This window comes from Lipophrys pholis, assembly GCF_963383615.2.
Source record: "Lipophrys pholis genome assembly, chromosome: 1".
Lineage (NCBI taxonomy): Eukaryota > Metazoa > Chordata > Actinopteri > Blenniiformes > Blenniidae > Lipophrys > Lipophrys pholis.
Window position 1 is genome coordinate 41879186 of NC_137635.1, and position 56008 is coordinate 41935193.

General features: G+C 39.1%; 6 protein-coding genes across 7 annotated transcripts; 4 read left to right on the forward strand and 2 right to left on the reverse strand.

Moving 5' to 3' along the window:
* The first annotated feature begins 13933 nt into the window (after positions 1–13933).
* LOC308113341 (uncharacterized protein CXorf38 homolog) lies at positions 13934–17403 on the forward strand. Of its 2 annotated transcripts, none has more exons than XM_080469558.1 (6): positions 13934–14202; positions 14516–14641; positions 15590–15712; positions 16111–16260; positions 16356–16532; positions 16619–17403. In XM_080469558.1, exons 1-6 carry the CDS (start codon positions 13999–14001, stop codon positions 16727–16729), a joined length of 891 nt encoding a protein of 296 aa, XP_080325684.1. In that variant the 5' UTR covers positions 13934–13998; the 3' UTR covers positions 16730–17403. The 2 variants fall into 2 exon arrangements, with proteins under 2 accessions (XP_080325684.1, XP_080325685.1); XM_080469559.1 differs by having other exon boundaries at positions 13965–14202; positions 15590–15703.
* LOC308113334 (uncharacterized protein) lies at positions 17176–19805 on the reverse strand. The gene is made up of 3 exons (XM_080469545.1): positions 19545–19805; positions 18973–19102; positions 17176–18888 (listed from the first exon to the last, which is right to left on the reverse strand). The coding sequence occupies exons 1-3, from the start codon at positions 19688–19690 to the stop codon at positions 18166–18168; spliced, it is 999 nt and encodes a 332-aa protein (XP_080325671.1). The 5' UTR covers positions 19691–19805; the 3' UTR covers positions 17176–18165.
* Positions 19806–21018: 1213 nt separating this feature from the next.
* Positions 21019–23965, forward strand: LOC308116246 (SH2 domain-containing protein 1A-like). The gene is made up of 4 exons (XM_080474319.1): positions 21019–21643; positions 23322–23382; positions 23478–23613; positions 23818–23965. The coding sequence occupies exons 1-4, from the start codon at positions 21489–21491 to the stop codon at positions 23859–23861; spliced, it is 396 nt and encodes a 131-aa protein (XP_080330445.1). The 5' UTR covers positions 21019–21488; the 3' UTR covers positions 23862–23965.
* A 1546-nt stretch (positions 23966–25511) lies between these two features.
* Positions 25512–31820, reverse strand: LOC308115354 (interleukin-5 receptor subunit alpha-like). Its single transcript, XM_080472801.1, has 10 exons — positions 31751–31820; positions 31134–31207; positions 30979–31031; positions 30725–30876; positions 29479–29654; positions 28227–28360; positions 27923–28067; positions 27697–27799; positions 26960–27041; positions 25512–26861 (listed from the first exon to the last, which is right to left on the reverse strand). The coding sequence occupies exons 2-10, from the start codon at positions 31198–31200 to the stop codon at positions 26763–26765; spliced, it is 1011 nt and encodes a 336-aa protein (XP_080328927.1). The 5' UTR covers positions 31201–31207; positions 31751–31820; the 3' UTR covers positions 25512–26762.
* Positions 31821–38383: 6563 nt separating this feature from the next.
* Positions 38384–42050, forward strand: LOC308111963 (immunoglobulin lambda-1 light chain-like). Its single transcript, XM_080467122.1, has 3 exons — positions 38384–38506; positions 40448–40753; positions 40843–42050. Exons 1-3 carry the CDS (start codon positions 38452–38454, stop codon positions 41091–41093), a joined length of 612 nt encoding a protein of 203 aa, XP_080323248.1. The 5' UTR covers positions 38384–38451; the 3' UTR covers positions 41094–42050.
* A 7742-nt stretch (positions 42051–49792) lies between these two features.
* LOC308111972 (uncharacterized protein) lies at positions 49793–50884 on the forward strand. Its single transcript, XM_080467134.1, has 2 exons — positions 49793–50177; positions 50267–50884. The coding sequence occupies exons 1-2, from the start codon at positions 49967–49969 to the stop codon at positions 50500–50502; spliced, it is 447 nt and encodes a 148-aa protein (XP_080323260.1). The 5' UTR covers positions 49793–49966; the 3' UTR covers positions 50503–50884.
* Positions 50885–56008: the final 5124 nt, after the last annotated feature.

Below are 56008 nucleotides of genomic sequence, written 5' to 3' on the forward strand. Positions count from 1 at the left end.
CTTTGTCACGCCCCTTTTTGTTCTTGGTGTTATGGTCAATTCTTAGAGCAGGTTTAGTGCAGGACAATTATTTTTATTTGAAAAACGGTCATGAATGTGAATTTTTTTCAGATTATTTGTGATCTGCTCACTACAATGATTCAAAGCTTATAACAATATTCCAAAGGCATCAGTATGATACGCATTCATGCTTTTATACCACTTTATCCAACTTATTAGTCACATCAGCTGGAACAGCAGATACCCATGACATGTAAAACGCGTCCATGAGTTTGTGGTTGTATTATTTTACATTCAGTGATTCTTACACATCCATCTATTTTTTAGATTAACATTAATTATCTTAACAAGCATGTATTTGCATTGCTCCCCCCGCTAAAGAAAGAACATGTAAACTCCTGCCCTATTTACATGACGTTTCACGTGACAACACCTAATCCGTTTATTAAAAAAGGAGTGCATTTACACTCCAGTAGCAGACACACTGACAATAATGTAGTTAGTAAGCCATGCCACGGGAGGGCGCTGTTTCTTGTTTTTGTAATGAAACCACATAGACTTGTGTGCAGAGCACAATACGCTGTAAACGTGAACACAATTGAGAGAACCCGACATCCGTATCGAAGGAAGGAACTATTTTCAACAGGGAGGGAGGGAGGGCGAGATTTCCGCATGCGCAGTAAGAGCGCTCATAGCCCCCGGCAGTCTCTGCAGGAGGGAATCTCGACCGTGAAGGAATCTTTCCATCTTGGGAGCCGGTTTAAAAACTTTGTGGATACAGTGGATCTGCACACTTGTAAACGGACCCCCCAAAAGTGAAGAAAGTTTTGCGGATACAATTGTATTCGTTGTCGTATAAGCGGGGCATCCATGCAGAGCACAGAAAAACCATGGCCTGGGGTTCATCCTCAGTATTCTTGCAGTTAAGTTAAAATGACTGTGCAACCAAGTCAACGTATTTCATTACAACAAATGAATAAACATCCTTTCAGACTACATGAAACCAGCACTAACACCTTCTGCACAAAATTCCTGATGTATTCCAACTTAACATGTGCTTCTCGCCCAACATTGTCTTACAATGAATCTTCGCGGGGTTTTAAGTACAGGGTGGGCAGTGGACCAGGTGGATCCGTGTCTCAAAACTACGGCCGCGTTTACTTAACGAATACGAGTGTATCTGCAAAACTTTCTTCACGTTTCGGAGGTCCGTTTACATGACACTGATGTGTGGATCCACTGTATCTTCAAAGGTTTTATACCAGCTCCCAAGGTGGAAAGATGCTTTCAAGGTTGCGATTCCCTCCTGCAGAGACTGCTGGCAAGGGAGCGCTCAGACAGCCCTCCTGTTGATAATAGTTCCTTCTGCTCATGCGCCTGTAAACAAACATGGCGGACCCTACAGCAGTATGACTCGCGTTCCGCATTCTAGTTTTATCATCCATATCAGTAGTTTTATCATTGAGACTCAACCTTGATAGCATCCGATTCATCATCAGTCCATACAAATGTCGGGTTCTCACGATTTTGTTCACATTTGTAGCGTACTGTTCTCTGCACATATGTCTGTGTGGTTTCATTACAAAATCAAGCATCCTCCCGTAGCCCGACATACTAACTACATTGTTGTCAGTTGGTCACCGGCTGCCCTGTAAACATTTCGTTTTTTTTTTTTTTTTTTAACAGATTAGATTTTGTCATGTGAAATGTCGCGTAAAGGGGGCCTAAGACGTTATACAAGAAGTAACTGCATTTACAGAAAGGTATTCATTTATTCTTGAAATGGATTTGTATCATTCAACATTTTAGGAGGACACTCTCTGTTCTGTGGTCACCCACAACTCATTATACATCATGTCTGAGACACTTCCTGAAGTCCCTCCCTGTGTATTTCCCCCTTTGCATTAGTTATATGTCACATACAGAGGACAAAACAGACTCTTGACTCATGTTTCTGGCTGCAGGAGACAGCCGGTAGTGTTCTCAACAACAACAGGCTCATCCTGGGGCAAATCTATTTTAAAGTTGACAGTCGGCGACTTTCTCCTTTACGAAAGAGGAAGTGAAACCTGAAGCCTTGAATGGGATAAAGGCCAAGATTTATTTAGACTTATGAAATGATCAGAGTCACAGAAGAGAGAGAGAGAAAGTGAAAAAAAAAATGTGAGTGTTCACACACACACACACACACACACACACACACACACACACACACACACACACACACACACACACACACACACACACACACACACACACACACACACACACACACACACCTCTTTATAATCAGAAATCAGCGCCTGGCTGCAGAGAGAAAAGAGAATTCATTAAACTCAGCCACCCACGCTGGGGCACAGAATAGACGGGGGGTAGAGAGGGAAGGAAGGTGGGGACGATGATGATCAGAGGCAGAGAGATAGAGAGAAAGAGAGAGAGAGAGAGAGAGAGAGAGAGAGAGAGAGCAACCCAATGGTAAGACAAACGAGAGAAGGATGAAGAAAAGAAAGAAAGAAAGAGAGAATGGAACCTTCTTTGCGGGGGCCCATCAAATTAAGTGGATAGGAGGTCAGTTGATCAGAAAAGCCCTTTAAGAGATGAGAGAGAGAAAAAGAAAGAAAGAGAGAGAGAGAGTGAGAGAGCGTATGTAAAGAAATAGTTGAACACTGGAGTGGAGGAGGAGGAAAGCATGACTGTGTGTGAAGAAGATGTTGGATGGGCTCTGGAGTCTGGAGTGAGCTTGAGATCATAATGCACACAGAAGCAATTAAAAGTTGGCCACACAAACTCATCAAACTATCTTCCCTGCAGCATGTCGCACTTTGTTGTCCTCGCTCAACAGCCAATAGGCCATCCTTTCATCAAACCTGACTGACACCAAATCAGATAATGTGTTCCTCTTCATCATGAGTGTGACCTGAGTCCCGACGCGCCGGCCTTCCAGTGACCTGCCTCGGCAACTCCGTCGTCATCTGCCCTAATCCACGACACACTAATCTGGTTAACGCGAGCTGTTTCTGAAATTAACAAAAGCCTAATCTAATTCCTACTTAGCACCAATTAAGAGATTATTCACCTCACATCCTATTATCATAATCATCGAGCTTAGGCAAACTGACACAGAGTTTACAGTAACAACAAGAAAGGTTGTCGATAAAACGACAGCAGCAGTCAAGAATGGAAAGCCGGTGTAGTGTTGGAGATTGTGTATGTGACGGTGGCTCTCACTAGATAAGAACAGAGATACAGTGAGAGGAAGAATTGCAAGGTTCCTCTATCTGCCATTTAGAAACACACACACACACGCACACACGCACACACGCACACACGCACACACGCACACACGCACACACGCACACACGCACACACACACACACACACACACACACACACACACACACACACACACACACACACACACACACACACACACACACACACACACACACACACACACACACACACACACACACACACACACACACACACACACACACACTCCACCTTAAGCCTTTTGCTGTCCAAAATGTCAGCACCCATCTCCAGCACCACAGCCCGTCAAACTGCTGTGTGTGTGTGAGAGAGAGAGAGAGAGAGAGAGAGAGAGAGAGAGAGAGAGAGAGAGAGAGAGAGAGAGAGAGAGAGAGACGCTGAGGGACGAAGACATGCAGGAGGGAGGGGTGTCCTTGAGAGGGGACAGAGGTGTTCAGCTGGATCTAATGTGATGGAGCACATACACACTCTTTCAGACACACCCACACACACCTACACACACACACACACCTACATACACCTACACACACACACACACACACACACACACACACACACACACACACACACACACACACACACACACACACACACACACACACACACACACACACACACACACACACACACACACACACACCACTGTTGCATCAGTAGCATTCCTTTCCAGAAGAAGAAAAAAAACCACATTTGTTGGGATAAATTCACATGCACCCACAATCCGTCCAACTAAATCCATTTGTCCCGTTCAGCCCTCCACAGTCCAGCCTTTTATTTGACCAGTATAGGAATTGGAGTGAGAGCAGGGCCGAGCCCCAGCCTGGCTCTCGGCACCAGGCCTCAGCATCATTATCATCAGCAGCGGGCCCTCTCAGATGCGCCAGCACAAGATCAAAGGAAAGCCTCTCAATCTTCTCCCCTCACTGAGGCAGCACAGAGCTGCTCTATAACTGGCATCTTGGTCCTGCGATAATCCTCCCATTGATCTACTTCACAGAGTTCAGTCTGCACCGAGGCTTCTGGTTTGAGGGTTAAAGATGCTGAGGAATGTCTGTCAGGGTTTCCAGTATAGGGTGCCAAGTCTTATTAAGTCAAGTTGTGCTTTAAATTGTCTTCTTTTTTTTAATTGGATCAACTTGTTTTTCAAGGTTCTTCACGTTCACGGGGTCATTTTAATGTTTTATGAAGGCTTCTAGCATTTGCATAGTTTCTACACACATCATCACTTAAGCTTTTGTAAAGGATACAAAAATAGGTTATGTATTTAGCACAAGCAATTAAAAAGAATATCCTCAGCAACATGGAGGCCTGGGATACAGGGGCAAATTAATTCACCTTATTTTCCTGCTCCTTCCTTTCCTTTGAAGTCCATGAGGGTGTGTTTTGACTGGAAGGCAAAGGGAGGATGAGGGTGAGGGTGAGGATGAGAATGAATACAGGGAACAATAGACCAGAGAGCCATTACCTCAACACTGCCACCAGGCCACGCGCCACTCAACATCGCCATCTACTGAGGGCTTCAAGAAACACCCTGATGTCCTTCAGGGCTATGCTGAGTTGACAACATGCATCTCGGATGAGATGTCTTCTGCATACAAACATCTGAGAACTGTTGAAGTGGCAGCACGCTTTTACAAATCAGGACACATAAAGACATTACCAAGACAAGAAGAGCAGATAAGGAGGAATAATAAGGTTGTTGTTTGGTTTGAAATCTACAAAGCGTCTGTCCCCTCATACACACGTCTTGAATGTTGAATTGTTCTTTGATCAAACAAAGGCACGTCTACTTTAAAGGATTTGGGACTAACATGTGTTTGATAATTATTCAAATTTTATTAAGACCAAAGGCACCATTTAAACTGGACTAATAAAAACAAAGCAACACCATGAAAAGAATTAGCTTTGCTGATGTGAAAAAAAGGGAAAGAAAATTACTGCTGTGTAGAGGGGGGAAAAAACAGCCTTTAGAAACACAATTACCTTGTTGGTCTGTTCTGGTCTAGTGTTGGTTTGAATCTGGTACGCCTTACTGGTTAATCCGGATCTGATGTTGGTCTATACTGATCTTGACCAGTCTGATTCTGGTCTGTGCAGGTCTAGGCTGGTCTTTACTGATCCAATGTAATTCTATGATATTTACTGGTCAGTGCTAATAACACACCAGTTAAACCAGCCTCGAACAAACATAAATCCCCAGGGAAACCCAGATTAAAGAAACTGAATAATTTGTCTGTATGTAGATGTTTTACCTCACAGAGTTACCAGGCCAGTCGATTCTTCGTTTATCATTTGGAGCTCAATCCTCTAATTCCATGGTTGATGCTTCAATTTTTTATCTGACACTGCATGTCAAAGTGTCCTTGGGCAAGACACCTATAACTACAACTTGCTCCAAATATAGGTCAAGCACCTTGCATGGCACCTGTCACCACTGATGTGTGAGTGCATGTGTGAATAGCTGAATGTCACTAACAGGGTGAAATGCCACTGAAGCAGTCCATTTACACTGACACATTTACACAAACAAGCACTGCATTTTTACAGTAAATATAGTGGCTTTCTCCCACTGTAGAAGCCAAAATGTCCTGGACAAAAATGTGCATTTTCTAATGTGACAACATGATCAATCCGGTTCTACATGTTTATCTACATGCTTACTAATGCAGTGCCGGATATTTTTACTGGCCAAAAAGACAGATTATCCTTCAGAAACTTGAACAAAAGCAACCCAACCAACATGGCAATCCAACGTTAGGCATATTAAGTAGAACACAGTAGATTGTGTTGTTGGCATAGTATAATTTCTGCATAAGCTGCCATCTTGTTTTTTTCTATGTAGTAACCACCAACTGTCCCTGTGCCTGCTAAACTTAGTACACCAGGAGTTACATATACCTTATGGCAGCAATTAGCGTTTTATTTGCTATGATTATCTTCTAAGGGTGGTGGATGTATTTTATGAAGGATTTTATTAATTATCGGAACAAAATTGTACACACAGTATCATTGTTCACTGTTTTACCTGTAACATAAATCATATTGTACACATTTGAATGCCAGATATTCTGACAACAAAGCTAATGTATATATATATATATGTGTGTGTGTGTTATATTCATATTTGTTCACATAACATAACACAAAACTCAAAACTGTTGTGAAAGATAAAGCGCTACTAAACTATTTGGTTCAAGTTGTAGAGGAGAGGTATATTATGATTGGGTCAGCTTGTGTTAATGGGAATTTTGTTATTCACAGCCAACTGTGAATGTGTACTTGTTGAGACTTATCCCATGTGTTTTTCTCTCTTTAGAAACACTATAAACGCTCTTAGGCCATCCTACATACACACACACACACACACACACCTACTCACCACACTATTTTTCCAAGCTTGGCAAAATGCATTGATAAGCAAGTGCACGCATACGCACACAGATACACTGCAGTGTGAAATTGGGTCAGCAGCGGAGAGTGGGCTTTAATGCTGAGCACATACGCTCTCTAAAACTGATCTGCATATTCATGTGGGTGGCTATCAAAATGACACACACGCACACACACACACACACACACACACACACACACACACACACACACACACACACACACACACACACACACACACACACACACACACACACACACACACACACACACACACACACACACACACACAAATAAGTACATGCATGTACACACTGGACTTAACTTATCCATCCCACACACGTGCCCACATGCTCACATACATGTAAATCTCTCTCGCTCTCTGTCTCTCTCTCTCTCTGCCCCCCCCAATACACACACACACACACACACACACACACACTCGAGACATAACCTTGAATCTCATGGATATTGTAACCGTCAGAAAGCTACAGGAGACATTTATGTTCTGCTGATTGTAATTCTCTGGTTGAAAATGAGCTTCATCTTCTCCAAGTTCTACCATGTCAATCACTTTTCTCCTTTTCCTTTCCTTTCACTTCTCTACCTCCATTCCTTTCTTTCTCCTGCTGCCAAAAGTAGTGATCTTACTTCAGAGAAAAGTGAAGTCCTGCTGATGCTGCTTGGACGCAGGGCAGAACCGCTTTCATTACTTTAGAATTTGTGAGTGAGTCATAACACTTTCAAAAGTCTTGGAAGTGCTCATCATGCTTCTCAACAAGATATTCATGCACCAGAATTGAAAAAAGTCACCATTGACTTGAACGTTTCTTACTTCTGCTTGGGAGAGTGTCGGTGAAAGAGAGGTGTGATAGAGGGAGGGAAGAAGTGGGAGTGGGTGTAAAAAAAAAAGAGAGGAAGATGGAAAGAAGGAGGGAGAATGAGAGGTCTCCCCCTAAGGATATACTTGTCAAAACCCCCTACTTTGCGTTTCTGACTTTTTCGGCAATGAACAACAGTTTTCTCTGACAAAGCATTTTCCTGCTTATTTGCAGACGGAGGGAGGAGACGGGGCTCAAGTTGGAACGTGAGAAAGTGAAAGGATGTAACAAAGGATTCAGAGCCAGTAAGCAGATAGCTCTGAAGGCCGCTAGGGGCTGGGGGAGAGGAAGGGGGAGAGTGGAGGGAAGAGGTGGTGGCGGCGGCAGTGGTGGTGGTGGTGGTGGTGGTGTCTTTTGAAGACAGAGATGGTAGGGAAAAGAAAGAGGAGGAGACTGAGAGAATGAGACAGTGTGTGTGTGTGTGTGTGTGTGTGTGTGTGTGTGTCTCTTGTGTGTGTGTCTCTTGTGTATGTGTTTGGGGACCCACACAGTAAGGCCTGAGCATGTGATTTATTTCAGAATACTAATGTCTCTTTGATCTCCTCTGCTTAAAAAAAATTCTCCCTGCTGGGATTGTGGACACACACACACACACACACACACACACACACACACACACACACACACACACACACACACACACACACACACACACACACACACACACACACACACACACACACACACACACACACACACACACACACACACACACACAAAGATGCATATGTATGTATGTATGTATGTATGTAAGTATGCAGAAGCCTGCACACACCCTTATGTACCTACAAGCACACAGCCACATTAATATTGTCGTGTCCCTTTCGACTGCTGAACAGGGCTCATTTATGCACACACGCACAAACGCACGCACCCACACACACCCCAGGGCGTCTAATCTACTTTAACTATCATCAAATCCATAGAGATCCAATTACAAAGATAGAGGGGTATTTGTTTTTCCCTGTACATCCTAAAAGTCTAATTAAATTTTCATGTAAAGATGAAATTATATGATACAACACAAATATCTTTTCATTTTTCATAATTTCATGTAATACGTTTTAATTGGGATTCCTGTGACTGTTTCTGCCTATTTCAGCAGCAGCCGTAGGCTTGTTAACCTGTATGCACAGTCGTATACACACAGTTGTATCTGCGTGACCTAGTGAGGATATTTGAACTATTTTCTGGAAACTTACACTACCCCTAATAAGAACTACTACTTGGCTAACCCTAATCATGAATTTCTAACATGTCTTCCTTTTGAAATGTAACAATGTGCATCAAAGAAACTCAACTTTTGTCCTCAATTAGAAAGTACAGCTTCATCGTGTGGCTGTGCAGACAGATGTAGGTCCCCTCAACAGTCGCAACACGAACCTAGAGAGACCGTTTGAGTCAAAAAGCTGCACTGTGTACAGGACTGTTACAGAACACAGGACGACACGCACTGTAATCATTACGGTGTTGTGTTGATGAGCTCAATTATGATAACTCTTTTAGAAATCCTTCTTGAGAGGAGACAAAATGTAAGCCATTGTGGAGAACTTGAGTCATTCTCTCCTCAGTGAAATGTGGCAGCTAAAATGGTAGAGGAGAAGACCAAAGCCCCTCAGATGGGCAGCTCATTCAGTCATCGGTTCATCCTTGAGTCTACATAATAGTTTATGCCAAATCTGAAGACCCTCTCTCAAGGCACTTCATCCGTCCATCCGTCCATCCGTCCATCCATCCATCCATCTTCTATATCCACTTTATCCATGTTAGGGTTGAAAGGAGCCGGGGCCGATCCCTGCTGACGCTGTGCAGTTGGCAGTATGTGGACAGGCGACCAGTCCATCACAGCCTTGACACAGACAGACAGACAATCGCTCATTCCTCTTCACCTCCAAGCAGTGCAGAACCACCCATCAACCTCATAAGCATGAATATGGACGATTGAGTGAAGCCTGTGAAACCTCACCCGTGCACAAAGACAACTTGCAAACTTCACACATACACATGCATGTTCCTGCAGTCAGCAAGTCTGAACCAGAAAGCTTCTTGCCTCCACTAATCAACTATTTCCTTGACATGCAGAACCCCCTTCTCATATATATATATATATATACATATATGAGATGGTAAAAGATAAAACATAATAAGGGGATACACTTTCCTAAGATAAACACAAGGTTGTAGTGGTGAGGTTTATCACCACCAAAAAAGAAGAAGGAAAAATAAGTCCAGGGTGTTGAGTAGATACTAAATGAACAAGACGAAATAAAAAGAACAACCTGATTGAAAATGAAAGCTGTTCTGGGAGAAAGTAGGAATGGAAAAAAATGTGAGGCCACAGTGACCTCCGACCTATCAAACGTCATTTTTGAGTGAGGTTCACTACCTTCGCTGGCTAAATTTGAAAAAATAAATAAAGTCAAGACATATCAATGTTGCATGAAAAACCTGAATAAAGCGCTCACACTCGCACCGACAGGCAATTTAGAATGACCCATTAACCTCAATTGCGTGTTTTCGGACTGGACCACTCTGAGGCGCTTTCCACACGAGCCAAAATGATCTTTTTTCTCCCGAATCCCAAAACCCATACATGCACAGGGAGAACATGCAGACTAAACACATAAAGTACACAGGTTTGCAGAACTGGACAGAACTCCTTCAAGAAGCTGAAAAGACTGAGATGGACAGGCAACCGGAAAACGCAACAATCCTGGACTTTTTACGAACAAGAAGTTGCATGAAATAGTTTCCGAGAAAAAAAAAAAAAAAAAGATGATACATCATCTACAACATCCAACCCTGATCCATACTTATACATATTTATGATCCATTTATTTTCTTTTTCGATGGATGCTGGTGCAACCTTCACAAGATCTGTAGCAGATTTAATGAATATGGTGACAAAATGTTCTGTATGATTACTTACATATTTAAATTATTTCACATTTTCATGGTAATTTTTTCAGTTGTTGGTCAAACATTTCAGTTACATTTTTTTTATTTTTATTTTTTTTTAAATTTTCTCATCCGCTGTCACCTCTTATCTATGTTAATGGTATCCTACAGGCCAGCTTTGATAAACTGCAGAGGAGTAACTTTTAATTGTGTGCTTGCACAGTATGTAAGTAAATATAAAACCGGTATCTCACTCTTTCCTATAATGAGTTCTTATATAATTTCAGTTTGATATAAATTGGCAGCTCTGGGCAAAAGCATTTACTCCGACTGGTGCAGAAGCTCCTGATAGCTAAGAAATGCCTACACTGAGAATTTCCTCCTTGGCTGGAAATATCGCGACAATGTTGCTGAGTGTGGACAGTTATGAGCTAAAATGAGAAAAGTATGACAGCAAGCAACACAACAGGTCCGGAAATGGAGGCTGCACAGTTAAGTGCCTGTGTTTTAGGATGTATTTTCTCTTTGACACTTGCGACACGTCTCTCCACACCGCTCAGGCTTGAAATAGCAAGGTGCTCGGTCGCGTCTCTCCTCCGGCAAGCCCCTGGTCTCAGTTGATACATGGTGTCTGTCAGCTCCTCCCTGATGAACACCTCAAGCAGCGGCCTCAGGGACGGCGGCGCATGCAGCTGCCGGCCGGGAGCTTCTGGGTACCCGACCCTTTCGCTTCACAGCAGCAGGCGGCAGATGTAGCAGCTTGGTGATGCCACCTCTTATGAGGGGGTTGGCACTTTGCACGAGCTCCAGCGGGTCATCAGCTGTGGTCATACATCAAACAAAAGTATAGATTATCTAACCTGCTTAGAGCACCTCACGCGGGGCCATCTTATTGATGTTGTGCTGTAGTTATTGGTGTTGTTCAGAGTTGTAATAACACTGACCATGCCTAAATATGATAATAGAAGAAGGGGACAGGTCTGGATAGACAGCACTGTGTGAGGTGTTAGTCCAAAGGGGGAACAATATTATTAAGGTACATACATGGAATGAGGTTTCACAGATACTGCGAAAAGCTTTTCCATTAAATCCACCTTGATAGTGATAATAACCATGAGATTTGTGAAGTATTGGTGTCAGGGGGAATATCACGGGCTTGTGTACATCAATGGCGAAGAGTTGTTGTTTTTTTGCTTTTCTCGAGTGTGTGGGTTCAGTTTGTACTTTAGCTATTAGTCCATGTTAATCTAGTTCCAGCATTTAATGACCTCCAGCTGTAGAGCAGCAGAAGTGGGCAACCTTTCTGAGGTCACCCTCCAGTCTGATTCTGTTTTAACTCAAATGGTTCCCTTGGTTTTTCCTTTTCTGAGACTTAAGCTCTCTTATAGTTTTCAGCTGACTCTCACTGCTCTCATCAGCATTTTGTTTCTTCCAGCTGTGGTGGGCAGATGGCTTCAGACACGGTAAGCAACTCGCTTGAACACAGCAAGGCATGTAGTGGCTTAAGAAAGACCAGTTTCCCTTTGTTACAGAGACAAATAGAAAGTTAACGGCAGGGCAATTTACTTTCAGTCATCCCGTTGGTCAGACATGTAACTACGGTGAAACTACCGTAATTTTCCAACACATATTATATTTAATTGTATTAAAATGTTACATTTACAGTTTGTTTTTTAAAGGCACCAAGTTAAGCCATTATTGGGCAACTTGATAAGTGAGAATGCTGATTATAAGTACAATGAAATAAAGGCTGCAGGCCAATTTGCTTTTGCTTAAGCATGACTTCTCCCCAGTCATTATACTGGATTGAGCCATGTGTTGTGATTATACAACAAACAAAGCGGATGAATTAGTGCATGCTTCCCTTTTTGAAGATATGTCCAAGTCATATGGTGTTGATATGGTCATCTTCATGACTAATAAAATCAGTCAGTGCAGGTATTTGTGTCAAATTCTTTTGAAAGAAACATGAAAACCAAATATTCTGTCGTCTGATAATTTGCTGACCTGTGAATATCTTTCATGCATGGGAAGTGTTCCTACAAAAGCTGCCGACTGTGTCTTACTGTACATTTAAATGTAAATTTCAAAGCCTGAAGCTCCACAAATACAACTTCACCACTTCCCCGGTGAAGGCGGGGGCACAAATCACATTGTGATCATTTTAAAACCTTGAGAAAAATTTGCTTTGATGCATTTATCATTGACTTTTTTTTTGTTAGTGTTCAGAGTATAAGAACTAAGACAATGAAATGCAATTCAGCATCTAACCTGAAGAGTGTGGAGCAACGTGCAAGCTGCAACTCTGAGGAAGTTAAAATTTGGGCCATTCCACTGACCTACATGGGAGGGGCAGTGTATTAAAAACTGCACTCAATATAATGCTGTCCAGCTCAACAGCACTGCAAACTATAAACTCAAAAACAAACATGTAGTCATATTAAAAACTCTCTGGCCATTTCAAGCACAACATAACATTTATTACCTTTGTAAAAACACATTTTTATGGCACTCTGACAATAACACCTGGACTGGTATGTGTAAACATGTCACGCCGCACATAATAGCCACAGCAATTACAGATAGAAAGATATGAAAAAAAACCCAAAAAAAACCACGTCTGGTAAGCATCGTGAATTCAATTTGTGATGAAGATATATGAGCATTTAGGTTGAACATAATTTTGCAGTTTGAAACATAGCCTATAATTGTTCTTTCTCTGCATCATTTGATCAAATTATCAGTCTGCACTCACATCAGCGACATCATTTTCTTTGCAAATGCACCATAAAACAAGTATCAGCGGCCTGGAATGCTGCTGTGTGCAGAGCCGCCGCCGTTAACATCTTTATGAGCTATCAGTATTCATCTTGATTCTGTCAAGAGGCATGAGCTGCATCTCTCACTGAGTGTCAGTACGAGCCTCATAATGGGGAGGTAATTGAAAAAAAAAAACAAGGTTGGAAATTGTGATCCAGGAGACTCGTGTTTGTTTCCTTCATCAGGCTGAGAGAAGAAAAAAAAAAAAAAAGAAAAAAGCATGAATCAGTTGTTGTGTCTTCCTCGGACACAGAGTGTCTGTCCAACACGCTGATCTTGGTGCAGCTGTGGTTTATCCTGCTTGCGGACAAGCAGGTGTAGGTCAGCAATCTGCCTACGCCCAAAGATATTGTGATGCCCCGAGAGCTCCCTGTGGATCCCTTGCAGGGGGGTTTGTTGAGTGAAGAGAGCCACCTCCTCGCAGACCCGCACACCTCATCCAAATGAATGGGTCCTTATCAGGCCTCTGCAGAGCTTGATGACGACTCACTCATTTGAATGAGGAGTGTGGGAGCAGGGAGACATGCAGGGCAGCAGATCCCCAGGGCCAGGGCTGGAGAACACTGATTTATTGAAAGCTTTCTCTCACACTCAGCAACCCAGCCTTCGTGGCCTGCATGTCAAAGTAAAGAGCGCCACCTCGTGGCCACTGTTCGACACTCACTGGGAGGAGCCACGCGCCAGGAGGGGACTTGCGCCTCTCTGTTGTTGTCTTGCATCAGGAAATAAGGCCGACATGGCTTTTGAGGAGCTTGTGGTCCGTCTGAACGACGGAGGTTATAAAAACTGGCTCAAAGCGGGACGGTGTCTCGTCATTTTAAAAGAGGGCCTTCATCCATTCACCGACCAGCACATGAGAGATTTCCACGGATATCTGCTCGATCACAACCCCCAGCTCAGGAACACATGCAGAGCGTCATGCCAACTCAGAACAAATAAGGTATGCTTCATGATGCAATGCTTCAATTCACTTACACATTTACTCCCATTCGCTTCTTTTTTCGGGTTTAAAGCACCTGAACTAGTCTCCATTCGTTACGTTCATTCTCACAGTAACTTGTGTGTGGCCACAGTAATTTGCGTCAGTTAAAAGTTTTGAGTGTGTGTGTGTGTGTGTGTGTGTGTGTGTGTGTGTGTGTGTGTGTGTGTGTGTGTGTGTGTGTGTGTGTGTGTGTGTGTGTGTGTGTGTGTGTGTGTGTGTGTGTGTGTGTGTGTGTGTGTGTGTGTGTGTGTGTGTGTGTGTGTGTGTGTAGCTTTGCAGTGGCTGTTCAGAGTGGAAGAAAGAGATCCTCAAACAGCACAGACAGCCTAAACCCACCATCTACTGGGACAACTGCAGCCCTGCATATTGGAGGACAGACCACTGGGAACTGGCCAAGGTAGCACACACGCACACGCACCTCACCATATACACCAGCTGAGATGATAACAAAGGTATTGGCAAGCATAAGAGCAGTGTGTTCCAGGCATACACTATTCCCACAGGGACGTATACTCATAACACTTATTCATATTGGGTGTCTCCAGTGCAGAATGTATATAAAACCAGACTTATATTAATGTTGCACATTAGCTTATTCGATCAAAATATCATGTCATATCTTCAAAAGATGAAATATTTCAGTATGGGACTCAAGTAGTCACTCAATCAAATACTATCTCATGAAGAATGTAGCTTAATATGTGTGTGTGTTTCTTTCTCACTGTCTAAAAACATTGATTTAAGTGGAGGGGAGGTAAATACGTCTCAAAGGTTTGTCTATTGGTTGTAATTAGTTGTTGCTCTGTGAGGGACTCATGACACCCCTGACTCAAATCTCTGATATATATTTTTAAAAATATATACTGTAACTATATTTTTTTTTTTTAAGACTTGGGGGACTTTCTGTGTGGAATTGACATGTTATCATGTGTAGCCAGGTAATGTCCAGATTGCTTATGGATGTGAACGTGTGATGGACCGGTTACCTGGTGATGTACACTGCCACAACCCGGAGTTGGATAACGATGTATAAAAACAATGAATACTTGGTTCTTATATCAAAATATTGTATCTTCTGTATATAGTTAGTCCAAATGTTTCTGCACACACAGAATGAAATTGTCTTTTATGTTCATCAAACTACAGCGTTGGATAGTTCAGAACTGTAACGTTTTTATTAAATTCTCAGTGTATAATATACAACTGTGTTACAGACAGATGGGATGTGATCACAAATACAGGAAATAATGTCGTAAATATCGTCCTTGTTACTTTGCGATGAGAGAGATGTGAGAATTCACATGAGCATGTCGGTCTGGTAGAGTCCCTCACTGTCTCTCTGCAGGCCTACATGCCGCGAGGTCAGGCCTCCAAGCAGAGGGCCGATCAGTGTGACGCCGCCGCTCTGCTCAACCTCATCAACCACTGCAACTGGTTCAACTTTGTGGATCCCAAAGTGGTGAGAGAGGTAAACATTTCAAAAAAAAAAAAGAGGCCATCGCTTTGCCGCTTGTCAGGTTTAGTCAGGATGTCATTCTTACAAAAAGGAAGCCAGAGGAAGGCTGAAGCTTCCTGTGCTTGTGTAGGTTGTATTCAGGTATTCCTATTTCCTCTCAATTCCTCTGCACATTTGATTCGACTAACTTAGTTTATAGTTTGTTAACCTTAAATCATGCATCCTTTGAAAAATAAACCCCCCCCCCCCCCCCCCCTTAATGTAAGCACGGCCATCTTAGTTTTGTTTGGCCGTATAAAGAATAACAAGGATGTGAAGTGGTTTTAAATAAAATTCATGAAAGAAAAAAAAAAATTTTCTCCAAAGAACATCGGGATTTGCATCATGTTGGAGTTTGCGTGTGCCTTCAGGTGATCCAATCCAGGAATGAGCTGATGCATTCATCCAACTTTCGTATGACGGATGAATGGATGAGGCACTTCCAGACCAGTCTGAAACACTTGGTGCATCAGATCGACCAACAGTCACAGATGAAAAAAGTTGCACAACAGATTGACAAGGTGAGTTTTGCTGAAATTCTTCCTGTGATGCCCAGCTCTGCCACGTGAGGCTTCATTTTGTCTTGTCTGTGCTCATGTGCATTTTTGTCTACTAGATGCTAAAACTTAATCTGTCGATTTCTATCGACCTCATGGACGGATTAGAGTCTGATACAACCAGCCAGTCCGACGTCAACTCCGACTTAGTTGGTCAATGGGAAGCTGAGCTGCTGCAGGAGATGTTGCAGGAGTTTTTAAACACTCCAGCTGAGGATGAAGACACAGATGCACCAGTGAGAAGAAAATCCATAAACACCCATAAACTTCTACATTAAAATGAGCACATGTATTAACTTCTAATATTCCGTCTCTTCATCAGGACGCTGAGCACTTAAGAACACTCGCTGGTTTCTTGGAGGCCAACAAAGATCTGAGCGAGCGGTTTTCTGCAGAGCTCCAAGTCATAAACTCTCTGAAGGCCAAAGAATGACAGATGAGGAGCAGGTGGCCAAGTGTGTGTGTGGTAGTTGGGGGTTCACATCCCATTGGGAGGACATCCTCAGTTCAAGCCTGGATCAGTTTACTCCCACAGTCATTTCAACATGCAGAGTAACCTGAATTGCAAGTGTGTGGACCTGTCCTGCTTGAACCCCCGGCCTCACCGTAACTGAACCGAGTCAGCCGGAACGGACTCCCGTGATCGTCCCTCATCACCTTCATCACCCTCATCGCCCTCAGCTGTTCGAAGTGCTACTCCAGGTGGTTGGATAAAAGCTTGCTATTAAATCAGATCATGTGATTTGTAAATATAAATTTTGGCACTATTTCTTATATCCCTCAGCATTATCAATTGCAATATGTGTGTAATGTGCTAATCATTGGCTCAATAGTCAAACTTCATGATGTGACCATAAGTCAGTGTTGTTGAATCTGAAAAGAATGGAAACATAAAGTTTATTTTATCACATCATTTAAAGTCTGAAACGTCTTTTTAGATCTGCTGCACAAAAACTGAAATCTTTCAAACACATAACCTTTCTGAATTTATAATACGGAGGTTTGCAACCTGTGACTAAAAGAGCATTTTTCATGATTTTCCACCAAATAAAATTTGTCTGGCGCTACAAAACATGCTAAAAATCTGAATTAAAGAAAAAACATCCCAAATAATTTTTTTTTTTACTATCCATAGAAAAAATAAGGTTATATTATTTGTCAGGTACAATTTAGATGTATTTTAATACATGTTTAGCTGTTATGGCCATTTGTAAAGGGTTTTTCCAGCTTTTAGTCATTTTACACATCTTGGCCATTTAGCTTTTATATCTACGTACGTTTGCATGTTCTCCCCGTGTGTGCGTGGGTTCCCTCCAGGTACTACGGTTTCAGTGAAGATATTTCCACAAGGGGATTAATAAAGTACAATTCTTCTTCTAAAATATGGAGAAAAAAACCCAAGATTTTTGCACAATTGTGAAATAATAAAAACAAGGTGACATAAATGACCGCAAGGTTTAGCAGTAAAAAAAAGTGTTTTAATACATTTGGATCATACTACAAAGTTTCTCTGAAAAATATTAAAGCTCTTTAGGCACATGGTATTGCTTTAACAGCTGACTTTGTTTGATAAACCCACATTTTAAAGTCTACAGCCTCCAAGGTGAACATTCTTTAAAAGGTGATCCTAAAAATATTTACTGTAGCTTACTTTTTTTCGAGAACGAGGTCATAGCAGTATTGAGGTATTTGACTTTGGATCTCAAGATAATGTCAGTAAATGCATCCAGTCAAATACTTAATTAACTTGTTGTGGTTCCCCATTTTCCACTCGTGCAAATCATTTCTTTTGCATGGATGTAAGGCCAGGGTGACTGTGGTATCTAAAACCGAGGGGTGGGCCGCAGATAAAACCAGGAGCAAACATCTTCAGTCTTCTTGTTTGAAGGGAGTTCCCAGAGGTCCACGCTGATAGTTGCAGAGGAGACAAGCAATGGTGAACAACTGATTGATGCTCCCTGACACAGGCGGGGGAATGCTAATGTTGAACACTTTGTTCTCTCTGATTGCCAAAAATAACTCCTCCAAATGGATTTTAAGAGCAGCCTGGTCCTTGGAATCATTGGATGCCTCCCCAGGCCGGTGAACTCGGCAGGGAACAAGGTCGTCTATCCGAAAACTCCTATTAAGCATGACTGTCATGTCGGAGGAGAGGAGCGGTATGATGCCCGACTGCCTGAACACCTCTCTCACACTCGCTGAAGGTCCGCAGAGCGCCGATACAAACATCACAGCTCCGTGCGGGGCCACGCCTACAATCCCCTTTAAGAGGCAGCAAGACGTGTGTGAGGAGCAGAGACTCTGCTGAGGCGACGAAGGCGAAGCTGTTTGGCAGTGCAGCTCGATCCAGTCTATGACCACATGAGTGTCAACGTAATCGATAAACTCCCGCGGAAGATGAGCCTTCACCTCCTCCGGCGTCATCCACGTGCGCACGGACCCCAGCAGGCCGTAAAGGAAGTTGGCCCAAGTTATGATGATCCTCGTGAAGGTGGTGTTGTGGATGTTCAAATGCTGCTCAAGCTCCGCCATGGTCCAGCCGGTCGACAGGTAGCTCACGAACAGCAAAAACTCATCTAACGGAACCATGTCCTGATGAGAGAGAGAAACACACGGTGAATGGTTTTTGTTATTTTCCTGTAGTAGTAACATTTGTAGTGACAGTCAGGTACTAACTGTTGCACTGCTCAGATCCTCTTGGTTCCCAGCAGCGTCGGAGGAGTTTGTCCTCTCAGGCCAACCGACACTGGCGGTCGCTCGTTCAATAAGTCTCCAAAAGGCCATCAAATGCTCGATGGAGGAGAAACTTTAAAGTGAAGTTCGTATGAGTATATTTATGACAGAATCGAGAGTAAAATTACTTATGAAGAATAGACCAACAGAAGTGGTAATGTACATGAAGTACAGCAGACAAATCGTTGGAAAATATATTCGGTAGTAAAAAAGTGTGATGTGATTTTAATCAAATAACCAGAGAACTACTGTGAAATACTTCCTAAGACTATATAACTCCCATTTGCAAACAGTGTTTGATGTGTTCTCTGTGCTTATATTGGTCACTGAAAGGCCTTTACATATCGATATATAATACTACTTGTTTAAATTTTATTTGAAGTTTAACTTTCTTTTCTATTTATTCTGTGTGGAGACACCCCGTAAAATAATTTCCTCTGGAATTAATAATATTTCTATTCTATAAGCTTGTAGCTGTACATGTTTGGGGGCATTTAGAGTCCATTGTTGCTCACCCGGTGTAAAACTGGACGTCCTCTGGCGACTGGCTGAACCGCTGTAACACAGACCGTCTCGGTTCTGTCCGGCGTCCCCGGGGCCGCGGTGCTGGAGCTGGGCCTTGGCGGTAATAGTTGTGGTCCGCAAAGGCCGCAGTGTCCATCTCTTCAGGTTTAGCCTGCTGTCCAGGTTCACAGCTTTAAAGTCTTTTTATGCAGACATGCGACGCCACCGCGGTCCTAGTTTGTGCCGCTGTTTACAAATCCAAACCCGCCACTTCCGGCAGAAGTACTACAAACTTCTCGTGAGATCTGCTCACATCGCCATCTACTGGTCATGTATCAGTCCTGCATGAGCACACACGGCAAACAACCTGTCAACTCATTCTGAACGTATACTAATGCACAACGGTATGGCTTTTAATGATATGATACCCCATTCCCATACTTATTTTTTTGCATTTAAGTTTACAGGTGATTCACACCAATCCTTTACAACAATAATATATGAATTGTATCTCCTTCTTTATTGACTGACAAAATCTTTCTTGTCTGTAAAGCTTTGAATGGTCTCCGGCCTAAATACATCTGAGATTTACCTGCACATTATGAAACATCCAGACTCTTGAGGTCCTGGGGTTTACCCAGAGTCAGAAGCAAGCAAGGTGAAGCAGGTTTTAGTTTCTATGCTCCTCACATGTGGAACAAACTTCTTGAACACCTGAGGACTGCTGATACACTTAAATCAAGCCTTTAAGTACTGTTATTTGCTCAAGCTTCCCATTAAACAAATATTTTTACTTATTTGATTACCTTTACAAAGTTGAAAAAAAAATTTCTCCTTGATATGCATTTCCTAATCGCCTTGTTTCAATTTTTTCCCTTTATCTATTTGTAAAGCACTGTGATTTACCTTGCGTCCAAATGGTGCTGTATCAATAACTTTGTCTCGCTTGCCTCTTGAAGTGATCCAACATACTTTGAACAGATAAGACAGAAATGTATGAAAATCACCTTCTACTGTTGCCAAATGTTGATGCAGACATTTTAAAAAGGATGTGTGATATGACTGATCTTTTGGTGGCATTGTTTTATCCTCTGCAAGCTGCAGTGTCTTTAGTATGAGTGCTACAGTGACAGACTCTCTCACATAAATACGTCTTGAATGTCTAGAACCCAGAGAGAACGTCAACAATGTTTCTTCTAAACCCACAAGAAACCCACAACATCCCAGTTTGTCCCTCCGACACATCTCCTTCAACTTCTGACTGGTTGGACATAACATAAAGCAAAAATATAGAAATAAACTGTGTTGCAGTGTTTCTGAGTCGTTTGTCTCCTCTGAAATAAACTTTTTCCTTTTCTTAGAGTCTGTTTTTGAAGAGTCAAACCACAGCTAAATCATGTGCCCATGTGGTTTGGCTAGTGGTTTATGTATATCTGAATGCTGAATTTCTCTGTTTAAAACCACCATCTTTTCTGTTTGTGAGTCTTGTGCAAACAAAATCAAATGTGCACGTGTCATTTTTGTGAGATTTATGCTCAGTCTTATAGTATGTCGATTGAACATGTTAGTTTCATTTAAACAAATTTAAAAGTGATTTCATAAAAAGGTATAGCTTATTACTAAAAAGGGTACAGATACATATTTAGAGTCTATATTTTTTTTCACTTTTGAGTTGCAGAAGAATAACGAAAAGATGTTCTGACAAGGCGTCACAATTGAAGCAGCAAAGTCCAAATTGTTGTTTCGTTTTCAGAAGATAAAAGTCGTTATATAGGTTAAAAAAAAAGAAGGAAAAAAAAAGTGCAAGATTGGTGAGATGCAGGCGCACAAAAGAAAAGTGTGAAAACCAAAGCAGCTTTTCCTGCTTCACAGCCTTTCACACGCTCGTCTGCTTGTGGAGACTGCTGTGCCCTTACAAACAACACACAAATGTGGTAGTCAGACTTTGAGGCAACATGGAGCAAGAAGAAGAGATGCTGGTCAGGTCCATTTACTACGGCAGGATTGGAAGTGAGGCCACAGAAAGGCTTCTGGAGAGGTTTGGACATGACGGCAGCTTTCTTCTGAGAGACAGCGAGACAGTGCGAGGGGCCTACTGTCTGTGTGTGAGGTCAGTTGACTGTGCCAAGGTGCTTATTCGACCCAAAGTTGTTGTATTTTTTTTCAGTTTCATTGCTCTCCGTTCAGTTTGTCGGATCATTTGTCGATTGATCAACAGTTTATTTTCAGTGGAACTTTTCATTTCATTCTGTAGCTTGTTTGCAAGTTCGCTTAAACTCCGTTCAGTTCAAGATGTAGACCATGAGCTGAAAGCCAAACATGTTCTAAGCATTACAAGTTTACAGACCTTTTGTACAGTTTACAACAATATACATAGACAACCAGGAACTGAAATGAGTGGTAGATAATCCTTTACTTTCAGCCACTCTTTACTCTTTCATATAGAACTTTACTAAAAACTTACAGCTTGATTTGACCCAATATCCTACAAATATTTATACAACGACTTTATAATACACATCTAAATATTAACCAGAAATCATAGAATTTATTTGAATGTTACAAGAACTTTAGCATTTGTAATGTGAGGTTTCTTTCTTTCTTTCTTTGTTTTTTCCACACATTATATTCACTGATTCATTTGAGACTACAACTTTTAAAAGTTCTCAAGTTTCCCCGTATAAACGTAGGTTTTAGTTAGAGTGTTTTCATTTTTTGCTTTTTTCAATGGAGCACTGTAAAAACTGGAGGTGTTCCGAATCTTCAGCCCGAAGATAGTTTGTATTTGATGTGAAACTACTCTGGGGTGCTAAAAGATTGAACCAGAATCAAAATCCAAGGTACTTCATACTTTCCTGAGGAGCAATTAAGAAGACTGTACGGCAACGACCAACACAACACACAGTATACATAAAAAAATAACATAAGGAATTGTTAAAAGTTAGTGTTAAAACATATCAAGTGTAAGAAAGAACTTACAACCAAATGTATTTGTTAAACAGTAGTGGAGAAAGAATATTGGATTTATTCTCAGTCATGAAAACATCAATAAATAACTAAATAAATTGCAAATTTCAGGCACAGAAATAACTACAAATCTAGATTTTTCACTTCTTTAGCTTCCGGATTAAATGAAAGCTAAAACATCTATTCAAACATTCATATAATAAAATGACTTTATAACAGGAATAATTAACTTACTTTTGAAGTACTTATTTTTCAGATTGAAATTGTGCTCCAACTCATATTAAAATACTAAAAATATGTTGGTTTATCACTCTCTTAGTGAGGTCAGGGAAAAGAAAAACGACCGTCATTAAAAAATAGAAATCTATATGTGTGTATTAATGTTATTTTCTCCTTTTTTTAACCATTAAAAAAATAAGTGTTTACTCTGCAAACATAACATGTGCTGAAAGACATCCTGTGTTCAATGTCGCAGTCATCTGTCACAAACTAAATATAATGTTGCTAAGTAACTTGTGAATTAAAATTGATCTATAAGAGGGTAAGCACTTACAAACACCTTTAAAATTATATTTGCAAATGCCAGGAAATGAAAAGTTTCAGAGTCAATGAAACTTAATGCTTCGAACAATCATGATGATCTGATTTTTTCTGTGGAACAAAAAACTGAAACCAATGAGTCATTTTGTGTGTGTGTGTGTGTGTGTGTGTGTGTGTGTGTGTGTGTGTGTGTGTGTGTGTGTGTGTGTGTGTGTGTGTGTGTGTGTGTGTGTGTGTGAGAGTATCTGAATTATTCATATTGTATACATTGTCTTTCACAGGAAAGCACCGTATGTTCACACCTACAGGTTAGTGCACTCTGCTGGACACTGGTATGTACAGGTGGGTGAGCTATTTGCACGCACCCCCACACACACACACATACATCCATGCAATGGAGGTTTATTAGTCATGGTGTGTGTTTCCATGGTTTACAGGGTTCAGGAGTCACATCGCAGAGATTTAGAACTCTGGAGGCTCTGATTGAGACCTACAGAAGGTCTCAGGTTGCTGCTATGCCAAGTCTCACTGACCCACTGGACAAAACACAACTACCAAACAGCATGGGACAAGGTACAAAACACACACACGCACACGCACGCACGCGCACGCACACGCACGCACACACACGCACACACACACACACACAGTAAAGTGCTTGTTAAAAGAATCTTGGCTCGTGACAGCACATGAAGTTTATGTTTGTGGTACCACACGGAAATACTTTTTATCTCTGACATGTCAACTTTAACCCTGTTTCAATGGTTTCCACCACAGAGTTCTTCTACATGGAACTAAACAGCAGCACCTCTGCTCAATGACGCTGTGTCTGCAAATCTAGGCTGCAGATTACGTTGAGAAAAAACATCTGTGCTATTTTGTACTTGTGACATAGTTTGTTTGTAAACTGATATTGTTAAACATTAAAAAAAAAAAAAAAAAAAAAGAGTTGATTTATTCTTTTTTCTGTGCGTATGTGTGTGTTTTCTCTTTGTAGATCATCTTTGAACTCTCACATAATGGGAAATTCCCCCAAAGTCAATAAATGTTGCAGTGGTGATGTGTTTTGAGGTCAGACTAAGGTGAATGCCAGGTAAGATAGTGGTCAGGATATCAGGCAAGGGATATCTGTGGTTGGGGTTCCTGTAAGTAGTCCACAGGAAATTAAGACAATTAATTGACCTCAGAATGAAAACGGGAGACACCAGGCTGATTGCTCCCTGACTCAATGTAAGGTCCTCATAAGGGAGTCACTTCACCGTGAATGTTATATATCAACTACAGGAAGTCACAGTTATGTGTTTTTCCTGGGTCTGTTTTCTAGTCTGAAGCTGTGACGCACAATGACTGTTGCGACACAGAAAACTTTGCGATGAGGGGAAAAGCAGATTTCAGAGTACATTGTCGAGACGCTCATTTCACCGCTGAAAGTCTTTATGTTTTTATCTCAAGTATTTCTGATTAATCAATCTCTATCAACATCAGCGCATTTGGACCTTTTACATATATTGTTGCCACATTTGCCACAGCTGTAAAAACGTGTCTTCAGAAAGAAGAAGTAAGTTGTTGCTGTGTTACAAAGATAGCTTAGTTTGCAAGTCATGCTTCACTTCCTGTTACATGCAACGCTTGAACTTCAGTCTCTCGCGTTTTGAGACTGGGATGTACATTTCAGGAGGTTTCTAAAGAATGTATGCAGAAACTTAAGAATAAATCTTTGGGTGGGTCAGCTAATTGGAGTCACTGGATTTATTTTGTAAATATGGGGTGGAATAATCAGCTTCACCTCTTGTCCACAGCATGAAAACCATCATTTAGATTAGGCCACAACAACAGCCAGCAATAGCTGTAACGGTCATAATAAAAAGTAAATGCTGTGATATGATATGGCCACTGTATGCTAATGTGGTTATATGAGAATGTCCTTTTACTTTACAACCTAATGCAACAGCATCTCCTGGTTTCACACAGGACTGAAACACCACTTTGTGATCCATAGGTATACCCAAACAAACATTTACACAGAATATTGTGCCATCATACACATCAGTGTACAACGTATCTGTAAATCTTTCCATCACATTCATCTACTCTTTCACATTCATATATCAGAGGACATTACTTCACAGGTAACAATAGGTAGATGCAAGATAAACCCGAAACAGCTGACCAGTCTATCTCAGGACAGACACAGAGACAGACACATTCACATGTATACCTCCAACAGATATTCATTGTACTCAAGTGAAAATTATGATGCTAAAGAATTTTTGTCAATGTAATCTTAATCATATAGATCTAAGAAAGCAAACAAGAGAAGACAAATAAAAAATGTTGTTGGAATCACAATTCTGCGTCAACATATTATTGCTGTTTTATTATTAAATACTGTTTCAAAGCAGCAGTTCTGACATTGCAAAAAGACACTGAAAGATCAGCAACTGGGTTTTTACAGACCAGAAGACATGTCACAGAGCTTTACTTACTTTATTTCAAGTAGAAAGGCACATTTGTTTTAGAGAAACATTAGATTAAACAACATGAAGTTGAAGTTACATGACCAGTGGATAACACATACCAGAGCAGTCCTACTCCACTTTGAATAATTTAATCAGTCGCATGTTATCTACTTTCAAATATTAGCATTTTTTGGAGTTGTTGTCTCTGGATAGGAGCATCTCTGTTACGATATCACCAAACTTCTTTTCCAGAGCTAACGCAGTTCTTGGGACGGCGCCACGGAAGACGCCTGTCAATCAGACTAACTTCTACTCATAAGATTAGTTTGGAATGCGTTAAATGGTAAATGTTCTGTTTTTGAAACACGTGACGCATTTTGAGCTGCATTTCACTGCATGAAAAGTGTTCTGTAAATAAAGGCCGAAGGCTTGAAATAGACATAAATAAATGTACTGGCAGAGCTGAGTTAAGATGTTGTAACAGCACTGAAATCATACAGCCACAGTTTGTGCACATTAATTGAGAGAGGAATAACTGACAGAGACAAGAGTAACTGAAGGAATATTTTTCCCAGACATGTAGCCCATGAGGAGTCCAAACTACAGTTTCAGGGCCGCTTGCGGACTGTGGCCGATATTTAACTGACCCGGGGCAAGTTATTAAAAATATAATGGACCACGTATGAAGCCTGCCCTTAACTGTTCTGTACTTCTGAGTCTTAACACCGGAACAACACAAAGCTAATTACAGGAAAATGTTGCTGCTTGTGACCAAAAATAGAACTACAGGGAGTAAATGCAAAACATTTCAGTGACACACTTCACAACTAGTGAGTGGCTCTGTAGTTTGTTATTTTTCTGAAAACGTTTTTTGGACGTCTCTGATCTGCACACATTATGTTTGGAGTTGGTAGAAAGCCAAATTCTGTTTCTTTTGAAGAAGCAACTCTGCAATAACTGGTAAACCTACAGCAACATCCACTACGTTGAAAGCAATTCCCCAGAAAACAATAAAGAGTAACAATCAGCATGTGTTGTCATCATGTGTTTTTGTTTGTCCTAAAATTCAATGTTCTGTTGTTCCTGCAATGAAAATCTGAAACTTTCTTCAAAACATTTAAGAATAATTTTTTTAAAATCATCATTTAAATACTGACTCCATGTATATCGCTAAACTACTGTATATTGCAATACTCTATATATGTGCTTGCTTTTAAATAGGAATATTATAAATATTTTTATACATTCTGACCAAACACATTTTTATTTTAAATCCGTCTGGTATTCCTCCGAAGGTGTGTCTCTATCTTCAACCTCTGTGATTTCTTCTTCGGGCTTTGCTGGCACAGCTGGGTAGAAAAACTGGCAACACAAGAAGCAAAATATTGGTACCATTTTATTACGAACGGTTGTAATTTAGTTATGAAGTGGACACGTGGAGTTCAGTGTGTTGTGCTTACGTTAAAGGTATCACTTTTTTCCAGGAAATACTTGTACTTTGGTGGTGGATGAGGAATTGGAGGGAACAGTACGTCTAACAGCCTGTAACACACACACACACACGCACACACGCACGCACGCACGCACGCACGCACGCACGCACGCACACACGCACACACGCACACACACACACACGCACACACACACACATGACCGTTGACATGAGGCCCCTGATGGACGAGTACAAGCGAGTAGAAGATGGTTGAATGTTTTTTTTTTTCATTTTAGAACAAACTGTTCACAGACATATGAGCAAAAGACTTAGAATAAAAGGACATTTGCATATTTCCCCTGCAGCTGTTTTAGACCTATGAGGGTCATGTCCACAGCTTGAGAGAGTGAAAGGTGGTTTGTCAGATTAAAAAAAAAAGAAACTAACAAAAATAAAAATACACCATCCCCCCCTCTCACTTCTTCTTTCTGAACACTGTTGTCTTTTTTTTTTAGCTTCACTGCAGAAGCCAAAATGGCCTTTGACTCCTTTTCTTCTGAGAGTTTCAAATTTCAAAGGCAACATAGAGTTTATGCATCAGATAAACATATAAAAAAAAGAGAAAAAATAGGAAAAAATACAACTCCGGAAAGAAGATGAGAATAAAGGTCAGTGTGAAGGGAAGTGGGATATCTTTGAAGGACTGTGGGCATATGTACATGTGTGTGAATCAAAGCACAAGTTAGTCACGGGAACGTGCAGTACCTCCGATGACGCAGAAATAGCAGGACAGCCAGGATCAGGGGTATCCCAAGTGTAAGGAAGATGACCACCAGAGGGTGCAGTGTGGAGAGAGACCGGTCCACCACTGAAAAGAAAAAAGATATATGAATATCTGAAATGAGAGGTCATGGTTGGCTCTTGGAATTCACATGGTGTAGCGAAGGACAATTTCACCTTCTAGTTAATCTCCACAATGAAAAGTACTCACCGACAGCATGACTCCAGTTGCTCCATTCGGTATAACCATAACAGTTGGTTGAAATCCTTGCCCTCATTCTTAGCCTGTAGGTGTGGGTGGGATCTGCATTCGGTTCTTTATACGACTGGTGGCCTTCGATGGTTTTGTGCTCATTCTGTCACGTAAATGAACAGAGCCGGTTTAACAAGGTTCAGAAGTTAGTGGCATCGAACGCTGGTCTACTTTTTCATGTTGATCATGGTAAAACTTAAAACAGCAAGTGTCATTTTTACAATAAACAACACCTGTAGCAATCCACACACTGACACGCTACCTGGTCACCCATGTCCAGCTGGTAGACGAAGCAGTGGGGTTTATAGGTGAATCGGCTGCTGGGCAGATCCCAGGTGACAATCAGGTCTTTATCTTTGACTGATGCATTGATGTGTGGAGAAGGAAACAATAAATCTGTTTCACACACAGGTAAAGGCAGGTTAGAAATCATTCTGAAGATAGATTGAATTTCAGATGTTGTAGACCTTAATAGCAACGTGATTTTTGCTTTAAAATATTAATCATACATTCATTTAAATTATGCGTAATCCTCAACTGCAAACTGTGAATCGCTGCAAAGCAATGTAGCCTGATGAACAAAGAGGAACTGCAGGATACAGAGTTTATGGAGAAGAAGTACATTGCTACATACAGTTTCACATTGTTGGTTTCTGTATGACACAATGCGTTGGAGGGGGCAACAAAGAACAATACTGAAAGTAAAATATTGACATTTCTGTTTCAACCATAAACATGAAACTTTTCCCTTAAATTGGGGGAACATCTTTTGTGTGCCTCTTTTCTCAGCGATCAAGTCCACCTCTCTTGTTTTGGTCATTTTACATCCACCGGGTACTGGTGGATTAGGATTACCATTTCTCTGTGTTGTTCTTTCATACAACTTTGTTAAAATTTATATTAAGATGGTGTACAAAAATGCCAAAACAAGCATCGTACCATTTCTTTCATGTGCAAACCAAAATCTACTTGTAAAATAAAAAATCTGCTATCGACTACTCCAAAGTGGAAAAAGGACTGATATTTGTACATGGTTAATGTACAAAGCTGTCAAATGCACTCAAGTGAATCAAGTTGCTCAGTTGTCTGCTTCTACTTGTCAGTGAGCATGCAAACATCTTTACATATTATGCTTTCATACAGGCATCCTGTTTTGCACATGCCAATACCAAAAAGTAAACGCTGCCATCAAGATGGAACACTTGTGATCAGCCAATACACTAACATAACTCACTGACTTAAAGTCCTGTGAAATGACATCAACCACCTGAAATCATACTGCGCTAAATACTGCTGGATGCACATTGCCTGAATGCTTCTTTATTAAATCAAGCACTTTTGTTTCTAGAAGGCCAATTAAATCCGTCAAAGGTCAGATAAACTTATTGTTGTATTATCCCAAGTATTATCCCATTGATTTAAGCAGATATTATATACCTAATTGTCACTTTTATGAGGTATAACTACTCAGGGCTCAGTGACAGCTCAAAGGAGTGTTTGGCTGGGAGTTTTACCAAGGCTGTGTTTGTCAAACACGACGGTGTAAGCTGTCCACTCGTCATGCAGGGACATGTTGAAGTGAAGCACTACGGAGCTCATCTCAAACTCAGTGATGTCCAAAGTGGCTGATGCATCTCTCTCCACAGACTCCTCTCTCAGGGATTGAACTTCCACATCATCATTGCAAACTCTAGAAGAAGAGACAAAAGAAAAAAGTGTATTTATGTTCTAATTTCAGATAAAGGTGACTGCTGTTTACTTTTCATGTTACGATGATTTAATTTCTCAGGTCCGGCTGAATGGGAACATGTGCTTTGATTTTATTATTTACGGTAGGGGCTGCCTTAATATGGTGTTGTTAGAATTTTGGGCTTACTGGAGAGTTCCTTATGCTTTTCTCAAGCTGTTCGCTCATGGAGGAATCATCAACTGTTTAGCACTACACACCACTATGGAGATCTTTTAAAATCTCATGCCAGGATCACAGATCTTCCATTTTACTTTGAAAGGCTCCCAAGAGTCTTTAATATGTGTCTGAGTTTTGCTCTTAATGTGGCAAATACTGTATGACTTGAATTTCATAGATATTCAATATATGATAACTTCAGGTGAGTAGCTCACTTTTTTCCTGTGACGGCTATTTTTGTTTGTTGTTGTTTTGTTTTTTTTCCTCTTAATCAATTTTATGACACAATGCAGCTTTCTAATTTAGTCAGAATCCTTGGAATAACAAGTTGGAGCGTTCTGGTTTATCACGACATTGTAACAGCCATGAAAGCTGGACTCAGGGTCCTTAAGCCTAATCCAAGTTTAACCTCTGAGCACTGACTTAAAAGACGAGGGTCTTTACAAAGAATTTTAATTATATAATACTTTCAAAGTGCTCCACGTGTGTTTTATAGTACAAGTTAAAAAAAATAAAATCAATCATATGAAATAAAATAGGTGAAACCGTGAACCTCCACAGAGCATGTCGGCCTGATATCTCCAGGTAAACATTTCAAAGCATTGGTGCTGGAAATGTGAACGCCTGCTGACCTACGGTCTTTTTTCCTGACCTTCGGGACATTTAGAGGCCAGTAACCTGCAGAATACTGTCATGTAGACATGAAATATTAAAAGACCAGCCAGATAAAAATGGAGCAACACCATTTAATATTCTGTAAGCAAAGCAATTTTTAAGGCTTGACACTAAAGGAAGGCCAACTCTTTTGAGGGGTATTTTGGGTTTTAGTTGTAAAGGAAAGAATGTGGGAATACCTGATGTGAACGGAAAGCTGAAAGTCTTTCTCCAAAGTGTGGAACGACCAGGAGCAGTTCAGCTCATTTGATGGGTAAAGCAGGCAGACAAAAGTTTCTTTCACATCATTTTTGTCTACAATATCATTTCCTGTTGCAGTCTGCACGTGGATCTGAAATTGTATCACAGAAAAAGCACGGCATGAACACACTTGAATATCAAACTAATTCAGGAATTATTGCTCCTTTAGCGTGAGAAGATAAACTTTTCTCACCAGATCGGTTTGACTTTCCTCCAGACAGATGTCTGAACTGTTTCCCTTTGTCCCTGTGATGCATGAGAAAAGAAAATGGGTATGTTTGGCATTGATATTGGAATTGTTACATGCGCAGTGGGAGTGTAGTAAAGGTGATTTTAAAGGTCACTCACCACTTTGCAAGACCCACAAAACAAGCAAACTGGACCAGAGTAGAAAATTAACTGGAAACGGCTTCATTGCCCAACTGGGTGTCCACACACACACACACACACACACACACACACACACACACACACACACACACACACACACACACACACACACACACACACACACACACACACACACACACACACACACACACACACACACACACACACACACACACACACACACACAAATGAGAATACAGCAAGCAAAAAGCAGCCGCCATGTCTGTTCACAATGAATAATTTCCTGACTGTTCGTACTTCCTCTTCTTAAGAACTTACAAAATGTGTTAAAATACCATAAAATGTATCACTGGGCATAAGACTGAAAATATACACCCGTATGAAACTGTTACTTGTAAGTTTTAAGATAAGCACTTATCCTTTTACCTCACACAGGGGGAAATAAACAAAAGTTTTAGTCATTTGTCTTCTCTATACTCTCCGTTCAACAACTATGACTGTCAAAAAAGATCTCTTGTCAGACACATGACTGTCTTGACGGAGTTTAACATCGCTTTTGAATAAAAGCAAACTCCTGTCAGCTTTATTGCAGTTATAATAATGTAAACAGTTACCTCCTGCTGTCGCTCCAGTCTTCAGTCTCGCTTCCCTGACTGCAAGAAAACTTCAGGGGAAAACAGTCAGTGAAAGAGAGAGGAGGTGGCCAGGGGTGGTTCCTGATACTACTAATAATAATACACATATTACCAATGTTACTACTACTACCACCAATACTAATAATACTAATACTAATAATACTACTACTACTACTACTACTACTACTACTACTACTACTAATAATAATAATAATAATAATAATACAACATTTTACTACTGCTTCAATGGTTTCTATTAATATAGCACTTTTCCACTGAGTAATCCCTGTTACGTGTGTCCAGGTACCTGCTGACACACCTAGAAGGTGTTCTGCTGCTGTGTTTTTTTCTCTTGTCTCCTTCTCCACTGTTTTTGTTCTCTCCTACACAGGCAATTGGCAATTAGAGGGAATAAAATGGGAGAAAGAAGGCATGAAAAGGAGACGAGGACAGACCATGGCTTCATGAACAGAGGTCTGACTCGTGCTTTCTTAGAGCAGCAGCAGGAGGAAGATTGATATTTTTGTTGGCATTTTAAAGAAACAATCCCTATTTTTCCTCTGTCCCTACTGGCAGAGTTTTTTTGTTTTAGTTTGTTGTTTCAATTTGAGTTCAAGCTCACCAGCAGTCCCATTTTGTCATCATCAGACTAAAACTTTTCATTTTCTTCTTTTTCATTTAGTTTGAGGGAAGTGCAGGGTGCGACAGCCCCACATCGTGGTTGGCCCTGCACTTTTCTCTCTTTTGTTCCTTTTGGCCGGGGTTGCCCCCTCTTTTTGGTTGCTACTTTTTAAGGAGTAACTTTTTGTTTTTCTCCACAACTAAACAAATTAAAGCTGGGCTGAATAAAGATTTTTGTCTTTTCAAACCTGAACTTCTTGTTTGGTGTCTTTCAATGTGTTGTGCCCCGTTCAGCGAGCCTGGTTGCTTGTGTAATTTTCTGAGGCCATGACACTTGACACCATTAATCACATTCACCCATTCACACATTTATGGAGGCGGTTATTAATCCATCCGTTGTGAGTAATTTGGGATTCAGTGTCTTGCTCAAGAACACTTCAACATGTAGAGAGATGGAGATGAGAAATCGAACCTGCAACCTTCCGATAATACTAATGGCATAATACTGGTAGTACTATAAATAATATTACTTCTACTAATACTAATACTACTACTATAAACAATAATACTTTATGTCTAACTGATGTTGGATAATTTGATAACAATATGCATTAGCATCAGCTAACTGCTTTTAACACCAATTACAGAAATGTCATGGCTTTTATCATTCGAGAAATAAATTTAATTAAAGCCGATAACCAATTAATTTCCTCTAGACTAGAGGTCAGGTTTATATATTTAGCACATTGCCTCGTGTGTTATGTCACATGTAATGGAAATGAAGAGAAAGAGTACTGAAAGAGTGTCTTTCACTGTGAGCATAGGGATGGACAGGAGGAGACTGAAGGACAGCAGACAGAAGAGGACATCCTAGTAAGCAGACTCTCACACATCTTCAGTGTCTTGACGTATGACACATTTTTGTTTTTTAAAGATTTTCCCCAAACACACCAGCTGACACAGTGATCAACAAACACGGCGTGAGACAGAAGTGTCTCTGCTGACCAGAGGTCCTGTCGGACATCCAGGTATCTTAACTCACACATAATGGACACTTGATTTATGATTCAGTTTTACCCAGTGTGAAACACTGGGGCCAGGTGGTCTCAGCGGGTTTCTACCGAAGTGCTTAGAGCCCCCACGTGCCAACCCAAAGCATCCAACCTGGTTGCGCAACGTCGCACCCGCTGGTTCGGCCATGTCCTCTGCCTTCCTCCTGACCATCCGACGAGAGCCATTCTCCAATTTGACCCAAGGGCCGCCGGTTGGAGACGACCACGTGGCAAACCTTGCACCTGATGGCTCGACGTCATTACGGGTGACCTCCAACAACATGGAGTTGCTCTATTAATACCCCAGCATGCCCTGCTGCACTGTGCAGTATGTGTGACAATGTGCGCATTCTTTGAAAAAGCCACATACAAATTTAGCAATCAGCAAAGTTGTTTTACACATAATTCCACTTAAAAGAAGCCATGGTCAAGTGCTTCCTATTTTAAAAAACTTTGAGGTTTCACACTAAGATGTCTCAAGACAATTGCTTCACCATTGAAACCAGTTCCTCCATAGTGTTTTCACTGTGTCACTCCATCTGTTGTCCACGAGGAGGCAGCAAATCATCAACCTTCGATTCACCAATCTGGGTTTTATACATCTAAGAGCAATTTAAAACTCATCACTGATGATGTCAGGTTTAAAAAGAGTAGTACAATAATCAATGACATTCATTGAAAGATGAACATTATACTTCAGTTCACTGTGGTGGATGAGGTTGTACTTGCCTTTCATTGCAGATGAAAACACAAACAAACGGCATAACTCCAGCATCTGCTCTGTACTGCAGGGGCAAAAGTTGTCATTGATCAAATAAAATAAGCAGTTTAACACTTATTTTTAGTACAGTCACTCCATTCCACAAAGTTAGTATTGATATTGTTTAATGTCAATTTAGTTCAGAGTACCAGCTCCTCAGGACTTTCAACAATAGCTATTTGCACTCCGATAGGTGATGACTTTGTGACTTTGTAAGTTCAACATTTACATAATCCAATTTATTTGATACGTGTTACATTTCCAATAAATGTGAGTGTGTAAGAATGATTTATACACAATCTTGTTTGAAATGTTTTTGAAAATAAAGGCCTTCTGGATTGTCATTGATTTTATTCCTCTGTTGCTGTTGCTTTTTCCATTTTTCAAGATAATATATATATATATATATATATATATATATATTGACCAGATTATGCACGTTACGATCTTTTTGTTGGATTCAGACATGATGAAACCACAGAGCAGCCTCAGCTGAGCTGTCAATCAGCAGCTTATCTGTGGGCTGATAGGAGGTTTGAGGACCTGTTAGGAACCACATGACCTCGTCTGCTGAAACAGCTCGTCCTCGTTTGGCCTCGGCTGCATCAGAGCTCCACTTCTCCTCAGGTTCTCCAGAGGAAACACCACTGCACACAATGCTTTTCCTCCCAGCTGCTGCTCTCTGCTGTCTGTGTTCAGGTGAGTGTTTCCAGCCAATCAGGAGCCAGAAAACTCTACCTGGAACAAATTATGTCACACTGACCTGCACCTGTCCGTCTGTGTCTCTACAGTGATGGTTGCCATGGCAGCAGAGCTGATTCAGGACGATTTGACATTGACCAGGAGAGTCGGTCAAACAGTTTCCTTCAGCTGTGGAGGAACTGATCAGTGTGGCCGTGACTATATATTCTGGTACCAGAAGAAAGACACAGAAACATTCAGAGTGATTGTAGATATTGATAGACGTAATGGTGAAGTAGATTCACGTTACAATCATCCTCAGAAAGATGATTTTTCAGCTCTGAAGAAACAAAACAACTATGAGTTAAAGATTAACAAAATCAAATCAGATCATTCAGCCACCTACTACTGCTCCTGTTGGATAAGTAACACCCACAGTGAGAAATGATCCCTGCAGCCTGAACAAAAACCAACTGATGTCAAATAAAGTGTGTGACAGGAAGTAAACAGTAAACCAGAGAGCAGGTTCACATATTTCACTCCACCTCACAGTCTGAGTCACAAACACAGTTTAGTTTAGTGAGTTTCTTCTTGATTTAGATCTGATTCAAATTAAATCAAATTAATGTTCATGTTTTTAACTAATATTTGAACATCAATCAGACTGAATAACAAACCCAAAGATTTAACATAACTATTTTTGTCAATAATGAATAATATTGAGTATATTAGAAATAGATTGTTTTCATCTTTGATCCAGTCAATCCCAGATCAACCTTTAGACAGAGAAGTTGAAAGTACAACATTTACATATTCCAACTTATTTGATACGTGTTACATTTCCAATAACTGTGAGTGTGTAAGAATGATTTATACACAATCTTGTTTGTAATGTTTTTGAAAGTAAAGGCCTTCTGGATTGTCATTGTTTTTATTCCTCTGTTACTTTTTCCATTTTTCAAGATATATACTGTATATGTACGTATATATCTTGTGACCAGATTACGTTTCTATCTTTTTGTTGGATTCAGACATGATGAAACCACAGAGCAGCCTCAGCTGAGCTGTCAATCAGCAGCTTATCTGTGGGCTGATAGGAGGTTTGAGGACCTGTTAGGAACCACATGACCTCGTCTGCTGAAACAGCTCGTCCTCGTTTGGCCTCGGCTGCATCAGAGCTCCACTTCTCCTCAGGTTCTCCAGAGGAAACATCACTGCACACAATGCTTTTCCTCCCAGCTGCTGCTCTCTGCTGTCTGTGTTCAGGTGAGTGTTTCCAGCCAATCAGGATCCAGAAAACTCTACCTGGAACAAATCATGTCACACTGACCTGCACCTGTCTGTCTGTGTCTCCACAGTGATGGTTGCCATGGCAGCAGAGCTGATTCAGGACGATTTGACATTGACCAGGAGAGTCGGTCAAACAGTTTCCTTCAGCTGTGGAGGAACTGATCAGTGTGGCATATATATATACTGGTACCAGAAGAAAGACACAGAAACATTCAGAGAGATTCTACGTATTGATAGACATGATGGTTCAATAAATTCAGGTTACAATCATCCTCAGAAAGATGATTTTTCAGCTCTGAAGAAACAAAACAACTGTGAGTTAAAGATTAAGAAAATCAAATCAGATCATTCAGCCACCTACTACTGCTCCTGTTGGACAAGTAACACCCACAGTGAGAAATGATCCCTGCAGCCTGAACAAAAACCAACTGATGTCAAATAAAGTGTGTGACATGAAGTAAACAGTAAACCAGAGAGCAGGTTCACGTATTTCACTCCACCTCACAGTCTGAGTCACAAACACAGTTTAGTTTAGTGAGTTTCTTCTTGATTTAGATCAATTTTTCAAATTTAATCAATTAATGTTCATGTTTTTAACTAATATCTGAACATCAATCAGACTGAATAACAAACCAAAAGATGTAACATAACTGTTTATGTCAACAGTAAATATGAGTTAGTATAATGAAATAGATTATTTCAGTTAAATATACTAAAGGAAGATAATTCTCCAGTTTTGAGCCTCAGCTGGAACAACTCCAATTCATCCTCTTTTTTCCAAGTCAGGGTCTCAGAGAGGTAACGCTTATTTCAGCTGACTTTTGGCAAAGAGCAGCGTGACTCCAATATTCCAACACCGAGGAAACACACAGAGGAACAGAAAACCACTGACACACAACAAGCATGTCAGTGAAATATGGGAAGATGAGTTTACTGAGAGAATCCTCACAGGCACAGGGAGAACATGCAAACATCAAACTGAAGGACCTGGAACTCAACCTGGTTTCTAGTTGTGAGGCAAGAACACTAACGACAACACCATATGTATTACTGAATATATGAAATAACACAACACATGAAACCCTCCATCATCAGAAAGACATTTTGAATAAAACCTTCTGGTTTGATTTTTCGAGCCTCTAAAAGTCACATTACATTCCACATCAGCAGGTACAGACTTCAGCTGACAGTTTTTGCTCCAGATAGAAAGTCTTCATGCAGTTATCATTAAAAATAAAAGTCTGTTTCAGACGACGACTTTCTGAGTTCATTTTAAGTCAGACTCAGAAGAGTTTTAATCTGAAAATCTGAAACAAGATGTTTACACTCCAACAATGTGTTCAATAGAAGTGGAGCCAGAATCAAAGAGCCACAGCAGATATACAGCTGTTGTTTGTTCAGAAGAAGAAATGTAATTAATACTGTGAGAAAACTGTAACTAAGTAAAGTAACTTCAATTATAAGAAGAAGGAATCAGAGCAGCTCAACAAGGAAGTGATTCACACTTCAGCTTCACGATGAGAAAAGCTGGGTTTGATTCAGGCATGAGTCTTTCTATGGAGAATCTACATGTTCTACCTGTGCCTGGGTACATTCTCATGGATTCTTCTAAATATACAAATACAAACACAATTCCCCAATACTTATGGCACATTTGTGAATATTAATATAAACAGAACCTAATGAATCACAATCATCTTAAATCAGATTATCCAGGTCAGGGTCGCAGGTGCTGGAGCAGATCCATGAATGAATTTGAAGGCAGTGACACATCTTCAATTATATAAACTGATCAACTGATACTTTAACTTCTGTCACAAATAATATAAACACTCAGAAAGTTATAATGTCCGGCAAGAATTAGATTATGATGTTGCTGTCAAACTTTAAAGTCTTACCAAAGTACTTACAGATCATCTTCTGAATTATTGTAAACAAAAAGCATTTAATGGTTGTTGGTGCATTTTAGTGTGAAACAACAATGTCCAGCTTCTGGTGGAGATTAAATAAACTCTTTTATTTCATGAAGTTCATCATCTGGAGATTTAGAAAGTAAAACGTTTCATTTCAGTCCAACAGTTAGTATTTTAGTTCAGATGGACTAAAACTGCAAAGTGACCAAGAGACAGACATGATCATCAGAGCTGTGCTGCTGGATTAAAGAACCAAGAGACAAATGTGTTGATATGAAATTAGAGAAACACATCAAGGAGCAGGAATTTGAAACAACCTCATCACCTCAACACACATTCAGCTGCAGGACGGTTTTTGTATCAATGATTCTCACTGTGGAGGGAGTCTTTGGCTCTGGGACTAAACTGTATGTAACAGGTAAGAACAAACATTTATTATATATCTATCATTTATTGTTTAGTTTACTTTTGTATTGCAGAAGAAGAAATTGTATCTATTGTAAGTTTATTTAAATGTTATTTATTGATTCATTCAGTAAAGTAACAAAACATAATTCATCCTAAACTCAGTTACTTCCCAAAAGACAAGCTGATGTTTCAAATTAAACGTAATTCCTGATTTGACATTTTTAAGTTGGTTTAATTGTAAATTTACTGTGATATTATGAGGATTTCCATGGATATAAAAGCAATCTCATTAATGTCTTTAATATAAAAGAATATAATTAAAAAGAGTATTCATACCAATTCATAAAAACACTGAAAAGGTTAAAATAATTTATGTAATACACAATTTATGTAACACTGAAATATTTGTGTTTTACACAGTGTGTTGAACATCGACAAAACCACACAAGTAGAAGTTCAGTCAGTGCTATAGCACGATTTTTATTCTGTGTTCAGAGTTTAGTTTCTTTTAAATGTGGATATGAATCTCTACGAATAAACTTACAGATTCCTGAAATCGTTTTGTGCTGGAGATTCATGTTTTTAATTGCACCACAAATTTGAAAGGCAAAAATAAAATGGTAAAATACAAATTAAAACAACATTTCTTCACATTGAGTCTTGTCAATATAAATTATAATCTGAGTAATCTAGTTTATAAAACCTGAACAAGAAGAAAAGCTTGTCATTTGCTATAAACTCATATTGCTCTGGGAGGAACTATTTTCTTATGTGGACTAAGATTAACACTAATGCTGCTGACTTTAATCATGGTGACTTTTTATTATTTCTTACTTTTCCCAAATTGAAACTTGATCAACGTCCTTGGAAAACTGACTTTGTTTGCTCTCTTTTCTTTACATTACTACTAATTATCTGTAAAAACTTTAATAGCGAGGTTGTATAACCAATTAGTTTGATATACTGTATAATCATTTAAAAATAAAATAAAACATATGAGTACAATTTGATGATAATTGCAGCAATGTTTTAAAAGCATAATATATGAAGAGTAACTTGTGTGTAAATTATCACTTCAGATGACATGAAACTAGAATGAGCTAGTTAGTTAGAATAAACATTTTAAAAACCCGCTGCATTAATTAAAGACAAAGTTGTTGTTTTTCTAATAATTTGTCTCTTTTTTTTATCATATTCACCTCCTCTTTATAAAGCATTAAAACACGAAAGGAGCTGATTTTATTCCATAATACATTAACATTTCTGTACTTTTTGTGAAAGTCAAAGCGTTCAACATATGATCTAAAAAACATGATCGTCAGAAATACAAATGATAAAATGATCGTATATTAATAATAAAACTCACATCCCTCATAAGAATAGTTTTATTGTTTCAGATTATTAAAGTCACCAACTTTTCTAAATAATAAACTAAAATAAAGAATCTGACTAAACATTGTTGTCCTCCGTCTTTATCCGTCTGACTGTGAGTGAAGTCAAAACACCCTGGACAGTTCACTAGTCTCTCACACACACAACTAGTTTGTAGTTACCAGTTATCCCCAAAGACTTGTGTTTAGACTATTAAAAAACAGACTACTTATAATATATATAATAATAATACACACACGAGAAGAACATACAAACTTCAACATAAACTCACTCTGAGTTCAACCTGGACGTGAACCAGAGACATTCTCACAATGACCCCACTGTGTGGCCTCAAGCCTTTATTTGTCTTTTAAAAATGACTTTGACCTGCAACACATGAGGACATATCAACATGAACACAGTGTGTGCAGTGACCTTTGTACTGTGTTCAGTACCATCAGTTGATTGATCAGAGTTCAGGTAGTTTCCAGGTTCAGACTGAATTCAGTTCAGTGCTGGAAGCTGCTGTTGACTTTGTGGTTCTGTGTCTGTGCTGCTTGTTGCTGCTGTCTGATTACAGAGCAGCCGGTGGTGAAGCCCGTGGTGAGCGTGTACCCAGCAGCATCCAGAGACCACCTGCAGGGGAAGAACCACCTGCTGTGTGTGGCCTCGGACATGTTCCCTCCTGTGGTCCAGTTCTCCTGGAAAAGACTGAAGCAGAACGGCAGGCTGGAGGAGCTGCGCTCCAGTGAGGGAGAGCAGCTGGAGCTCAGGGAGTCGGGACGCACCACTGCCATCTTGGTGTTGGATCAGCATGACATTACAACAAAATATCGCTGCAACGTGAAGCACGAGGGAGGAACAGTCCAGGCTGAAACAGAACAAGGTAATGAAACTCTGATGATATCATTTTGTGATTCATTGTCATTATTTGGAGCAAAAGAGAACTGACATTTTGATCTTTGTCTTTTTCAGTCATAGAAGCCTCCACTCCCCCGACTACTCCTCCTCCTACTACTACTCCTCCTACTACTACTCCTCCTACTACTACTCCTCCTCCTCCTACTCCTCCTCCTCCTCCTCCACCACACTGGTTCAGAGAGCGGCTGCTCTGCCTGCAGTACACAGTGCTGATAGTGAAGAGTGTGGTCTACTGCTCTGGACTCTCTCTGATGATGATCCTCAGAAACAAAGAACCGTCCACCAGATCCACACATGCTGACTGACCTCCAAGAGCTTTAATGTCTCACTCACACCTGCTATAAAACTCAAATATGTTTTCTGTCATCAACTATCAAGAACAACAAAGATTATTTGGAAAACGATCTTCCTCCTGAACACATCTGTTCTACACAGTGAATAAGAATAGAAAGAGAAACTTTAGCTCCGTCATTTAAAATAAAAGGGTTGCTTTTGTTGATTTAGCTGAAATAACATGTTTTATAAATAGGTTTATAAACAGTTTCAAGCAGCAGTGATGATTTTAAAATATTTGACTTCCCATTTTTGTTTTGAAATAATTTTTAGTTTACTTTAACGTTTGTAACATTTTACTTACAAAATTGTGGAAATGAAACTTAAAGTAAAATGAAATATGATCAATTAGTCCCTTGCAGATATTTGAGTTTATGAAATAAAATGTTTATTTGTTCTTGTTCTTTTAATGATATAAATGCACTGTTTTAAAGATTCTTTACATTTACCTGGAACATCTTTCTGAATAAACTATAAAAATTATGTTGATGGGTTTTGTTTTCTCTTCATGTTCATTAGTTCAGTTTGATGACAGCTAACAGTAATCTGAAAGTGTTTAACTCTTGAAGCTGGAACAACTTTCACATGACACAAATAACGAGCAGAGACGGAAACCTCATGAGAAATAAACATGAACAAATTCATTTAATATTTAGACAAGCAGGTGTGGGTGACCTCCCTCATGTATTATTTAGTTTGGTAATCAATGATTTGTATTTGTTTTCATGTTGATGTAATTCTCTATGCTGATGACGCTGTTGTTTATATGTGAACAAACAGCAGAGCTGCTCTGAAGCTAAAAAGCTCCAAACCATCATAAAGTGTTTTTATCATTCAGGGCTGGAGTGTAAATATTTTCACCTGTATGTGGGTGCAGGTCTCATCAGAAAAATGTTTTGAGGAAATAAAACCACACGGTGCAGCAGCAGATGTGACTTTGTTCTCTGTGGTTATTAGAAGAGAAAAATAAAGCTGCTGAGAGCTCATCACACTTCCTTCACTGCAGCAGACGAGTCTTGTGGGTTTCTGCTCTGCAGCCTCCACACTGTGAGCTTTGAGCTTCTCTTTAATGACAAGACAGTTACAACTGTCAACTCTGTTCTTCCTCTGTCAGAGAAAAAATCTTAATTTCTGAACTAAAAAATAACTGATGGAGTCAAAGGAGAAACAATGACGGAGCCTGCAGGTCTGCTGCTGAGTGTCAATGTTGGATTCACATCAGAACAGAAACCATATTAGTTAGAAACACAATCGTACTGAATGGTTTAGTGCACAAAGATCCATGTTGTAGGTTACATTTTGATTTATCACCAGAACAGTTCAAATATACTTTCAAAGTAAAATAATGGTATGTTACTTCAAATGGTTGATCAAACAACACCGGATACTGAAATAATTGTGGTTTTTTTTATATGTGATACTTCAAGTGTGTTTTTTTATTTCTAAAATCAGTTTTACCTTGAATTTAAGTCAAATGGAAGAGTGGGCCAAAAAGAAGAAAACAGTCAAAAATAGTTTTCCATTGGCAGCCATGCAGGCCGAGTGCATTTCTGTGTTTCTATTCGTATGATCTATCATCCATCTTCTACATCTTCTATCTCTTCCTGTTCATGGTCACAGGGCTCTGGACTCAATCCCAGCTAACTCAGGGTATGTTATTATGGGAAGTGCTTTGTTTTGTTGAGCATTCCATAATCAAATGGGAGAGCATATGATGGCTGTCTTGATTGTAACAGCTAAAGCTTCCTGGAGAGATAATAAAGTGACTGACGCGCTCGCCGTGAAAATCCGCACTGTCTTCAAGAAGATGACGTCAAACTTCATGAACTGTGAAATTATCTTCCTTTATTTACTCACACATTTGAGTCCAAAATCAAGTGTTCATTACTTCCACCTGATGCGCACAAAGGTTCCGACCTATATTTGTTTAAATGCAATTATTCCCCCTTGTGGACCAATCAGTGTACTACACTCACACCCAAATAAACACACATCAAAATGGCCATTACAGTTTAGTTGATCAATTTGGTATTTTAACCCTTTGTAGGCCACTTTCTGAAACATGTAAATCAAAATAAAATTTTAACCATAATGTGTCTGAAGGATATTTAAACTTATTTCATATCAGTTCAATTATCTATCTATCTATCTATCTATCTATCTATCTATCTATCTATCTATCTATCTATCTATCTATCTATCTATCTATCTATCTATCTATCTATCTATCTATCTATCTATCTATCTATCTATCTATCTATCTATCTATCTATCTATCTATCTATCTATGAGGTGATTTGTTGCTCTTCTTGTGGAGAATAAAAACAGACCTTTATTGTGCTGCTCTCTGCTGGTTAAAACCACACAGTGACTCAAATTCCTGAGGAGGTTATTTTTTTCTTTCCACTGGTTTATTTTAACATGTTAATAACTGACATTTATCGTTAAAACAGAAAAGTATGTCAACATAAATTCACTGTGTAAAACAACACAATATTCAGCTCTGATGAGAAACAACACTGGCTGTGCAGTTTCTTTAAGAAAGTTATTTATTTATTTATTTATTTGTTCATTCAGTCATTCATTCATTCATTCATTCATTCATTCATTCATTCATTCATTCATCATTAATTCATTTATCTAATAGGTTAGTCACTTATTTCCTTATAGTTAAAAGCTATTTTGAAGAAGAAAGATTTAGACTACATGTTCAAAGCCGATCAAATTGTATAATCTTCCTCTTTTCATTTCTAAAATTGTGTTATTATGAGTTGATAACATTATCAATTCCAAAATCCTAGATAAGATATTAAGTTTGTGTAAGAATTGTTCGCGGATTGTGTTTGTTATCTAAATCTGGCAGTGGTATTTTTTGATGGCAGAATCTAAACTTTACAAAGAAAAATAATTCATGATGTATTTCTTAATCCTGCACAGACTGTTTATATTTATTGAAAAGATTAATTATAAACTCAATTTTAAAGTGCAAGAATGTTTGTCTGAAAGTGAGCCACAACATTCAGTGTGAAACAGACAAATAGAGCGCTCAGGTCAGGCCAACCAGTCCTGCCTGTAGTCCCACACACCAAACTCAAAACCTGTGATGACTGTGCATCTGAAGCTTTTCCCCTTCAGCTGAGATCTGTAGACTCCTGTGGTACTTCATGAAGCAGTTAAAACATATTTATTCAGGCAGGCCTTTGACCTGTACCTGCTAAATTTCACTTTTCTTTTAAACAATGTATGCTTTTGTTGCTTCTATTTTTTTAATGATCTTGTTTTTTTCAGGTTTTAGTGCTGTAAAGCACCTTGTGACTCATGTCTGTGAAAGGTGTAATAAGTATAAATAAAGAAATCTTTCCAATCAGCAGTCTGAGTTTTTTCCACTAATAGAAAATCCTGCTGTGGACGGTGGCCGATTTGAGTCACGACGGATGGAGGCTGTTGTTGGGGCCCTGGGGGTCTCTGCCCCCCTTGTAGAGGGACTTTGGGGTCTTTGAAAAGATTTGTTCACTTACTGATCAGCTACCAGATTTACACCTGCAAGTTTTATTTTTTGGTTTTATAAATTTTGAGCCGTTTAAAACTCAACACTGATGTTGTCAGGTTAAAAAAGAGTCATACAGAGTCGTACAATAATCACTGACATTCATTGAAAGATGGTTAATGGTTCAGTTCACCGTGGTGGATGAGGATGTAATTGTCTTTAATTGCAGATGGAAGCATTACAAACACAACTCTGGTATCTTTTCTGCACCAAAGGGACACAAGTTGTCAGTGATTAATTGAAATATTGTTTTATACTTATTTTTAGTATAGTCACTCCATTCAACAAGGTCACTACTTATATTATTTAATGTCTATTTAACACACAGTACCAGCTCCTCAGGATTTTCAGAAGTGGCTATTTGCACTCCGAGACGTGATGACTTTGTTTTCATCTTTGACTTTTCAGTCAAACTCAGATCAGTCTTTTGACAGAGAAGTTGAAAGTACAACATTCATATATTCCAATTTATTTGATTTGTGTTACTTTTCCATTAAAGTGTTGTATTACATTGAGTATTGATAATGAAACTGTTTGATTTTTAACATTTCAAACTCAATTATGTTCATCAAAGAATATTATTAAATTGATGCTTACAAGAGAGGCGGTGAAAGAAAATGTGAGTGTCTAAGAATAATTTTAACACAACTTGTTTGGAATGTATTTGAAAGTGAATGCCTTCTGGTTTGTAATTGCTTTTCTCCTCCTTTGCTGTTGCTCTTTTCATTTATCAAGATCCAATCAGTATTTCTGATAAAGACATCAACATGTACAGAGACTTTCAATAATTGTTCATTATGATTAACTCACCTCGATCTGAGTTAGGAAAATGGGAGACAAAGAAATCAGATTATTGCTGATAGTTTAGTTAATTAAACTAAAATATAATATTCTGTATTACTACACTTATCAACCTGGATATATGAGACAATAAATGTTCTCAGTGTTTTTGCCACCAGATTACGTTTCTATCTTTTTGTTGGATTCAGACATGATGAAACCACAGAGCAGCCTCAGCTGAGCTGTCAATCAGCAGCTTATCTGTGGGCTGATAGGAGGTTTGAGGACCTGTTAGGAACCACATGACCTCGTCTGCTGAAACAGCTCGTCCTTGTTTGGCCTCGGCTGCATCAGAGCTCCACTTCTCCTCAGGTTCTCCAGAGGAAACACCACTGCACACAATGCTTTTCCTCCCAGCTGCTGCTCTCTGCTGTCTGTGTTCAGGTGAGTGTTTCCAGCCAATCAGGAGCCAGAAAACTCTACCTGGAACAAGTCATGTCACACTGACCTGCACCTGTCTGTCTGTGTCTCTACAGTGATGGTTGCCATGGCAGCAGAGCTGATTCAGGACGATTTGACATTGACCAGGAGAGTCGGTGAAACAGTGTCCTTTAGCTGTGGAGGAACTGATCAGTGTGGCAGTGACTATATAGTCTGGTACCAGAAGAAAGACACAGAAACTTTCAGAGTGATTGTCAATATTGATAAACGTAATGGTGCAGTAGATTCAAGTTACAATCATCCTCAGAAAGATGATTTCTCAGCTCTGAAGAAAAAAAACAACTATGAGTTAAAGATTAACAAAATCAAATCAGATCATTCAGCCACCTACTACTGCTCCTGTTGGTTAAGTAACACCCACAGTGAGAAATGATCCCTGCAGCCTGAACAAAAACCAACTGACGTCAAATAAAGTGTGTGACAGGAAGTAAACAGTAAACCAGAGAGCAGGTTCACATATTTCACTCCACCTCAGTCTGAGTCACAAACACAGTTTAGTTTAATGAGTTTCTTCTTGATTTAGATCTGATTCAAATTAAATCAATTAATGTTCATGTTTTTAACTAATATCTGAACATCAATCAGACTGAATATCAAACCCAAAGATTTAACATAACTGTTTATGTCAACAGTAAATATGAGTTAGTATAATGAAATAGATTATTTCAGTTAAATATACTAAAGGAAGATAATTCTCCAGTTTCGAGCCTCTAAAAGTCACATTACATTCCACATCAGCAGGTACAAACTTCAGCTGACAGTTTTTGCTCCAGATAGAAAGTCTTCATGCAGTTATCATTAAAAATAAAAGTCTGTTTCAGACGACGACTTTCTGAGTTCATTTTCAGTCAGACTCAGAAGAGTTTTAATCTGAAAAACTGAAACAAAGATGTTTACACTCCAACAATGTGTTCAATAGAAGTGGAGCCAGAATCAAAGAGCCACAGCAGATATACAGCTGTTGTTTGTTCAGAAGAAGAAATGGAATTAATACTGTGAGAAAACTGTAACTAAGTAAAGTAACTTCAATTATAAGAAGAAGGAATCAGAGCAGCTCAACAAGGAAGTGATTGTTCAGCTTCACGATGAGAAAAGCTGGGTTTGATTCAGGCTTGAGTCTTTCTATGGAGAATCTACATGTTCTACCTGTGCCTGGGTACATTCTCATGGATTCTTCTAAATATACAAATACAACCACAATTCCCAAAAACTTATGGCACATTTGTGAATATTAAGATAACAGAACCTAATGAATCACAATCATCTTAAATCATATTATCCAGGTCAGGGTCGCAGGTGCTGGAGCAGATCCATGAATGAATTTGAAGGCAGTGACACATCTTCAGTTATATAAACTGATGAACTGATACTTTAACTTCTGTCACAAATAATATAAACACTCAGAAAGTTATAATGTCCGGCAAGAATTAGATTATGATGTTGCTGTCAAACTTTAAAGTCTTACCAAAGTACTTACAGATCATCTTCTGAATTATTGTAAACAAAAAGCATTTAATGGTTGTTGGTGTATTTTAGTGTGAAACAACAATGTCCAGCTTCTGGTGGAGATTAAATAAACTCTTTTATTTCATGAAGTTCATCATCTGGAGATTTAGCAAGTAAAACGTTTCATTTCAGTCCAACAGTTAGTATTTTAGTTCAGATGGACTAAAACTGCAAAGTGACCAAGAGACAGACATGATCATCAGAGCTGTGCTGCTGGATTAAAGAACCAAGAGACAAATGTGTTGATATGAAATTAGAGAAACACATCAAGGAGCAGGAATATGAAACAACCTCATCACCTCAACACACATTCAGCTGCAGGACGGTTTTTGTATCAATGATTCTCACTGTGGTACTACAGGATCTTTGGCTCTGGGACTAAACTGTATGTAACAGGTAAGAACAAACATTTATTATATATCTATCATTTATTGTTTAGTTTACTTTTGTATTGCAGAAGTAGAAATTGTATCTATTGTAAGTTTATTTTAATGTTATTTAAATATTCATTCAGTAAAGTAACAAAACATAATTCATCCTAAACTCAGTTACTTCCCAAAAGACAAGCTGATGTTTAATATTAAACATAATTCATGATTTGACATTTTTAAGTTGGTTTAATTGTAAATTTACTGTGATATTATGAGGATTTCCATGGATGTAAAAGCAATCTCATTAATGTCTTTAATATAAAAGAATAGAATTAAAGAGATTATTTATACCAATTCATAAAAACACAGAAAAAGTTAAAATAATTGATGTTATACATGGTTAAACACTTAAATATTTGTGTTTTACACAGTGTGTTGAACATCGACAAAACCACACAAGTAGAAGTTCAGTCAGTGCTATAGCACGATTTTTATTCTGTGTTCAGAGTTTAGTTTCTTTTAAATGTGGATATGAATCTCTACGAATAAACTTACAGATTCCTGAAATCATTTTGTGCTGGAGATTCATGTTTTTAGTTGCACCACAAATTTGAAAGGCAAAAATAAAATGTTAAAATACAAATTAAAACAACATTTCTTCACATTGAGTCTTGTGTCATGATTGAAGATGGATGAAAAAATGTTCATGAAAACTGTATTTACTTTTGTTACATTGAGTTCCTGCTGAGGGGCTTGTCAATATAAATTATAATCTGAATAATCTAGTTTATAAAACCTGAACAAGAAGAAAAGCTTGTCATTTGCTATAAACTCATATTGCTCTGGGAGGAACTATTTTCTTATGTGGACTAAGATTAACACTAATGCTGCTGACTTTAATCATGGTGACTTTTTATTATTTCTTACTTTTCCCAAATTGAAACTTGATCAACGTCCTTGGAAAACTGACTTTGTTTGCTCTATTTTCTTTACATTACTACTAATTATCTGTAAAAACTTTAATATCGAGGTTGTATAACCAATTAGTTTGATATACTGTATAATCATTTAAAAATAAAATAAAATATATGAGTACAATTTGATGATAATTGCAGCAATATTTTAAAAGCATAATATATGAAGAGTAACTTGTGTGTAAATTATCACTTCAGATGACATGAAACTAGAATGAGCTAGTTAGTTAGAATAAACATTTTAAAAACCCGCTGCATTAATTAAAGACAAAGTTGTTGTTTTTCTAATAATTTGTCTCTTTTTTTTATCATATTCACCTCCTCTTTATAAAGCATTAAAACACGAAAGGAGCTGATTTTATTCCATAATACATTAACATTTCTGTACTTTTTGTGAAAGTCAAAGCGTTCAACATATGATCTAAAAAACATGATCGTCAGAAATACAAATGATAAAATGATTGTATATTAATAATAAAACTCACATCCCTCATAAGAATATTTTTATTGTTTCAGATTATTAAAGTCACCAACTTTTCTAAATAATAAACTAAAATAACGAATCTGACTAAACATTGTTGTCCTCCGTCTTTATCCGTCTGACTGTGAGTGAAGTCAAAACACCCTGGACAGTTCACTAGTCTCTCACACACACAACTAGTTTGTAGTTACCAGTTATCCCCAAAGACTTGTTGTTTAGACTATTAAAAAACAGACTACTTATAATATATATAATAATAATACACACACGAGAAGAACATGCAAACTTCAACATAAACTCACTCTGAGTTCAACCTGGACGTGAACCAGAGACATTCTCACAATGACCCCACTGTGTGGCCTCAAGACTTTATTTGTCTTTTAAAAATGACTTTGACCTGCAACACATGAGGACATATCAACATGAATACAGTGTGTGCAGTGACCTTTGTACTGTGTTCAGTACCATCAGTTGATTGATCAGAGTTCAGGTAGTTTCCAGGTTCAGACTGAATTCAGTTCAGTGCTGGAAGCTGCTGTTGACTTTGTGGTTCTGTGTCTGTGCTGCTTGTTGCTGCTGTCTGATTACAGAGCAGCCGGTGGTGAAGCCCGTGGTGAGCGTGTACCCAGCAGCATCCAGAGACCACCTGCAGGGGAAGAACCACCTGCTGTGTGTGGCCTCGGACATGTTCCCTCCTGTGGTCCAGTTCTCCTGGAAAAGACTGAAGCAGAACGGCAGGCTGGAGGAGCTGCGCTCCAGTGAGGGAGAGCAGCTGGAGCTCAGGGAGTCGGGACGCACCACTGCCATCTTGGTGTTGGATCAGCATGACATTACAACAAAATATCGCTGCAACGTGAAGCACGAGGGAGGAACAGTCCAGGCTGAAACAGAACAAGGTAATGAAGGTCTGATGATATTGTTTTGTGATTCATTGTCATTATTTGGAGCAAAAGAGAACTGACATTTTGATCTTTGTCTTTTTCAGTCATAGAAGCCTTCACTCCCCCGACTACTCCTCCTCCTACTACTACTCCTCCTACTACTACTCCTCCTCCTACTACTACTCCTCCTCCTCCTCCACCACACTGGTTCAGAGAGCGGCTGCTCTGCCTGCAGTACACAGTGCTGATAGTGAAGAGTGTGGTCTACTGCTCTGGACTCTCTCTGATGATGATCCTCAGAAACAAAGAACCGTCCACCAGATCCACACATGCTGACTGACCTCCAAGAGCTTTAATGTCTCACTCACACCTGCTATAAAACTCAAATATGTTTTCTGTCATCAACTATCAAGAACAACAAAGATTATTTGGAAAACAATCTTCCTCCTGAACACATCTGTTCTACACAGTGAATAAGAATAGAAAGAGGAACTTAAGCTCTGTCATAATTTGAAATAAAAAGGTTGCTTTTGTTAATTTAAGTGAAATAACATGTTTTATAAATAGGTTTATAAACAGTTTCAAGCAGCAGTGATGATATTAAAATATTTGACTTCCCATGTTGGTTTTGAAATATTTTTTTGTTTATTTTAATGTTTGTAACATTTTACTTACAAAATTGTGGAAATGGAATTTAAAATAAAATGAAATATGACCAATTATTCCCTTGCAGATATTTGAGTTTATGAAATAAAATGTTTATTTGTTGTTTTTCTTTTAATGATATAAATGCACTGTTTTAAAGATTCTTTACATTTACCTGGAACATCTTCCTGAATAAACTATAACAATTATGTTTATGGGTTTTGTTTTCTCTTCATGTTCATTAGTTCAGTTTGATGACAGCTAACAGTAATCTGAAAGTGTTTTACTCTTGAAGCTGGAACAACTTTCACATGACACAAATAACGAGCAGAGACGGAAACCTCATGAGAAATAAACATGAACAAATTCATTTAATATTTAGACAAGCAGGTGTGGGTGACCCCCCCATTTAGTTTGATAATCAATAATTTGTATTTGTGTTCATGTTGATGTAATTCTCTGTGCTGATGATGCTGTTGTTTATATATGTGAACAAACAGCAGAGCTGCTCTGAAGCTAAAAAGCTCCAAACCATCATAAAGTGTTTTTATCATTCAGGGCTGGAGTGTAAATATTTTCACCTGTATGTGGGTGCAGGTCTCATCAGAAAAATGTTTTGAGGAAATAAAACCACACGGTGCAGCAGCAGATGTGACTTTGTTCTCTGTGGTTATTAGAAGAGAAAGATAAAGCTGCTGAGAGCTCATCACACTTCCTTCACTGCAGCAGACGAGTCTTGTGGGTTTCTGCTCTGCAGCCTCCACACTGTGAGCGTTGAGCTTCTCTTTATTGACAAGACAGTTACAACTGTCAACTCTGTTCTTCCTCTGTGAGAGAAAAAAATCTTAATTTCTGAACTGAATTTACTTCAAATGGTTGATCAAACAACACCGGATACTGAAATAATTGTGTGGCTGACTTGATTGTCACAGCTAAAGCTTCCTTGATGGATGATAAAGTGACTGACGCGCTCGCCGTGAAAACCTGCACTGTCTTCAAGAAGATGACGTCAAACTTCATGAACTGTGAAATAATTTGAGTCCAAAATCAAGTGTTCATTACTTCCACCTGATGCACACAAAGATTCCTACCTATATTTGTTTAAATGCAATTGTTTCCCCTTGTGGACCAAACAGTTTACTACACTCACACCCAAAATAAACACAAATCAAAATGGCCATTACAGTTAAGTTTATCAATCTGGTATTTTAACCCTTAATAGGCCGCACTCTGAAATATCTAAATCAAAATAAAATTTGAACCATAATGTGTCTGAAGGATATTTAAACTTATTTGATATCATTTCAAAAAAATAGTCCCCCGGCTAGCTCAGTTGGTAGAGCATGAGACTCACAATCTCAGGGTAGTGGGTTCGTGTACCACGCCGGGTGCCACCTTCCCGTGGGCTCACCACCTGCAGGAAGGTTCTTAAATGGTGCATTGTGATCTGGGTGACAGTGCTCAGACTGTCACCCCCGCGACCCGGAAACGGATAAGTGGAAGAAAATGAATGAATGAGTTCAAAATATACATTTTATATGGCAAACATACTATCCCACACCTAGAAAAGTGACATAAAACGGATCTATCTATCTATCTGTCTGTCTGTCTGTCTGTCTGTCTGTCTGTCTTTCTATCCATCTGTCCATCTGTCCATCTGTCTATCTATGAGGTGATTTGTTATTCTTCTTGTGAAGAATAAAAACAGACCTTTATTGTGCTGCCCTCTGCTGGTTAAAATCCACACAGTGTCTCAATTTCGTGAAGAGGTTATTTTTTTGTTAATTTTAACATGTTAATAACTGACATTTATCTTTAAAACTGAAAAGTATGTCAACACAAATTCACTGTGTAAAACAATACAATATTCAGCTCTGATGAGAAACAACACTGGCTGTGCAGTTTCTTGAAGAAAGTTATTTATTTATTTATTTATTTGTTCATTCATTCATTCATTCATTCATCCATTCATTCATCCATTCATTCATTCATTCATTCATTCATTCATTCATTCATCATTAATTCATCATTAATTCATTTATTTAATAGTTTAGTCACTTATTTCCTTATAGGTAAAAGCTAATTTGAAGAAGACAGATTTAGACTACATGTTCAAAGCCTATAAATTGTATAATGTTTCTTTTTTTCATTTCTAAAATTGTATTATTATGAGTTGATAACATTATCAATTCCAAAATCATAGATAAGATATTAAATTTGCTTAAGAATTGTTCGCGGATTGTGTTTGTTATCTACATCTGGTAGTGGTATTTTTTGATGGCAGAATCTAAACTTTACAAAGAAAAATAATTCATGATGTATTTCTAAATCCTGCACAGACTGATTATATTTATTGAAAAGATTAATTGTGAAGTCAATTTTAAAGTGCAAGAATGATTGTCTGAAACTCAAAACCTGTGATGACTGTGCATCTGAAGCTTTTCCCCTTCAGCTGAGATCTGTAGACTCCTGTGGTACTTCATGAAGCAGTTAAAACATTTTTATTCAGGCAGGCCTTTGACCTCTACCTGCTCAATTTTACTTTTTCTTTTAAACAATGTATGCTTTTGTTGCTTCTATTTTTTTAATGATCTTGTTTTTTTCAGTTTTTAGTGCTGTAAAGCACCTTGTGACTCATGTCTGTGAAAGGTGTTTTATAAATAAAGAAATCTTTCCAATCAGCAGTCTGAGTTTTTTCCACTAATAGAAAATCCTGCTGTGGACGGTGGCAAATTTTGAGTCACGACGGATGGAGGCTGTTGTTGGGGCCCTGGGGGTCTCTGCCCCCCTTGTAGAGGGACTTTGGGGTATTTGAAAAGATTTGTTCACTTACTGATCAGCTACCAGATTTACACCTGCAAGTTTTATTTTTTGGTTTTATAAATTTTGAGCCGTTTAAAACTCCACACTGATGTTGTCAGGTTAAAAAAAGAGTCGTACAATAATCACTGACATTCATAGAAAGATGGTTAATGGTTCAGTTCACTGTTGTGGATGAGGATGTAATTGTCTTTAATTGCAGATGGAAGCATTACAAACACAACTCTGGTATCTTTTCTGCACCACAGGGACACAAGTTGTCAGTGATGAAATAAAATACATTTTATAATACTTATTTTTAGTAAAGTCACCCCATTGCACAAGGTTAATACTTATATTATTTAATGTCCATTTAACACACAGTACCAGCTCCTCAGGATTTTCAGAAGTGGCTATTTGCACTACGAGAGGTGATGACTTTGTTTTCATCTTTGACTTTTCAGTCAAACTCAGATCAGTCTTTTGACAGAGAAGTTGAAAGTACAACATTCATATATTCCAATTTATTTGATTTGTGTTACTTTTCCATTAAAGTGTTTTCTTTATTACTTTAAGTATTCATTATCAAACTGATTTATTTTTAACATTTCAAATTCAATTATGTTCATGAAAGAAAAATTTTAAACTGATGCTTACAAGAGAGGCAGTGAAAGAAAATGTGAGTGTCTGAGAATCATTTTAACACAACTTGTTTGGAATGTATTTGAAATTGAATGCCTTCTTTTTTGTAATTGCTTTTGTCCTCCTTTGCTCTTTCTCTTTCCATTTATCAAGATCCAATCAGTATTCCTGATAAAGACATCAAGATGTACAGAGGCTTTCAATAATTGTTCATTATGATTCACTCACCTCGATCTGAGTTAGGAAAATGGGAGAGAAAGAAATCAGATTATTGCTTGTAGTTTAGTTAATTAAACTAAAATATAATATTCTGTATTACTACACTTATCAACCTGGATATATGAGAAAAGAAATGTTCTCCCTGTTTTTGCCACCAGATTACGTTTCTATCTTTTTGTTGGATTCAGACATGATGAAACCACAGAGCAGCCTCAGCTGAGCTGTCAATCAGCAGCTTATCTGTGGGCTGATAGGAGGTTTGAGGACCTGTTAGGAACCACATGACCTCGTCTGCTGAAACAGCTCGCCCTCGTTTGGCCTCGGCTGCATCAGAGCTCCACTTCTCCTCAGGTTCTCCAGAGGAAACACCACTGCACACAATGCTTTTCCTCCCAGCTGCTGCTCTCTGCTGTCTGTGTTCAGGTGAGTGTTTCCAGCCAATCAGGAGCCAGAAAACTCTACCTGGAACAAATCATGTCAGACTGACCCGCACCTGTCTGTCTGTGTCTATACAGTGATGGTTGCCATGGCAGCAGAGCTGATTCAGGACGATTTGACATTGACCAGGAGAGTCGGTCAAACAGTTTCCTTCAGCTGTGGAGGAACTGATCAGTGTGGCTATATATTCTGGTACCAGAAGAAAGACACAGAAACATTCAGAGTTATTCTACGTATTAAAAAGAGTGATGGTTCAATAAATTCAGGTTACAATCATCCTCAGAAAGAGGATTTCTCAGCTGTGAAGAAACAAAACAACTGTGAGTTAAAGATTAACAAAATCAAATCAGATCATTCAGCCACCTACTACTGCTCCTGTTTGTACCCACAGTGAGAAATGATCCCTGCAGCCTGAACAAAAACCAACTGATGTCAAATAAAGTGTGTGACAGGAAGTAAACAGTAAACCAGAGAACAGGTTCACATATTTCACTCCACCTCAGTCTGAGTCACAAACACAGTTTAGTTTAGTGAGTTTCTTCTTGATTTAGATCTGATTCAAATTAAATCAATTAATGTTCATGTTTTTAACTAATATCTGAACATCAATCAGACTGAATAACAAACCAAAAGATGTAACATAACTGTTTATGTCAACAGTAAATATGAGTTAGTATAATGAAATAGATTATTTCAGTTAAATATACTAAAGGAAGATAATTCTCCAGTTTTGAGCCTCAGCTGGAACGACTCCAATTCGTCCTCTTTTTTCCAAGTCAGGGTCTCAGAGAGGTAACGCTTATTTCAGCTGACCTTTGGCAAAGAGCAGCGTGACTCCAATATTCCAACACAGAGGAAACACACAGAGGAACAGAAAACCACTGACACACAACAAGCATGTCAGTGAAATATGGGAAGATGAGTTTACTGAGAGAATCCTCACAGGCACAGGGAGAACATGCAAACATCAAACTGAAGGACCTGGAACTCAACCTGGTTTCTAGTTGTGAGGCAAGAACACAAACGACAACACCATATGTATTACTGAATATCTGAAATAACACAACACATGAAACCCTCCATCATCAGGAAGACATTTTGAA

Excerpts from the sequence above, each read along its gene's own strand:
- LOC308113341 (XM_080469558.1), top strand. The coding sequence starts at position 13,999 with ATGGCTTTTGAGGAGCTTGTGGTCCGTCTGAACGACGGAGGTTATAAA. Across the intron at positions 14,642-15,589 it reads ACCACTGGGAACTGGCCAAG|GCCTACATGCCGCGAGGTCA; the intron begins GTAGCACACACG and ends GTCTCTCTGCAG. Across the intron at positions 15,713-16,110 it reads ATCCCAAAGTGGTGAGAGAG|GTGATCCAATCCAGGAATGA; the intron begins GTAAACATTTCA and ends GTGTGCCTTCAG.
- LOC308113334 (XM_080469545.1), bottom strand. The coding sequence starts at position 19,690 with ATGGACACTGCGGCCTTTGCGGACCACAACTATTACCGCCAAGGCCCA. Across the intron at positions 19,103-19,544 it reads GACGTCCAGTTTTACACCGG|TTTCTCCTCCATCGAGCATT; the intron begins GTGAGCAACAAT and ends TTCACTTTAAAG. Across the intron at positions 18,889-18,972 it reads AGGATCTGAGCAGTGCAACA|GACATGGTTCCGTTAGATGA; the intron begins GTTAGTACCTGA and ends CTCTCTCATCAG.
- LOC308115354 (XM_080472801.1), bottom strand. The coding sequence starts at position 31,200 with ATGAAGCCGTTTCCAGTTAATTTTCTACTCTGGTCCAGTTTGCTTGTT. Across the intron at positions 31,032-31,133 it reads TTTGTGGGTCTTGCAAAGTG|GGACAAAGGGAAACAGTTCA; the intron begins GTGAGTGACCTT and ends CATGCATCACAG. Across the intron at positions 29,655-30,724 it reads CAGCTTTCCGTTCACATCAG|AGTTTGCAATGATGATGTGG; the intron begins GTATTCCCACAT and ends CTCTTCTTCTAG.
- LOC308111972 (XM_080467134.1), top strand. The coding sequence starts at position 49,967 with ATGTTCCCTCCTGTGGTCCAGTTCTCCTGGAAAAGACTGAAGCAGAAC. Across the intron at positions 50,178-50,266 it reads CCAGGCTGAAACAGAACAAG|TCATAGAAGCCTTCACTCCC; the intron begins GTAATGAAGGTC and ends TGTCTTTTTCAG.
- LOC308116246 (XM_080474319.1), top strand. The coding sequence starts at position 21,489 with ATGGAGCAAGAAGAAGAGATGCTGGTCAGGTCCATTTACTACGGCAGG. Across the intron at positions 23,383-23,477 it reads CTGGACACTGGTATGTACAG|GGTTCAGGAGTCACATCGCA; the intron begins GTGGGTGAGCTA and ends CATGGTTTACAG. Across the intron at positions 23,614-23,817 it reads ACCAAACAGCATGGGACAAG|AGTTCTTCTACATGGAACTA; the intron begins GTACAAAACACA and ends TTTCCACCACAG.
- LOC308111963 (XM_080467122.1), top strand. The coding sequence starts at position 38,452 with ATGATTCTCACTGTGGAGGGAGTCTTTGGCTCTGGGACTAAACTGTAT. Across the intron at positions 38,507-40,447 it reads GACTAAACTGTATGTAACAG|AGCAGCCGGTGGTGAAGCCC; the intron begins GTAAGAACAAAC and ends GTCTGATTACAG. Across the intron at positions 40,754-40,842 it reads CCAGGCTGAAACAGAACAAG|TCATAGAAGCCTCCACTCCC; the intron begins GTAATGAAACTC and ends TGTCTTTTTCAG.